The 61,232-nt window shown below is 50.8% G+C and overlaps 2 protein-coding genes across 12 annotated transcripts; one reads left to right on the forward strand and one right to left on the reverse strand.

Annotated features, from left to right (window-relative positions):
• Window positions 1-657: 657 nt before the first annotated feature.
• On the reverse strand, window positions 658-40,652 carry PML (PML nuclear body scaffold). 9 transcript variants are annotated; one of them, XM_058737083.1, is made up of 9 exons: window positions 40,379-40,651; window positions 37,812-38,278; window positions 22,315-22,895; window positions 21,022-21,092; window positions 14,421-14,558; window positions 13,768-14,026; window positions 12,657-12,709; window positions 4,285-4,435; window positions 658-3,226 (listed from the first exon to the last, which is right to left on the reverse strand). In XM_058737083.1, exons 1-9 carry the CDS (start codon window positions 40,511-40,513, stop codon window positions 2,451-2,453), a joined length of 2,631 nt encoding a protein of 876 aa, XP_058593066.1. In that variant the 5' UTR covers window positions 40,514-40,651; the 3' UTR covers window positions 658-2,450. The 9 variants fall into 9 exon arrangements, with proteins under 9 accessions (XP_058593066.1, XP_058593073.1, XP_058593068.1 ...); XM_058737085.1 differs by having other exon boundaries at window positions 3,079-3,221; window positions 40,379-40,650; XM_058737089.1 differs by lacking the exon at window positions 4,285-4,435 and adding an exon at window positions 13,107-13,177 and having other exon boundaries at window positions 3,087-3,226; window positions 40,379-40,650.
• A 50-nt stretch (window positions 40,653-40,702) lies between these two features.
• STOML1 (stomatin like 1) lies at window positions 40,703-52,094 on the forward strand. Of its 3 annotated transcripts, none has more exons than XM_058737094.1 (7): window positions 40,703-40,808; window positions 44,559-44,665; window positions 45,594-45,743; window positions 46,052-46,279; window positions 49,808-50,003; window positions 50,476-50,688; window positions 51,162-52,094. In XM_058737094.1, the coding sequence occupies exons 3-7, from the start codon at window positions 45,615-45,617 to the stop codon at window positions 51,353-51,355; spliced, it is 960 nt and encodes a 319-aa protein (XP_058593077.1). In that variant the 5' UTR covers window positions 40,703-40,808; window positions 44,559-44,665; window positions 45,594-45,614; the 3' UTR covers window positions 51,356-52,094. The 3 variants fall into 3 exon arrangements, with proteins under 3 accessions (XP_058593077.1, XP_058593075.1, XP_058593076.1); XM_058737092.1 differs by lacking the exon at window positions 40,703-40,808 and adding an exon at window positions 42,836-43,063; XM_058737093.1 differs by lacking the exon at window positions 40,703-40,808 and adding an exon at window positions 42,837-43,063 and having other exon boundaries at window positions 46,052-46,255.
• Window positions 52,095-61,232: the final 9,138 nt, after the last annotated feature.

Consider the following 61,232-nt stretch of genomic DNA (forward strand, 5'->3'; position numbering starts at 1 on the left):
TGAATCTGAGATAGCATTCAAAGATGAAGCACAGGGGACACATGTGGACTTGCTCTTAGAAGCTAAAACTCCAGGGCTGGAATCTGGTCATCTGGGCCAGGTAGGTGGGGTTACGGGTGATGGCCTGTGCCATGGGAACCCCTGCAGGTACTAATGTGGATTCCATTTGGGACACCCCAGACAAGACAGCCCAGACAGCGACACATTAATTACACATTGCTAACATCCTGGGCTCCCCCCCTTCTTGTTAAGGGTTTTACCACCTGTGACTCTGGGGACACAAACAGGGGCGTGAGATTACCCGGCAGGGGGCAGAGGTGACGTTCTTATAGATGCTGGTCTCTGGCTCCTGACTCCCTCTAGAGGGTAATTCTTGAAACTGGTGCCTCTTTTCCTCCATGTGCCTCTCCTTTTGGGAGAGGATCCCTGACGGGCCCACCCTGGGTCTTCTCTTTTGGAATAGGGGCGGGGGAGGGGCTCACAGATGTGAGCAACAAGGAGCTCTGGGCTCTGCTAAGCCCTGACAGGACTTCGCAAAGTGCAACTCCCCCATGTTCGGGAACCTCCCTCCCAACCCCCGCTCCCCACCCCGCTTTAACGCAGACAAGAAGCTGCTCAGTGGCTCCCGGGTGGGCTGAGCAGTTTGGTGCCTGAGACTTTGAGCATTCACATCTTTATTAAAGGCTGCATAAATGGAGAGAGGGCAGAAGAGCCCTTTGTTATAAAACCTGTGGTCAACTACATCTGCAGATGGCAAGCACGGGAGGGCTGTAAACCAGCGGGCACTGCCTCGTTCGGGGGGAGGCTGAGGGAAGAAAATACGAATGGTGGCCCAAGGGCTGCCTTGCATTTGCCAGGATGGTCAGCACAGCCAGGCTGGGGCCCGGCCTCCTCTTCCCCTCACCCATCAGCCTGTTCCCACAGCTTTTGAGCCGGCACTCGCTTTACACTCGAATGCTATTTTAAACACGTCAAAGCTCACGGTTAGAGTTGACACTCCCACTGTGGTAGCTGGTTCCCATGTAATCCCTTCGTGGATCTATCTCCAGGGCACCCAGCGGACGGGGGCTGAGGTGTGGGCACACAGACTTCACTCCTGTGAAAGCTCAGGCAATAGGGGCAGGAGGCCCTGGTCTGTGGCCCAGCGGCGGGAGCCAAGGGAGGGGGAAGGGAGAGGAGATGGGGAGGGACAGTGGTTCTGCTAGTCAGAGGGAAGGCCCTGACCTTGCTGAGTTCTGCTGCTGCCCTCTGGTGTGACCACAGATTGAGGACCTTAGCTTAGGTTAGGGCTGAGAGCCAGGGTTTAGGTTGAAAACCATCTTGTCCACTGGCTTGGTGGCTGCCGTCCATGCCTAAAGTCCCAGAATGGACTAACTGGAATGGGAGCTCTGAGCCCATCTGGGCCAATTGGCCCATTTTACAGTGGAGACACCAGGGGTCATTTCCTAGGTCACAGTCAACGTGCCCAGTCGGGGCCAGGACTTTCTCTGCTGCTCTTTCGGGAAGCAGTCTATCAGAGCACCGGTTCTTAGCGGGCATCAGAACCAGTTGGAGAACGTGCTAAAACAGCTTGCTGGGCCCGCCTAAGAGATGCTGATCCCAGAGGTCTGGTGTAGCGACTCTCAGGGGATGCCAACGCTGAGGGCTCCTGGTGTGTGTGGCGGGCAGCCCTAGGCTAGAGGACATTCCTAATGGGGCTGAGGGGGGCGGTACAGAGAGAGCAAAAGCCACCCTGAGAGGGGCTGATGGCCTGAGGACCAAAGAGAAAAGCCTGACTAAAGGAGAGGCATCTGGGTGGCCAGAAGGAAAGAAGCAAGCTTGGAAGGGTCAGACTCTGGAAGGTGGGACAGGCATGGGGCAGCAGATTCTGTCTCTGCAAACACAAGGCCCCGTGGGGATGAAAATGCATTTTTATCCCCAAAGGAGAAGTGACCAGGGAGCCGGCCTTCAGACAGGCAGGTGGTGGGAAAACCCAAACTCATGATGGTGGTTTGGTTGAGAGGCACTTTGGGTGCCTGTGGGGTGTCGCCGGCAGGCAGTGTCCACGGGGGCTGTTGGCAGGTCGCCCAGGGCAGTGGCCGGGGTCAGGGAGGAACTGCAGGGACACTCGTGGAGGTGGCGAGTTGGGTGGCTGGGGGCCTTCTTCACGTAAAACCTCCCTGGTTTTGGCTCCTGGAGGAGAGGGGCCAGGTGTCTGGGGAACCAACCCACTGGTGCTCCCAAAGCCGGAATGGGGATTTGGTGGCCCCTGGGGGATTAGGACTTGGACTTAGAACCTTCTCTGTGGGGCTTTTCGAGAAGGGGAATTTGGTCCGAGAGAACTGATTCTGGACCAAATGACAACTGCGTACTGGGGCCCGGGGCCTGGAAATGCGGTCATGGGTGGGGCCTGCTCAGAGGCCTCATCCCTCTCGGCCCCCCTGAGATTCCAAGCCGGTCATTGCCTCCTCTCAGCTCTGCTGGGGCGCCTTTTCTGCCAAGCTGTGGCCAGCGATGCCTTCTGCCCGTGCCACGGCGGCCTCCTCCGACAGGCCTTTGAAGTAGCTGCTCAGAGCCTGCAGGTTGACAGCGCGCTGCATGGGGGGTGACGAGGTGGTCTGCAGGCTCAGGTAGCGGCTGTACTTCTTCAAGCCCCGCTCTGGGTCACGGCGGTGTGCGGTCAGCAGCTCGGTGAAGCTCACGTTGTGGAGGGCCAAGAGGCGGGCCTCGGCCCGGAGCAGGGCGGCCGCCTGCACCAGGGGCTGCAGGGACGCAAAGCACTGCAGGCTGCTGAAGGAGTAGACGTGCTGGGCCAGCTGGGGGCCCGGGGAGACCTCGAGGAGCCGGCACAGGTCTCGCATGGCCAGCACGGCGGCCAGGGCGCTGCGTTCGCTCATGTTTCTCGCCAGGTAGGTCTTGGCCAGACTCTTGAGTTTGAAGCTGCTGGCCCTGGGCACGCGCTCCCGGATAAGGGGCAGAGCGGCCAGGAAGCCCGAGATGACCTCCTGAAACTCCCACAGCCTGTTCATGTCCTCCAGGGCCCGGAAGAAGTTGGGGAGGCCGGGCCCCCACAGCTTGTAGCAGGCCAAGATGGGGCGGCGCATGGAGCCCAGGAAGCCAAGGAAGTGCTGCAGCCCTACCTCCAGGGAGACGGCCTTGGAGTAGATGCTGAAGAAGGCCTCGGGCTGGATGAGCACGCGGAACTCACTCTCCCGGTTCACGGCTGCCAGCTGGCTAATCTTCTGGGCTGGGCAGGAGAGAAGGGCAAGGTGAGGCCCCAGGGGCGGGGTGGGGGGCCCAGGGCGGGAGCAGTGGAAGCTCTAGGACCCCACCTCGGGGCCTGCTGGCAGGACCCAAGCGTCAGCCTCCAAATGCAGCTCTATGCTGGCTCCAAAGGGGACAGGGGTCAGAAGGGGAGGGCGGGCTGCTTTCCAAACACCCCCTACTCACCTGGTGGGAGTCCAGCTCCCCCCTGCCCCCCTGCCCCTGTCCCCAGCCCCAGAGTTTGCCAAACAGTTTAGATCCAGGTCCCTCCTGTCCGGCTTCTGTTAGCCTTACCCGCCTACACTCGGGACCCTTTGTTGTTTCCACCGCATCCTCTCCCCCCTGCCCCAGCCTCCAATCCCATTGTCACTGAGCCGAGATTCCCAGCCCAGGCAGACAGCACACCTGCCCAAACTACTCCACTCAGAACATGGCTCACAGCTGCCCTGTGAGGTCTGCAAAGGACTCCCCTGTCCTAGGGAAACCCACTACTTCTGTCTGGCTGGGCTGGCCCCATGCTGGGTCTGTGCCACAGGGCAGGCCAGAACCTTCTGGTTCGGGGAAGGGCATTGCGAGGCCAGGGTCAGCACCGTGGAGAGTTGAGGGGCTTCTGGGAGAAGGGGTCATCTTTCTCCGTGACCTGGGCTTTGTCGGCCTCCCTGTGGAATGAGCTCTGTACTCAGAACTGCAGCCACAGCTTCAGGCCTTGCTTGGATCGCTGGCCTCCTAGCAGTGACTTCCAACATCGTGTTCTGTTTACAAGTGTGTTGCCAAGGGTCTCTAGAGAAGCGCTGGTCAGGGGTGAGCTCATGGATGCACCTGCCTCATGCTTTCAGGCCCTGGAAGTCCTTATTCAGACAACCAAGTGTACACCTGGAGTCCCAGGGGAAGCTGGGACTCAGGGACTGCCTGCTCTCTGGCTGCAGTCATTGGCCAGAGCTCTGAGCTCTCCCGGGCCCAGAACATAGCTCTGCCTGCACCTACTTCGGGGGCTCAGAGACTAAGCTAGAAAGGGGTGGGGGTGGCCACTGGAGAACCCACTTTCACTGTCAATCTTGAGGTCAAAGAAAACCAGGGGCCTGTCTTCTGCTTGGGGGTCGGCGAGGCTCTCATCCAGGACCCTCAAAGAGCTGGGACCCTCCAGTTGGAGGTCACTGGACTCGCTGCTGCTGTCGTCCAGCTCCCGGGAGGACTGCAACACAGAGAAACCAACAGGTCAGGGGCCCGGAGGGCGAGAGGGGGGCGTGTTGGCAAGGTGAGCATGTGCCCACGGGCCGGTGTGCATGTGTGATGTGAACGTGGGAACAGGAGCAAGCTGGTATGGTGGGGGGGCGGGCATCCGCACACACATGCGGGAGGGAGGGGAAGGGGAAGGTGTATATCCGTCTAAGCGAGTCCGTGTGCATGAGGATGTGTGCGTATGAATGGATGTCAGTGTGCATGTGCACGTGTGAGGGCCGTGTGGGAACCACACGTTTGTGAGTAGGGGCGAAAGGCTGAGATCACGCAGACGAGTGTGTGCAAAAGCACGAGCATGGGAATGAATGCAAATGCCAAATGTGTGTGTGCACATCGGGTGTGAATTTATGAACCTGTGTTGACAGGTGTGTGGGAATGTGAGCATGTGTGAGTGTGCACATGGGCGCATAGTGCCGGGTCTGGAAGCTCAGGGAAGGGGCCAGTGCTCTGGTGGGCAGGGCCGGAGGGGTCTGCTGCTCCCTTCTCTCTGAACAGACTCAGAAGAAACACTTCTTGGGACGGGAGGAAGGAGCCTCATCTCAAACCTGAGGTTTCTCTGGAAGGGGCCAGGAGCTTGGCTCTTCTTGTCCCCATAGCCAGCCAAGGCTCCAGTGTCTTAGGGGGACCGCTCGCCTCAGGAATGCCACATCTGGGTGGACACACGAAGCCTGGAGGCCCTCTATCATTTAGCATCCAGGAGCCGGCTGTTTAGGGAAGCCTCAGGCCCGGGGCTCCTCTAGCCTGGGCACCCAAGGCCCTGTTCTCACCAGCACCGAGGCAAAAAATTTGAAAGGCCTCAGGGTGGGGGAAGGGCTCTGTCTCCGTGAGCTCCAAGGGGCTGCGGCTACAGAGGGCGGTAGAGGCTCATCATCTGCAAAGCTGCCAAAGCCAGCGGATGTCTCGGGAGGCCTGCTCAGAACTTCCTGTGAATGCCACCTGTGGACGTGAGCCAGAGACCAGGGGGAAAGGACGTGGCCAACGTCACACGGCCAGCTGGGGGTACTGCTGGGACAGAGTCCAGAGCAGCCCTCGGGTCTTTCCTACTTACAGGCTGCCTCACTTGGGGCTATCTGAAGCCTCCAAGGATGAACGCTGGCCTCTGGCTAATGTCCTTGGCTCGGCAGGTAATAAGCATGGGCCTTGGCCCTTTTATTCACCAGGTGAAACATTTTAACAAAACTTCAGCCAAGAGCAAAGTCCTTACTAGCCACAGGTAAAATGTGCTGGTTTTCCCCAGGAGTGGCCGATTTTCACTTCATTGGCTTTTCATAGCCCTACCCCAGGCTCACCAACTTCCTCCCGGTCACTGATAGAGAAAGACATTCACTATGAATCCGCCTAGAGCTGCTCTTGCTTAGAGAAGCCTGGAGTTCGGGGATTCTATACATAAGGTCCCAATAAAAGTCTTCGTCAAACGCCTCGCATATCTGGATCCTCAATCGGCCACGCATCAAAGGTTTATTTTGCAAGGGTTGCTCTGCATCTTCTGTCTCACTGTGGCAGCTCCCTTTCCTCCCTGTGAGGAACCTTCTCCAGGAATCTTCCTCGAAGTTGCTAGACCAGATACTCCACCTTCTTTCCTTGAGGGAAAACCCAGCTGGTTTTTATCTTCAACCTTCCAGACATTGCCCTTGCACCTGGGGTGGTGGAAAGAGCTGGGCTCTCCTTGCTGTGTCCTCCCCCGAACTGAAGAGCTGTCCCTTTGGCTGAGGCCTCTCTGTCCCCACCGACACGGCACCCGGAGCTGTCTCATCTTCCTTCCTCTTTTGGCTCCCAGCATGACTGCAAGAGCCCGTGCAGTGGCCCTGAGTTCTTCCGCCTGCCTCCTTCCTTCTGGAATGTCTTCTCAGGCCTTAGAGCCTTGGTCACCTCTTTGGATATCTTCTTTCAAGACTTGAGCTCCCGGGACAGCAACACAGCTGCATCTTTGGGCTAGCTCCATTTCCATACCAGGTTGTTTATTTTTTTAAAGTTTATTTACTTCCTTTGAGAGAGACAGAGAGTGTGAGCGGGGAAGGGGCAGAGAGAGGGAGAGAGAGAATCCCAAGAAGGCTCGACACTCAGTTCAACGTGGAGCCCTATGTGGGGCTCGATCCTGCAACTGTGAGATCACGACCTGAGCCAAAATCAAGAGTCAGTTGTTCAACCAACTGAGCCACCCAGGAGCCCCAACCAGGGTCATTTATGCTGGCCATCAGAATCTCATTTTTACGCCCTCCCATTGCCCTGGGGTCATTTTCTCTTATAGTGGCAGAATGTCTTTTGTCCTGAACTTACAGAAGAACTTGGTGGCTCCCTTAATAAAAGGACACCCCCTTTCTGCTGAGCTTGTCAATGGAGAGAAGGCTGGAACTTCCAGCTCTGACTCCTCTTCCTTTCTGATCCTTCCTCACCCTTGGGGCTACTGCACGGAGATGATCTTGCCAGCACGCCTTCCACTCAACTCCAGCCAGCTGTAAACCCCACTCCCTCTCCCTGCCTTACGTCCCAGCAACGTGGCCAGGAAGTGCCCGCATGCTTAAAAAGGACTTTTCTCAAGACCCAGGTTTAGCAAAAGGACAATCGGCATGAGAGGCTCTGGGGCAGGAAGGCTTTCTGCCCCCTGCTCACTACCCGAAGCCCTATGTTCCAATGCCCATAGCACTGCCCGCTGGGCGAGTGTGTGGGCGGAGAGTGTAGATGGAGAGGCACAGAGACCCGGGCCCAAGCCAGGCAAGGGCCTTTTACTGGAAAAGGCTTGACATGTCCTGGGAAGGGAAAAGGAATGGTGGCAGAAGGCAATGGAGTGGGGAAGACTGGAGCCCGTGTGCTCGGCCTGGAAAGTGAAAAGTGGGGAAAGCTCCAAGGAAGTAGGGAGCAGACACAATGGGAGCTGAAGAAAAGAGGAAGAGGAATTGAAGATGTTCTGCTAAGAGCTGGAGGAGTCGAACTCACTTTAATATTCTTTAAAAGATGCAAGTAAATAATAGGATTCATTTCTCTCTTTTTTAAAAATGTTTATTTTTGAGAGAGAGAGAGACAGAGCATGAGCGGGGGTGGGGCAGAGAGGGAGACACGGAATCTGAAGCAGGCTCCAGGCTCTGAGCTGTCAACACAGAGCCCGAGGAGGGGCTTGAACTCACAAACTGTGAGATTGTGACCTGAGCCAAAGTCGTCCGCTTAACCAACCGCCTGAGCCCCAGGATTCATTTCTTTATTATACTTGGTTAATGGACTTCTTTGACTGCAAAAGTGTGCTCAGACCGAGCCACAGGGGACCTGGGAGTTTCTCAGGACCCACATGTAACTAGGATACACGTGCAATCTGGCTTGTGAGCTTTAGTTCACTTGGATTCAACACAGATCAATTTAGCAGGGCAAGGGCATTCCACCTCCACACTCCACGCGGCAGGCTGCACGGCCGTACCAAGCACACCCATATGGCTGGCTTGACATTTCAATCACCTTCCCCAAGTCTAGGTCTCTCTGGGAAGATCCAGCACCCCCTCGCCCCCGCCGGATCATATCCCAGTATGTACAGGGCACCCCCATTCAAGGCTGATACACACAGATGACAGATATACAACTGAGTCCCCCCATCCGGTGGTTCTCTCTTTTTTGGCTGGGCATTAGGAGCCTCAAAAATCCAGATGCCCAGGTTGCACCCCAGACCAGTTCAATTACAATCTCTGGGGCAGGGGGAGTGACACCCAGGAATCTGTCGTTGGTAACCACCCCTTCCCCTCCCCCCCTCCCCCCCCCCCAAGATTCCAGTGCGCAGCCAGGGTAGAGAACTACCGTCCTACTGATTAACTCCATGTTTGGGCATCGGCCACTCAGGAGCTGAACTCTGATATTTGGCATCCAGTCGCCTGAAGTTGTCTCTGCAGTGCCCGACATCAATTCTTATCAAACGTCCCCAAATTCCCGAGGGACTTCCTAAGCCCCCACTCTTAAACAACAGCTGGGGTCAGTTTGGCAACACACACAGATTGCTCTTTTTTGCAGACACAAAATCCCAGCTCTTGCAACGTCCGGAAGCCCCGCGGTACCTCATGCTTGTCCGTGAGCCGGACCATCCTGTTAGCTAGCCTATGGCCCCTGCTGCCCCCTGCGCCAGGCCCTCGGGGGACAGGGCTCCCATCTTCTGTTACACACACTCACCAGCATCCCAGCCCCTCCCCTGGATCGGTCGTTTCCCATGGGCCCCTCCTCCTACTGCTGGTCACCACTGCCACTGCAGTCAGGGACTGTCCCCTCCTGCTTCCTCTTGGTCTTGCTACTGCCGGATAGTGGGGCGAGTCCTCTGTCACAAGAGTAGCTGAGAGCATCTATCTTTTCCTGCCTTGGACCCTAACCCAGGGCCCAGGGCAGAGGCACTGCTGACCCACCCTCATTTCCTAGGATAGTCCTCACCCCAGGCCTCCACCATCAGGCCTGGGTCTTGCCCCGCCACCCAACAGTGGCGCCCCCGCCGCTTCCGGCAGCAGCAGGGGCTCTTACAGACCACTCTTCCCACACCAGCCGTCTCTCCCGGAGCCTTGCCCACCTTGCCAGGTCTGCACCAGAGCCTCCAGGCGTGTCTGGCTGCAGTCTGGGACACTTGGAAAATGTGCTCTTTTCATAGGCCAACTTCCACACACGGGAGGTGGGATGAAGGCCACGGACAGGAGAGGACATGGGTATGTGGGAGCCCGGAGCACCTTGCGGATGTCGCCCTGCTCTCCACCCAAGCCGCTGCGGGTACTCTGGGAGTGCCAGGGGTCTGGAAGGGAGCACAGAAGGTGGGTGAGAAACGCATGGAGGGGACCTAATTTGTTTTTGCATAGATGTTTTTTAAAGCTTGGGACACATGATGGTTAATTTAAAAAATGTGTGTCTGGAGGCACTCGGGTGGCTCAGTTGGTTAAGCACGTGACTCTTGATCTCAGCTCAGGCCGTGATCTCATGGTTTGTGAGTTCCAGCCCCGCGTCGGGCTCTGCACTGATGGCCTGGAACCTGCTTGGGGTTCTGTCTGCCCTTCTCTGCCCCTCACCTGCTTGTGCTCTCTCTCTCTCTCCAAATAAGTAAATAAACTTAAAAAAAAAGAAAGTGTGTCTGAAGAACTGAAGAATACCAACACAAAAGCAGTGGTCCTCTGGCCCTCCCCCACTCCGGACCTGGTCTCCACAGGTGAGCAGCTGTGCTTCTAACTGTTTTAACTCTTCACCACCTGAAACACACTCCCTCCTTCCTGGAATAATTCAGACATAACCTGGCGACTCTGCTGACTGCTGAGGATCAGACTGACACCCCGCCCCCGCCCCCAGCAGTGCTGGTTTCAGTTTCTGCGCCCAACTGTCGTGAAGTCTGGTGAGACTACTGGCATGCCGATCCTTTCTCGAGCTTTCCTTCCCAGACTGCTACCTCCACCCAGGGTCAGTTTTGTTTGATGAGGTTTAGGGGATGGAAAGAAGTGCCCAGATTTCAGAGGAATTTAGAACATGGCTTAAAGGGAAGACTGAAAAATTGACTGGTGGTGAAGAATAATCGAAAGAGGGGCATCCAGGGTGGCTCTGGGGGCCTTGGTTTGTGTAGCCGGGCAGACAGTGTGACTTAACAGAGAGGAGAGGAAGAGAGACGAGTGATCTACGGGACACCCAAGTGCAGACGTCGGAGGGCCACTGGCTATCCTGGTCTGGCAGCAGGAGTGAGCGGTGGGCACCAGCAGCCTGTGGGCGCTGAGGCCATGGGCAAGGCTGAGACCACAAAGATGGGCTGTAGCCGGAAGAACAAGGTGGAAAGGAACAGAGCCCTGAGAGGAGGGTGAGGAGGGGTGGCTGGAGCTACTACAGGAGCTGGGACAGGGAGGGCAGGGGTCCTCGAAGTACCAGTGAGCTCAAGGGGCAGGAAGCTGTGGCCAGAGTCCCTGCAGGCCAGCTTTCAGTACGGTGAGGTCCAGGGGGTGGCCATGGGGCTGGCGGCTGCAGTGGGGTGGGGCAAAGACCCCAGAGAGGCCAGGGTGCTGGATGTTGAAGTCCCCCAGAAAGAAGGCTGGACCTGGCGGGTGCTGGAGCCTCCCCTGTGTGGGGGGAGGCAAGAGGAGGTGTGAAATGATCTGGGGAAAGTGGGGTTCACCTCAAGAAAGGCACAGAGAACCTGACTAGATGGTGGGACCGACACAGTCCAGGAGCCACAGAAGGCCTTGACCCGCCTCCCCACTCTGATGCTCACAGGGCGTTGGAAAGAGGGGACATGGTAACTCCACCAGAGAACCAAGTTTCAGTGCAGGGAGGACACAAAACCGCCTGCGGAGAAGAGCTAAGTCCAGCAGGGAATGTGATGGTCATGGAAGAAGGGGTTGCCAGGGCAATCTTTCAACAAATATTTATTGAGCAGCCGTGTCTGCCAGGTCCTGGGATCGACACATTCCCTGCCCTCATGGGCTTAGGTCCTGGCAGAGGCCCAGCAGAAAGCCTCGGGGTGGTGGGATGGGGCAGTTGGAGGGGCAAAGGGAGATAAAAGCTTCCTATTTTGGGGCAAAGAGGCCTGGGGATGTGAGGAGCGGGCAGCCTGTATCTCAATCATGCCCTTTCAGGTGAAGAGGGCTTACGTCTCCCTGACGGGTCTGTGCAGCCGCTCCTTCCTTGGTCCGCTCCTTGACCACGATGCACGGAATGCCTACTGTGTGCAGGGCCTTCAGCAAATGGGCCAGGCTGGGTGGTGGGGTGCAGGAGGGCCGGGGAGCAGGAGCCAAGTGAGCGAGTGGTCACGCGGTTCCAGGAGGACGGTGGCCACCAGCTACAGAAGAGGGAGGTGCTAGGGGTTCTCAGAGGCCTGTCTGAGGGGGGCCAGGCTGGTGGGGGGTACGGGGAAGAACTCGAGGGCAGGGGGTTGGGAATGCAATTGGAGGTACCTCCAGAGGTCCTGGACGGGGTTCTCCATGGGGGCGGTGTCAGAATTCCCAGGGGGAGATCCTGCCCTAAGAGTCTGGGGTGCTCTGCCTCCCCCCACCCTTCCTGAGAGAGGTGTCAAGCTGGGAAGCCACAGAGAGAGGAACGGCAAAGAAGCTGTTGAGCCACTGGGCTATGTGGGGGGAGCCCCGGAAGGAGCGGCCGAGGGAGCGCACTGCTCCCCGTGCCCGGCCGCGTTGACTGATGGCCCTCTGGAGGTGGCAGGGACCCTCCTGGGGATCGGCAGGATGGCTGGGAGGCCCTGTGGCAGCAGGGGTGGTGGCCTGGACTGCGGGGGGAGGACACGTCCACATGGGGTTATAATACACTTTGAGGGGCAAGTGGAAGGCGCGGTGAAGACGGGGGGTACTCTGTGCTCTACGCAACAGGAAGCTAGTCCCGCGGCGGCTGCGGATGGCAGTGTCTTCCCGGTGACTGGCGGGCTGGCTGTGAGGATCGGCTTCAGGGACCGCAGGTTGTTCGGCGGGATGTTGGGGAGACCAAGCCGGGGGGCGGCATGCGCCATGGGGCAGGCGGGGGGGCCGGCAGGGGTGGTATGCTCCTGGTGCTCTTGGCAGGGGGTGGGCTGGCGAGGAGTGTTGCGCAGCAGTCTCCATGCGCTCCATGCACTTTCCAATACAGAACCTCAGACTGAGGGCCGGAAGGGACCTCAGAGGCACCCAGTCCAACCTTTCCCTCTGTTCAACCCCCCTTTCCCCACCTCCATTAACCAACCTCCAGGGACAGAAGGGTGCAATCCACAAAGGTACTCGTTCCATTGTGGGATGCCTTTAAAGTTCTTTCTTATCGAGTGAACGCTTGCCTGTTGGGGCCCTGTACGGTGTTGCCCGTGCCCTCACACCCCTGCACTGACCCTCACTGGCTGCGATTAACTGGGGAATGGGTTCTTGCCCCCCCTCCTCACTGAGGACTTAGAGGTCAGAGAAAACATAAGGAAGCTCCAGACAAAGGCATTGGCTAGTTCAGAAGAGAGACAGGGCTCTGGAAGGAAGCACTCAGCATTTCAGAAGAGTACATATGGTTACTGACAGCTCCTGCCCTGGTATAGAGGGAGGGCTGGGCTGGTTCAGGCCCGCAGCTGGCATTTGGAGACTGTCCTCAGGACAGCACAGAACTCACTGCCTCGCTGGAAAACTCCCCAGGCGCAGGGCAAGTCTAAGAGTCACCTGCTGCGGCTGGGTCTCCTGGGACCCGGAATGGGGGGAGGCAGGAGTCCAGGGCTGAACTTCTGGACCACTCACCGAGTTTTCGGCATCTGAGTCTTCTGAGCTGCTGATCACCACGACGCGTTCCTCTGAAACAGGGCAGAGGAGACAGAATTAGGCCCTGCCAAGATGCCCACTCAGTGGGGCCCAGGTGTTCTGTGAGAATCCCTGTGGGCCAGTGGATGGGGTGGGCGATGTGTGCCCTATAGAGGGGGATGTGAACATTCACCAAATGTGCTAGTATGGATCTGTTTATTCAAAGGGACTTTCCGTCACTGCCCACTGTGCCCTGTACGTGAATACTTAATTCAGTTATTGGTCCTGAATTCAGAATCTGTTCCCTATACAGGCAGCTTGGCAAAAAAGCACCTGGTTTGTTTTGCAATCCTAAAGAAGCACATTGGTTTGTTCCAATTCTGTCTCATGAGCTGAGATGTTTGAATTAAAAGCTACTTTATATTTGGTTAATCAAAACCTTTTGATTACCAATAGCATTGTGAGCAAGGAATGTCGGTCAGGGCTCAGTGTGCAAGCAGGATCAGGGCTCAGTCTGAGACCTAGAATGAAAACAAAGGGGGCCTCTGGGTGAAGCAGATCTAGGAAGAACTGTCTTGACCATTCCAGAATTCTATCAGTTGGCCTAACTCATGCCCAAGAACTCCCAGTCTGGTGGTGTCCATAAAAGGTACCTAGGACAAATGACGTACTTTAGCCAGGTGGCCTTTGCAGACAAATTTGGGAAGTGATGGGTGTGGACTTTACCCAAGGTCTCTCTGGGAGCATGCCAGGCACTCACCAACAGACACTGCCTGGGGAGACCCACCTTGTGCAGAGGCACAGTGCTGGGCGCTGTATGGATGCGTTCGGGGAAGGGGCTACAGACCGTGGGTTTTAGCCTCTTACGGTCCCCACACTGGAATCCCAGCAAATCACACGGTAAACTGTATCCAATCTTATCCCCCAGGAAAACCATGGGCTTTCCCTGCCCCATTTGGTGGCAGCTGAGAGCAGGACACACAGGGGATGCTGTTGGCTTTGGGCTCCCTGGGTGGGGTGGGGTGAGGATTTGGGGGAAGGGCCCCACCCCACCCAGCCCCTGGAGGACAGCACGAAGGCCTCAGCCTCCGCTGCCCACCCACTTCCTTACCTGCCTCCCCAGGCTCGCCGGTCGCGTGGTTGCTGCTGGGCAGGAAGACCTCGTTTTCGATGATGGGGCTTTCAGGGCTGCAGGGCCCATCCAGGTGGGGTGGAGAGACTGCCTTGGAGGTGCTGGGCCTGGGTTGCTCGGGGGAGCTCCGGGCCAGCCGTGTCTCCTTCTCCTCCTCAGACTCCATCTTGATAGCCTTCCTGGGGCACTCGGTCTGGCAGGACTTCCTCTTCTGGGGAGTGACTGGGCTGCAGACCTCCTATGCGGTGGGGAGACACAAGGCCGGGTTAGCAGCCTTCAGGGGTGCTGGGGTGGTGGGCAGAGATGCGAACCTGGGTGGCAGGGACCTGTGGCCCGCCCCCTTTGCTCCTGCTGTCGCCTCTGCTCTCTGCCACGCAGATCGTGTCTCTCTCCACATAGGAAGACCCCCGGGCTGCCACGCACACTGGCCGTCTGCTGACCACTGACTCTGCTGGCCTCTGCCTGCCCTGCAGTGGCTCACGCTTACAGGGGAGCTTCCTGGCAGGGCAGCCAGGAGCAAGGGAGAGAACAGCGTAGGTGCTGACTAAGGCCTGGCTTCTCAGGTGGGAACCTGACTGCCTGGTGGGATCTGGGCCTCCAGGTGCAGAGGCAGGGGGCGGGGAGAACCTTACCTCTCTGCAGGAGGCGTCTTTGATGGAGTAGGCATGTATCGGCACCGGGTGTACCCCGGGCACCGACTGTACCAAAGCCATGACTGGAGTCTCAGCTGGCCCTGGGGCCTGTGCCCGGGCCCTCTGCATCTCCTCTGGCTGCGAAGTCCGGAAATAAGAGAGACAGAAATGAGCGGGTGGCAGGCCCAGGGCTGAGACCCCAGGCCTGGGGTCAGCCCAATCCCCAGGGCCTCAGCCAGCCACAGGTGCAGGCTGTCCAGAGCCCCCCGGGGACCAGGAGTCCTCCTCACACCTTCCTTCTGACCCTGAGGTGCTGGCATCCAGGGGCACTTCAATTCCTGTGCATCCTAACAGAGCCAGAAGGTGACTGCTGAGATTACACGGGACCAACAGCGCCTAAAGGTTTGCTCGACAGCTAGCTCCGGGTTAACAAAGCGCTCGCTCCTGGTGGCAGCAATTCCTCTACAGCTGCAGAGCTGTAGCAGTGAGGACACCCTTCCACTGAGCTGAAACCCTTCCAGGGAACCTCTCTGTGACCTTCACTCTGCCCCTGGGCCTTAACTCCCCCTGGGTCAGAACAATTACACACCTTGGCCAAATCCCTTAAAACCCCTCAGCCCTCAGTCCCCCTCTGTGAAATGGGAATAATATTAACATCTGTCTCACAGGATACCATGGATGAAATGTGTTACCACAAGTAAAGTGCCTAGAAGAGCACCCAGCACTTAGTAAGTGCCACTGATGATAATGATGCTAAATACAGTTTTTATTGCCACTCTGAGCCAGGCATAGTGCTAACTATACATAAACCCACCCCAAAACGGACTTGGGCTGGTTCTTCAAAAAGTTAAACACAGAATTCCCATATGATCCAACAAGTCTTTTCCTAGGCATGTACCCAAAGGACTGAAAACAGATGTTCAAACAGAAACCTGCACACAAATGTTCACACCAGCCCTATTCACGACAGCCAAAAGGTGGACACAACCCAAAGGTCTACCAGCCTCTGAGACATCAGCCAAATGTCTAAACAGCCCAAATGTCGGACAGTCATACAGTGGAATTTTATCCAACCGTAAAAAGGCATGAAGTTGGGGCACCTGGGTGGCTCTGTCGGTTAAGTGTCAGACTTTGTTCAGCTCGGGTCATGATCTCGCAGTTGTGAGTTTGAGCCTGTGTCGGGCTCTGTGCTGACAGCTCGGAGCCTGGAGCCTGCTTTGGATTCTGTGTCTCCCCCTTTATCTGCCCCTCCCCGGCTCATGCTTTCTCACTCTCTCAAAAATAAATAAACGTTAAAAAAAATTTTTTTAAAGGCATGAAGTTCCGTACGTCAACGTGGATGAACTTTGAACACATTACACTAAGTGAAAAGAAGCCAGCCACAAAAGAATACATGTTGTGTGGCTCCATGTATCCACACAAATATCCACAAGAGCTGAGCGCACAGAGACAGAAAGCAGACTGGAAGCTGGAGTGGGGGTGGGGGCGGGGCAGATGTGGAGTGGCCGCGTCATGGAACAAGGTTTGCTTTCGGGGTAATGGGAATATTTGGGAACTAGATGGGTGGGGTGGCTGTACAAGATTTGGAGGGTGCAATGTCACTGAACTGTATACTCGAAAATAGTGAAAACGGAATTTTCCTAGATGAATTTTACCACAATAAAAACAATTATAGTTAAAATAACGAAATAGGGACCATCCTGTGATTATTGCCAATCTACAGAGAAGGGTAGGAGGCACAGAGGTGAAGTGACTGATTTCCCAAGGTCATATACCTAATGAGGGTCTGGACCAGGGTTTGAGGCTAGTGTCTTTGAACTGGTGGTTCTCTTTCCTGGTCACTGTCTCTCTTACATCCCCCCACACCGCCTTTCCCTATACTGTGTGAAACGGAAGCATCCACTGGGCAGTTCACTGAAAATAAGTGACGAATGACCTGGGAAGTGTCCCTCCGAAAGGGGAGGCCCAGACTCTGCCACTCCCGCCTGCAATCCTGACCCCTTGCTGCCTCCAAGTCTGTGTGTGCCCAGGAGATGACCGTGAGCAGGCGCCTGCAGTGGTCTGTGCGGTGAGGGAAAGGAAACAACACCCAGCTGGAGGGGGCGCTTCCTCGAGCACAGCCACGCTGGACAAGTCAGAAGCTAGACTTTAAGATCAGGAAGCCAGGGATAGGCTTTCCTCACAGGGGAACCCCAGGAATTAGCTGGCCAAACCTGGGCTGGGGCAGGTGGGGGAAAGCCCCATGTGGCCCCATCGTGCTGGGACCGGAGCTCGACGTGGGGCGCTTCTTGGTATCGAGCACTTTGATGTGGGCTCCCAAGTCAATTGCTATAACGGACTGACTTCCTTTTCCCCTCCCTCTCTGGGTTTCTTTCTCTTAACATCTTTACGGAAAGGGAGGAGAATTGTCTCTCTGGATCAGAGTGTATCTGGGGGAAGTGGAGAGAATGGAGAATCTCCTGGGCCTCTAGGAAAGTATATAATTGTGGAGTGCTCTACATCAGTGTTTTTCATTTTTCCTTTTTTTAAGTTTATTTATTTATTTGAGAGAGAGAGAGAGAGAGAAAGAGAGAGAGAGAGGGAGAGAGAAAGAGGGAAAAGCACAAGTGGAGGAGGGGCAGAGAGAGAGAGGGAGACTCCCAAGCAGGCTCCACAATGTCAACTCAGAGCCTGATGTGGGGCTTGAACCCAGGGACTGTGAGATCATGACCTGAGCGGAAGTCAGACGCTTATCTGACTGAGCCACCCAGGCGCCCCTACACCAGTGTTTTTCAGACTATAGTCTGTGACCCATTGGTGAATCATGAAAGCAATCCAGTGGGTCACGACCAGCATTTTTTAAATTATGCAGAATAGTATAGAACAGAAAACCCATGTAACAAGGGTAATTTATTTTGCAAAACTTCCATTTTAGCTACAGTTATGCATGTGTACATATATATACCGTAGATATAAAATATATTTCTTTATAATGGGTAGTGGTCAGAAATTTAAACCATGTCACACCCATTAGGATGGCTATTAGTGAAAAAAGTGTGGATGAGAAGGTAAAGAAATTGGAAACCCACGAGGTGCCTGGGTGGCTCAGTCCATTAAGTGACCGACTTTGGCTTAGGTCATGATCTCATGGTTCGTGGGTTCGAGCCCTGCATTGGGCTCTATGCTGAACACTTGTTCAGAGCCTGGAGCCTGCTTCAGATTCTGGGTCTCCTTCTCTCTCTGCCCCTCCCCAGCTTGTGCTCTGTCTCTCTCTCTCTCTCTCTCTCTCTCTCTCTCTCTCTCTCAAATAAATGTAAAAAAAAATTTTTTTTAAAGAAACTGGAAACCCTGTGCACTGTTGGTGGGAACGAAGAAGGGCATGGCCAACTATGGAAAATTGCATAGTGACTCCTGAAAAAATGAAAAATAGAATTACCAGATGAACCAGCAATTCCACCTCTATGTAAATTTTGTTACATATATTTTATCACCATTAAAAAATTTGTTTAAAAAAGTTAAAAAGGTCCTTTCATGTCTGGATCTACAAATCACTGGTATGTGAAAGACCCTCTTTCCAGAAGGGCAAAAAAATTCCCTGAAAGTGGGCCTGGGATTCTCTGCCTCTGTCCCACCCACGATGCCCTCCCTCCTGTGTTAATGAAGCAGGGGACAGACAGGAAGGCTCACTAAAAAAAAAAAAAAAAAATCATGATGCCCAATTTGTTGTTCGGTAGCTTTAAAATGTTTTATTTTTTTCCATTCAAGTATTATAACGTCATGACGAAAAGAGCCTAGAGGAAATGGAAGAAAGATGGCCTCCAAGCTGGGGAGTTCTAGTTAAGGCTGTTGCTGTGTTTTCTCGTCACCTCTGTGCAGATACATGACTGAAATGAAAGTAAACCAACAGTTTCAAGAGGGATCCAGTGTTGGGGCAGGAAGCCCAGCTCCTGCCTCCTAAGGCAGGGACATGGGCCCGAGAGTCACCTTTCTCCTGGCATAGCTGAGCGACCAGACTTTCTCCAGGGACTGCCCGGCCACGCCTGCCTCCCTGGAGCTGCTACACCAGTCCTTTGCACTCACAGAGTGAGACGACATCCTTCCCCCGGCTCCACTGGCCTGCCTGCCCCCTCCTCCAGCCTACTACCAAAGTGAAAGCAAGAGGCTTTGCAGAAAGAGCATTCTTCTGATGCTCCAAGTTCAAACTACTTAGTAGCGAATAGTGAGAGGTCACATAAAGACAAAGACCCGGAAGAATGCCTAGACCTCACACAAGATAGTACAGGGTCTCTTGCTGTTCATTAACCAGCAACTGGCACGTGGAAGACAGCCGAGCTCTGTGGACCTGGGGCACCTTCCCCAACTATTTGTAGGATTTCTTTGGGGGACATTATTCATCCTAGCATTGTGATACCAAAACAACCTAAATATGCATTGACAGGGAACTGGCTAAATAAAACATGCTACATCCATTCACTAGACTGCTATACAGACACAAAAAGACATCAGGAAGCTACCTACCTACTGAAAATGTAAGAATTCCAGAATACTTTGTGGGGTGAAAAAGCCTGGGGCGTAATACTATGAACATAGGGTAGTATGCTACCTTTGTGCAAAAACAGAATGGAAAATGGAATTACCTGTAATCATATTTGCTTGTATTACATAAAGAAATTCGGGAAGGATATGTAAGAAATAGAGACAGGTATATGGGCATAAGAAGTGGAAAGATAGGGACCAGAAGGGAGGGAGACATGATATGTTACTTTCTTTCTTTTTTAAGATCCAGATACCGTACGTGCAGGATTTGGGCAGTAAGGTGCCATGTGTAGGGTGTTACGTGAAAATATTGGATATGCACAAACACAGTCTTAGTTTGCACAAGAAATCTCTGTGATGCTGAGTAATGGAGAGCTCAAATGAGAAACGGGGTGCAGAGAGATGTTGGGGTGTCCCCCCACCTCAAAGCATTGGTTCTCAACTTAGCTACAAATTATCATCACCTGGGGATCTGAAAAAAAATTTTAGGTACAATTTATATACAGTGAAATGTACAAATGGTAAGCGTACAAATCAATGGATTTTAAGAATTGAAGTGTAGTTGACATATTTATCATTCTATGTTTTTACTTCTGACCGTGTGATTGTATTACTTCAAAAATATAATAAAAATGTCCTTTTTTACTTTTCTTTTTTTTTTTAATTTTTTTTTTTTTCCCAACGGTTTTTATTTATTTTTGGGACAGAGAGAGACAGAGCATGAACGGGGGAAGGGCAGAGAGAGAGGGAGACACAGAATCGGAAACAGGCTCCAGGCTCTCAGCCATCAGCCCAGAGCCCGACGCGGGGCTGGAACTCACGGACCGCGAGATCGTGACCTGGCTGAAGTCGGACGCTTAACCGACTGCGCCACCCAGGCGCCCCATGTCCTTTTTTACTTTTCAAGCTACATATGTGGGGATGCAGGACCCAAAGCAGTTAGGAGTCTGCTTCTAATCCTATCCCTAGCTTGCTGTGTCATGTAGCCTGGAGTTGTCACCCTCTCTTTGGGCCTCAACCTATGCAGAAGAGAGGGTTAGACTCCATGCGCTCTCCTAGCTCTAAAACTCTCAGTTCCTAAATCCTGCATTCTCCAGGAAGTCTCTCCAGATTGCCTCTGCCTACAACAATCTCTTTCCCCCAATGGCCATGCATGACAAAGCTAGGCTCGCCACCCGACCGCTACCACCAGAAGACCTGATTTCTGTGGAAGTTTGATCAGTCCTGGGCCCACACCTTTGACAGGCAGACACAGGCAGACCCAGATGACCAGGACGTGGAGGAGACCAGACACCTAGTCCAAGGAAGGATCTCAGGAAGCTTATCCCAGAGGATCCATGCATGCAAGCACTTAAGAGGGCAAGCCAAAGGGGTACCACTGCATTTTCTCCCAGGGAAGCAATCTAAGGGCAGTCCAGAGATGGGGGTGGCTGTCTCAAGCATGAGTGAGCTTCCTGTCCTTGGGAGGTGTGTGTGTGTGTATAGACAGCCATAGGTCAAGGGTGTTGTAGAGGGAATGCCGACGTTAGAGGGGGTATGGACACCTCCCAACCCTGAGAAACTATGATTCTTGCATATATGCTGGTCCTGAAATCACACCAATGAAACCCAACCTGCTGGGACTGAGGTCTGCCTCCTGGCCCCATTCTCCTCTCCAAGAACCATGTTGGGGGCAGGGGAGAGGTGGGGAAGGCCTCCGTGTTGATTCCAGGAAAATGCTCACATATCTAGGATGGGGGACAGGGTAAGGGAGATGTCATCTACCACCATCTGTCAGGGCCACCCACCGGTGACCGCCTTCTTCACCTCCTGTCCATCCCTGGTTCTCACCCCTCTCATATCTATCAAGTGCTACTTTGGCATTTAAGATCTCAGAGCCAGCCAGTTCACCTGCCCTTCCTTTACTCCTTCCCACCGAAGGCTCCAGTCCGGCCACTTGCTGTCCCTCTCTGGCACTCTCCCCTCTCTAATGCCTGCAGACACAGGGGACAACAAGACTCAGGTTCCTTCCTGACACAGGGGAACTCTGAACCCGTTTGACCTGTGGGACCATACCACCTCCCCTTGAGACCTCAACCCATCTTACCAGGTCAATGTCAGAAGAGTCCCTGGGAGTGCTGGAAGCCTCTGGGCTGGCCCTCCTGTGTAGAGCTGCATCTGGAGAACACAGAAAAGGTCACAGGCAAGTCAGGGACATCCCCGGTGGGAGGCATCTTCGCTTGGGACAGTGACAGAGGAAATGTCTCTGCTGCTTTTCCTAGAGACTCATTCTTCAGGGCCTCTCACAGCACTGGGGCAGCTCCATGGAGGGGCTGTCATTTGGAAGGAGAGCTCCCTGATTGCAGTGAGCATGAACCCAGCCAGAAGGGAGAGGGTGGCATTAGAGAGTGCAAACCCCAGGTGCACCTCTGTCCATCTCTCGGCTGCCACCGAGGCACAGTGTGGTGGTATGAGCCCACAGCCATCAGCTCCAAGGGCAGGCGTGAGTGAGTGAGCCCCCATCACTGGCACTTGCCCGGATGCCTTCAGATTCTGTTGCCACCCACCTCTTTCCCAGTAAGGGCATCCTCACACCAGCTATTCAGAGCTCAGATGTGAGCCTAGAGATTTCCTCAAAGAGCTGTTAAAGGTTCCTCACCTTGGAGGCCCTTTGGGGCACCCCTCCCCTTGGCATCCCTTGAAAGCCCCGATGACGTCACCAGCTCATACAGAGCTGCTCCAACTCCTGGATCTGGACTGCAGAGCCAAGCACTGCCTCATTCTCCAGCTACGTGATGTGCTCCCATCTTGTCCCAGTTGGACCGGACAACTGCTGAGGTCACAAATTGGTCTGCTCTCCACTTCCCAAGGGCCCACAAAGGTAGGCAGCTGGTCCAGACAGCAGGCCACGCTGGAGGCGAAGCATCTCCTCCACTGAGGCGCAGTATGGTTTCTGGTAAACACCCAACCACTCCAGGGGGTTTTCTCAGTCCCCTTCTGCTCTAACCTCACGTTCCCGTTGACTTCTCTGTTGCTAGACAGGAGGCTTAAGAGAATTTCCCGAAGTGGTTATCCCTTTGGGGCTAAAATGATACTGTGTCTGGTTCTCAGTAGTTTCTTAATTCTCCAAGGGTCACAAGATCACAGCTAATCCACAGAGCCCTGTAAATTAGTAAAACGTGACCCCTCTGGAGGGCTGCAGACGCACGTCAGGGCCTCCTCTCCTCCTTATCCTGTGCTCTGGAATGTACGATGTGAGCAAATCTGACTTTAAACAAAAACAAAACTAAAAACAAACCCACGGCTTTCTTCTCTGCCCTGTCTCCCCCAGGGAGCGACAGCAAGGCACAGGCCCTTAAATGGTAAACAGGTCGGCCACAAGGGTGGCTCGGGTGCTTACCCGTCGCCTGAGTGATGCAGGAGACGAGTCCCTGCAAGCGCACTTTGAATTCGTCGAAGCCATCGGTGCGCACGGCGGCTTGCAGGTTCTGGGGCTCCTCCTGGCGCAGGCGGCTGAGCGCCTCTCGCAGGAAGCCGTGCATGTCCAGCACCTCCTGGTCAGAGGCGTAGCGCTTCATCCTCTGCACCAGCGCGCCTCCCACGCGGATGCGCTGCAGCACCGCTTCCAGGTGGCCCAGCTGGCCCGCGATCTCATCGTAGCTTCGCTGGTACCGCGCGCTCACTCCCTCCAGCAGCTCTTGCTCCTGGGCCAGCACGTGCGCTACCACCTGGCGCACGCGCGAGTGGATCAGCTCCTCGGTGTCTGCGCGCATGCGGCCCAACTGGCTGACAGCCGCGTGCATCTGCGCGTGCGCCGCGCCAAAGGCGCGGTCCTGCTCCTGCAGCGCCTGTGCCATGGCGTCCAGCTCGTCCTGCCGCTGTTGGATCTCCGCGCTGATGTCGCACTTGAGCTCGCTGTGGCCGCTATCCAGGAGCGCGCACGAGCAGCACAGCGGCTTGGAGCAGCCTCGGCAGTAGATGCTGCAGACACACAAGGCCGGCCTCAGTTAGGGCTCTCCTGCTTCTAACCCCTTTATATTTTTGTTATTAAACTCCTTTTCAAAAATTACAAAACTTTGAATCATGGTATGTCCCTAGGTTCGTGCTTTTCTCCATTCAGTTTGTGGTCTCCAAACTACCCGTAGAGCATTAGAACGTAAAAAAGTTACTTAAGTAACAACAGCTAGCCTCCAGTCGTGAAACAAGGCACAGATACACAGATTGTCTCTCCACACCGTTTCTGAATTTCCTTTCCCCGCCTCCGAGGCAACCAGGTGAGCACTGGGGTGCATCCTTCTACAACTGTCTGCTCAAACCACTTTACACAAATATCCAGACTGCTTGCAGGATTTTAAGGACTTGATACATTTCATCCCCTTTCTTTTTAAAGTTTACCGGGCACGTGGTGCATGGTGCGTGGATGGCTCAGTAGGTTAAGCCTTGGACTTTTGACTTCGGCTCCGGTCATGATCTTGGGGTTGGTGAGTTCAAGCCAGCAATCGGGCTTTGCCCTGACAGCGCGGAGCCTGCTTGAAGATTTTCTGTCCCCTCTCTCTCTACCCCTCCCCCACTCGTGCACACACGCTTGCTCTCTCAAAAATACATAAACTTTAAAAAAAGGTATTAAAGGGGCGCCTGGGTGGCTCAGTCGGTTGAGCGTCCGACTTCAGCTCAGGTCACGATCTCGCGGTCCGTGAGTTCGAGCCCCGCGTCAGGCTCTGGGCTGATGGCTCAGAGCCTGGAGCCTGTTTCCGATTCTGTGTCTCCCTCTCTCTCTGCCCCTCCCCCGTTCATGCTCTGTCTCAAAAATAAACTTAAAAAAAAAAAGGTATTAAAGTTTATTTATTTTGAGATAGACAGTTGTGGGGGGGGGGGCAGAGAGGGAGGAAGAGAGAATCCCAAGTAGGCTCCACGCTATCAGTGCAGGGCCCAAGGAGGGGCCTGAACTCATGAACTGAGATCATGCCTCGAGTCGAAATCCAGAGTCAGAGGCTTTAACCTACAGAGCCACCCAGGTGCTTTCACATTTCATCCCATATAATCCTCACTAGAGTTACTGAGGGGAGAATTATTGCTGTTCTCATTTCACAGATGAAGAAAGGGAGACAATCAGTGGTTAAATAATTGGCTCAAGTATCTACAACAATTTTGGTGGGTTGACGTTTGTTCTTAAAAAGAAAAAAAAGATCATGCTATAAAAGATCATGAGTAATGTCTTTGTAGCTTCCTCCTCTAATTTAACTTTTGTTCAGGACATTCCTCTAGGTCTAATAAGTATAGATCTAATGTATTCTCTTTATAGCCCCCTTAAATTCCACATTGTACCACAACTGATCCAGTCATTCTCCTGTTAATGGACATTCTAGTGATTTCCTATTTGTACTTTTTTTGTCAATATGGATAAAGCTTTATGTGGCCTAACACATGGGTGCTTTTGTTTCTATGAAATAGGTTACAAAAAATAGGAATGCTAAATCAAAGGGTGTGCATTATTTTCATTTACTTAATATATTTTAGCTAGCACTTGCACAGCATTTATTGTGTATCAGACAATATTATGAGTATTTGAGAAATATCACTCTTTTAATCCTCCTAACAATCCTACAGAGTAGGAATTATTATATCCCCATTTTAAGGATGAGGAAACTGAACAAGAGGTACAATAACTTGTCCAGGATCACAGTTGGTAAGTGATAGAGTCCAGAGGGCAAACTGTAGGAGGCAGAATAATGAGGCAGAATAATGTACTAATTCCCAGAACTGGAGTATGTTAACTTCTATGACAAAAAGGACTTTGTATATGTGATTAAGTTAAGGATCTTGGGATGGGAAGATTATCCAGGTGGACCTAGTGTAATTACGAGGGTCCTTATAAGGAAAAGGGGGAGGCAGGCAGGTGTGAGAAGGAAGACGTGATAATGGAAGCAGAGGTCTCGTGCTATCCTGCTGGCTTTAAAGATGGAAGGGGGTCATGAACCGAGGAATACAGGCAGCTTCCAGGAACTGGAAAAGGCAAGAAAATAGATTCTCCCCAAGAGCCTCCAGAAGGAACATGGCCCCGCCAACATCTTAATTTTCTCTCAGGGAGACCCATTTCAGACTTCTGACCCCCAGAGGTACATAGTAACAAATGTGTAATGTTTTAAGCTCCTAAATTTGTGGTAATTTGTTACAGCAGCAATAGGAAACTAATATAAAAACCCAGCCAGCCAGGCGCAAGTCCATGCTCTGAAACGCTATAATGCTGCCTCTTCAAATACTACCAGGAAAATATTGTTAGTTACTTCCCCAGAAATATTGCTATCATCTGTTATCAACAGCAATGATAATAAGTCAGCCCACCTGAGGCCAGGAGAGAGGCTCTTAGCTGGAGCCACTTTGGCCTCAGTTAAAGATCAACTTGTCCTGGAACTGCCAGCAGAGACTGTGCTGGCCAACCTGACTCCAAAATTGTGGCACGAGGCACTGGTCCTCGGCTTTGTCGGCTCTCAACCTCCCCAGACCACCGAAGAGGGCAAGGCTTCAGAGCTCGAACCTCTTGATCAAATACAGGAGATTTATGCTAGGCTAGCTGAGGTTTCCTGGAGAGCCCAGAGCGTGAGGGAAGCATGGGAGTTGCCACTGGGTCAAGAGCACTCAGAAACTCCAACATGGGGAAATCTGATCTAAGTAACAGAGACCCATCACCAAGAGGCAGGGCCGGTGACTGAGGTAAGGGTCAACTGAAGCAGAGGGCAACTGTGGATCTGACCTCAGCTCTGTGCCCTTAGCAAGTCACTTAACCTCTTTTTGCCTCTATCTTCTATCTGTAAAACAGGGATAACCCCCACCTCATATGGGAATTCTATAGAGGATCAAATGAGAGAAGTCCCACATATATGTTCTCAACAAAGACTGCGATCATTATAATTGACTGAGATATTAGCGCTCACCAATGATACCATTAACAAGAAATGCTGAGCAATTATGAAAAGAACTAATAACTCTACAGAGGGCAGTTTGGCAATATCCGTCAAAATCACAAATGTATTCATCCTCTGACCCAACAATCCCCCTTCTGCGTCTCTATTCTGTAGCTCTACCTCAACATGTACAAAATAACATCTGTACAATGCAACACAGTCCATAATGGCAAAGAATTGAAACACGCTAGGCAAACAGTTGCATAAATTATGATACAACCATACAATGGAATGCTATCCCAGCAATTCAAATGAAAAGAATTATGGAAAAAATTCCCAAGCTCTCATTCACAAACAACAATTTTCAAATGCTCAAAAAAAAAAAAAAAAGTAGACATACTTCTAACAAAAAATATATACATGGGAAAAAAAGAATTCCACTGAGAAAGAATCTAAAAAACAGAAGAGTGTCTCAAGGCCCCAACTGGAAACACTAAATAAATATCACGATATCAATTCTCTTCAAGTTCAGATAAAGGTTTAAAGCAATTTTAATCAAATTACAGATGAGAGTTTGAAACTTCATCAATGGATTCTCAATTTCACAGGACAGAATAAACAGATCAAATAGTTAAGAAATTTTGGGGAAAGGGCACCTGGGTAGCTCAGTCGGTTGAAAGCTACCAACTCTTGGTTTCTGCTCAGGTCATGATCTCAAGGTTCATGAGTTCGAGCCCCATGTTGGGTTCTGTGCTAGCAGTGCGGAGCCTGCTTGGAATTCTCTCTCTCCCTCTCTCTCTGTCCCTTCCCTCCCCCTGACCCCGCTCGCGCGCGCTCTCTCTACTAAATAAACTTAAAGGGAAAAAAAGGAATTTTGGGGAAATCAGTGTCAGAAAGGGGAATTTTCTCTGCCAGATAACATAGGATAGAACTACCATTATTTTAAGAAGTGTGTGTGGCACTAGTCCAAGAGTAAAAAGGAAGGAAAATCAGCAGAACAGACCAGATATTACTTATCTAGGTCCTGGCATCCGTATAAGAATGTGATATTTTATAGAATAAAGAAAGCATCCCACACTAATGGACATTAAACAATTCCACTCAACAGTCAGAATCGAGAAAACCAGCTACTGCGGTGGGGAGAAGCAGATTAGGGCTTGTTTCACTCGTGATGCCGCAATACATTTCCGGTGGGTCACAGACTTAATTATGAACCATAACACCATAGAGGTGTGATAGTTGACTACTGATGATGGTAAAGACCTTATAACCACTGACGAAATGGAAGAAATCATACACTCAACAGATGCGACTACCCAAAAATTCAAAACTATGTATTTTTCGGAAAGACATTCACAACTTCCTATCGTGAGAAAAGCAGGTTACAGAACTGTCTGCTTCTGTTCAGTTTGGTTTATGTGATTATAGACGGCAGGAAGGAGAGTAAACAGTCTATATTGATGGGAGTTACTTCTTTCTCTTTCTCCCTCCCTCCCCCTTTTCATCTATTTAAATTTTCCCAAAATTTCCATAATCACTTCTAAGTGAAGGAGTTTGGACTTTAAAGAGGAGGCAATGGAGAACCCTCAGAAAACATTCCATCTAGGAATAATAAAGCTTTTCCTCTTCTTCCCTGACATGTATTGTTTTGCTTGTCCCTTTATGACTGTTCAGTGAATTGACTATGTCGTTAAGATTTTAGTTAGAAGCCTCAACATGTTTCCTGGGTTCTCAGTCTCCCTATCTGAAAGCTGCCTATGCCTTAAATTGCCATGCCAGAGGCCATGTGACAGCAGGAAGGATATGGGTCCTAGAGGTGGACGGCCTTGGGCCTGAATCTGAGCCCTTCTGATTCCTAGCTACAAGGCCTGGAGTAAAATACTTTCTCTCGAGTCTTAACTTCCCTGTCTATAGAATGGGGATAAATAAGAATGCCTCTCATAGACTGTTGCAAGGACAAAGATGGGCTGGTGTATGGGAAGTCACCTGCACAGTGCCAGCTACACATTGGACATTCTGGAGCCATGCAAGAAGGGGAGGCATTAACTACACGTGTTTGCACGGCAGGGATATTAGCCCTACTGTTGGTAAGTCAACCTCTCAACCTCAGACAGTACGGAAACATCATATTGAGTGTGGTCTCTGGGCTGTCCCCTTCCCGCTAGGGTCAGGCCAGCCCAGGGTAGCCACGCCTCCTGCTGAGGCCAGAGCGGTATGCCACTTCTGCTGTTCTAAGAAACAGGGCTGGGAAATCCAGGAAGCAAAAACCCTATGAAAATGGGACTCGTGGAGGAGAGCTGGCCCCAGAGCAGGACTCCAGGGCAGAGCCCGGCTGGTCTGAATGGGAACTGAAAAACTCTCGACTCTACCAAGTTCACTTCCACGAGAGTGACAGGGAGCTTCCACTTTGAGGGAATAGCAAAAGGAACAGCCTCCTTTGGAAACTCACATTATCGGCTAGAGGGCAATTAAAGGGATACATTTGTCATTTACATACAAATATGAATGCTTTCAATCCGACTGGTTTCCTGCTCTGCTGGGAAACAGAGTTGAGGAAAGATTTCTGAAGCCAGGAGAAGAGATGGGTAATTGCAGAGCCTGGGATACTTAGAGCGAAAGCATTATTCCTATTGACTTCCCCTCCTCCAACTCTTCATTGGTTGAGAAGGTGGTGACAGAGATCGGAGAACCTAAGGGCTCAGAGAGGAAGACACCAGAAAGGCAGCAGCGAGAAAAGGTAAGAGGAGGAAGCTTTGTCTGTTTCTCACACCCATCTTATGCCAACCCCACAGCCAAGAATGAGAAAGAGAAAGTTTGTGCTTTTCCTTCCCCACTCTTTTCTTTTTTCTTCAGACTGTCATGTAAATTCTAGGTAGTTAACATACCATGCAATATTGGTTTCAGGAGTGGAATTTAGTGGTTCAACACTCACATACAACACCCAGTGCTCATCAAGACAACTGCCCTCGTTTAATGCCCATCACCCATCTACCTTCCCCACTCTTTTCTAGGCAGGTCCCTGCTCCCAAGACAGAGGGCTGGCGTGTCCATTATGGCCCACTGAAAGGCCACTCAAGCCAGAGACCAAGGGGGAACGCCAGATACGCGCCCCCCTCCAACCACTTCAACAAATCACTGACTCTTGCTGATTCTACCTTCATTTACCCTCCACCCCCAAATATTAAATACCAACTATGCACGAGCATGGCACTAGGATGTAAAGACCACCGAGGTAGAATCCTGGTTCCTAAATCTGTCACATGAGTTCCCATTGCTACACACCTTTGTTCTTGCCTCGATCACAACTTATCTCCTTTGGCATATCCCCTAACAGGCTCCCCTGCCTCTGGTCTTTCCAATCAACTCTTCCCAGTGCCACCAACACGGTATTTCTAAAATGTGATGATCGTCATATGCTGGGACCATTGCAATGACCCCCCTCAGAAGTATAGCCAAACCAGTATCAAGTGCAAGACGTTTTTAAAGCATCACATAAGCTATATGTTAATAAAGGAGATTTGATTTTTGGAACAGTTTTAGATAACTTGGAATTCACTGCATTTTACAATGGACTACAATTATACAATATTGAATGTTAGTGAACAGTGATGAAGTAGGGATTTACACGCCAGGAAATGTTGCAAGGCAGCAAGACAAGGTTTATCACATAGATGAGTACAGTGACTACAAACTATTTAAATCTGATCTAATTTCAGTAAATGAGATGGCAAAAGAGATGGAAGTAGCTAAAACAATCGGTTAATTAAAGCCATGAATAAGAAAAACATGATTTGACTAAGTTAACAATAAACACTGTTTATCAGTCAAGTGACACATGGCATAAAAAGGCAGCTCTTCTACTTGGCTATACCAATCTTGAAATGCTTTTCTAACTCTAACAGCTTTGGCAGAATAAATCCAAATTGTAAGAGATGCCAAAGTGGAATTTGTTACAAAATTCAAAGACTAAAGTTAATCATTAAATGTTAACGACTCTGGTAAAATAGAAAACAGGCAGTAAATCCTTACGTGCAACAATTTTGATAGTCTCAAGTACTTTTACTACAATGTGTACAAAATGATTTATCATCATCTTCATTACTCATTCAAGAGTCATTAAACAAATCAGTTCCCCCCAAATCATAGTAATACTGTTAAGATTATGAATCAGAAAAACCCAAGAAATAATACTAATACATTATAATATTAATGGCAATAGAGCAAAAAAGAGTACAATGAGGAGGAAAAGGAAGAGGAAAAAAGAGAAGGAGTAAGAAAATTTCCCGGTAATAAGGAGAATTTCTAGATTGAAGAAGTCTGCCAGGTTTCAGAATTGGATACAAAATGCTCAACACCAAGACAGTTTGGTTAAATTAATAAACTTCAAGAATGAAAATACCTTTAGGTATCAAGACAGAAAAAGCAAATAAATTTGGCCTCAGACCTCTCCTCATGAACATTTGATGCTGGAAGACTATGCGGCAAAGTCTACAAAATTCTAAAGGCAACAGTGTAACCCAGGTATATTATACCCAGCCAAGATATCATTCAAACAGAAGAGCAACTGATAGACATTTTATTTTTAAAAAAAAAAAAATTTTTTTTTTAACGTTTTATTTATTTTTGAGACAGAGAGAGACAGAGCATGAACGGGGGAGGGGCAGAGAGAGAGGGAGACACAGAATTGGAAGCAGGCTCCAGGCTCTGAGCCATCAGCCCAGAGCCCGACGCGGGGCCCGAACTCACGGACCGCGAGATCGTGACCTGAGCTGAAGTCGGATGCTTAACCGACTGAGCCACCCAGGCGCCCCAACATTTTCAATACTAAGAGATCCTAGGAATTTAGACTGCTTACTGACAACATCCATCCAATTAAGAGCTGAATTGAAATAAAGAATTTATAGGAACGAATGCTAAAGTACAAGGGCCAGGGCCACGCATGAGAGCCATTTTAACATAGAAGCAAGAGAGACAGATGGGAGTGGGCCATCCTGATCTTTTTCAGCAGAGACTCTAGCTACTATTGTCTAAAATGGAAATGTTTCATTAAAACCAAACTATAATAACTACAACCTCTTAATGTCTTAGTATTTTTCTTTTTGCTTAGTCTTAGATATTTTAGGAAACATTTTACAATGAAGAAACATTTCTTTGAAGTTTAGTAAAGTCTAATTTTACTTCAGTAAAATTTTTCTTCAGTATCTTTTTCTTCTGCTAAAGTTAAGGAAAATTAAATTTATCATTTCTTAAATAGCACACTTTCTTTTAATAATCCACTTCTGAGGGGAAAAAAACACTCGAGTTCTAAACAAGCAACTTGCAGAATCCTTTTTTGCAACTCAGCCCAGTTGTTAGTTGAGGACTGCCTGCCTGTAGTGGCCAGCAGTGCCAGGAAACGCACACACGGTTTGCAGTCAGGAAAGCCTCTACCCCATTTGGGTCTTGGCTCAGACAAGTTCTCCCAGTTGGGTTAGCTCCCATTAATGCACTGGCCTCTTGCCTCATTTATACAATGGGAACAGTTCTCTCTTCCTCAATAATCTTTCAAGAAGGCATGAGAATTAAGATAACGGCCCAGGAAAAACATCTCAAAAGACAGATAAGTATTAATAAAAGGGATACTCCAACCAGAAGAGCCCATTCGCTGCCCAGGTTGGAAAAGGGAAAACACCTCCTGCTGGAAAGGGACGGCCCAGGTTCCAAGGAGTTGGGAAGCTTCATCTGAGGCTGGCTTCAAACCTGTCGCCTGCATGGATGGGTGTCTGATCCAATCAGAAACATACTCAGACTAGGCTTAGAATCCGGGAAGGGATTCTTGCTTTCTCCACTGGATTTGAGAATGAGGGTGTGTGCAAGGGCCTCTGGAGCTGCAATCATCTGGCAAGCAACAGGAAGAAACCCTTCCGTGAATGGGGCTGACTTGGAGCAAAGAAGGGTCACAAGAAATACAGAGAAAGCAGGTCCTGTTGACATAATATGAATATCTAATCAAGTAGGGTCAGAGGCTGGCCACAACCCTGTTCACTTCTTACATAAGCCATTCATTCATTTTTGCTTAAGAGACTGACTAAAAATTTGTTACTAATTTACACGTTTGTTTTCGTTGTATCTCATACAGACAAACCTCTTCAAGGTACACTTCACATGGCCCTCTTATCTACGCATTCAACCAAATCTACCTTGGGGCTCCATGCCCCCCACCCCCATGAAAGGAAAAGCAGTTGCTCTTGGCTTGGCTCAGAAAACAAGTCCCCTGGGTGAGTTCATAGAAAAACTTGGAAATGGATTCTTTGTGCCCTAACTCCTGGCAGCATCCTTCTGCTTGCTCATGTGGTGCTTCTGGGTCAGCTTTCAACCCCGGTAAGATCATCAATCCCCAAGAAGACGCAATTTACTGATAACTTCACAGAGGGTACCAGGAAGGCCCAGACAGGCTGGGCCAAGGAGGCCAGTCGGACACCGAGGGTGCAAACGAATTTCAGGAGGTACTTGCTTGGTTCATGAGGGCAAGGGGGCTCCTCATAGTTTGCACTGTGGCATCTGGCCTTCTTCCCCCACCCAGCCCTGAGGGGGAGCCCATGAGGTCCATGAGGATGTCTTTTCCATTTCCTTCTCAGCTAGCAGCCCTTCCCTTCCTTGTCCCCAGCTTTGCCACTGCGATCTGTCCGTCTCTGCCCTGAACCTTCCTCTGGGCTGTCCCGCCTGCTTCTCCCTGTCCTCTTGTGAAATCATTCCAACTTCTGGCCTTGGGAACTCTTTTCCCAGGTTACGGTCTCATCACACCTTTCAAACTGGATTAATAGATCTTTTGTTTTTTCCACTCAACTAATCCAAATGCTTTCTGGCTATAAGCTTTGATGCCTCTGGATTAATTCCTCCACCCCATCCGGCCAAGCTTTGGGATCTGACACCCAGATATGGGAGTCAGTTCCAACTGCTGTCCTCGACTCAATATTACTATTGGGCAAAAGGCACTCCCCAGCAATCCCAAAAATGGAAAGGTTGGCGGTCACCTTTAACTCCAGGTGAGGCAGGCCCTGGTAGTGTGAGATTTGGGCCCCTTCCCCATTCTTCCATCTCCGCATTCTTGCAGACCTCACCCCCATCTGTACCACAGCCTCACTCTCCTAATGGGGCTCCCTTTCCCCTGGTCCAGGTCCTTTGCTTCAGTTTCTGCTAGGTACGTATGCCCAACAGCACAGTGGTCAATCTCCTCAAATGCTTTATGGAATGGGGTGAAATATAAATAAGTATGCAGCCAAAGAAACAAATACTGGGTCTCCTGGCTCCCAAACTTACCCACTTCACAGAACCACAGTGCAGGGAGAGAATCTGACCGTCCCACCCTCTGCCTTAACACCCATCAGTGGGCTTCCAGCAGAGCCCCCCCATAGGGTCCCTCTCAAAGTGTGTTCTATAGACTGTTCACTGGTAAAACAAGAGTGAAATGCACGAAAAAGGAACAAGCTGAGAATAATCTATGTCCTAAAATTTTAGGATCAAGTTCTAAATCCTCTAAGCCTCCCATGTCTGACCTCAGTTCCCTCTTCCAGCCCCTGCCTTCAGGCATACCCTTTACTTGCAATTCCTGAAATGCAGCCGACTGACTAGTGCCTCTGCCTTTGTACAGGCTTCCTGGCCCACCCTGTCCTGCCCCCAATGCCGTTTCTCCTTTCTCATGTGTCAGGCTAAATGTGACACCTTCTTGGAAGCTGCATACGCCAGTCAATGCCTTTTCGAAGATGACTCACTTTTGGGCCTGCGCTCCTCCTGCTTTCTGTCCTTAACAAATGACTGAGCACACATCCCGATGTCAGCCCAGTGCGCATGGGGATACTGGCAAGGGAACATGTAAGATAGCAAGGTAGAAGACAGTGTGAAAGGGCAATTATCCAAGCTCAGGGTGAGCAGATTTCCTCCTGGCACTTTCTAGCCTTGATGGTTAGTCGCAGATCTGGTTCTTCCACCAGATGGCGACCTCACAGAGGGCCAGGGCTGTATCTGTTCACATTTATACCCTAGCACCTAGCAGACTGCGTGCCACATAGAAGGAAGTAGGAAATGTACTCCATGCAGGGCGCCTGGGTGGCTCAGTCGGTTGGGCGTCCTGACTTCGGCTCGAGTCATGATCTCACACTTTGTGGGTCTGAGCCCCGCGTCGGGCTCTGTGCCGACAGCTGGGAGCCTGGAGCCTGCTTCCGATTCTGTGTCTCCCTCTCTCTGCCCCTCCCCTGCTTGGGCTCTATCTCTCTCTGTCTCTCAAAAATAAATAAAGGTAAAAAAAAAAAAAAAAAAAAAAAAAAAAAGAGGACTCCACGCCAGTGGTGGAAGTGGTGATCAGGATCAATGCCAGTGGCCCAGGACAGACATTCCCAGGCTGAGTTCTGAGTTTAAAGCCATCTGTGGTGCTGCTCCCCAACCAGAGTCCTAAATCAGCTTGGTGTCAAAGGACGGAGCGGTTTGTGACCGCATTGTGACCTGAAGAAAGCTGTGGGTTATTTATGGCACTGAAGTTTTGTGCAGAAAAACCAAGTTGAGTGTTCCCAGTAACTGCTAGCAAATCATGAAAACAGTGTGAATCGTGAGTGTCTGTGTATGATTTTTAAGCAATATGATCAGGTTTTTGAAACCATCCACCTTGATCAAGGGATGGGAATCCTACGCTCTTGGCTGGACCAGCCCTGTCCATTGTACCTGGACAGAAACCCACCCCAACCCCTACATCAGAGGTGGGACCACTTGTAAGCCACTAACATCTTATTTAGAAATAAGAAAGGGGGGGGCATAGAGACAGGTATAAAAGAAATTTTTTTTTTCAACGTTTTTTGTTTTTTTTTTTTTTTATTTTTTTATTTTTGGGACAGAGAGAGACAGAGCATGAACGGGGGAGGGTCAGAGAGAGAGGGAGACACAGAATCGGAAACAGGCTCCAGGCTCCGAGCCATCAGCCCAGAGCCTGACGCGGGGCTCGAACTCACGGACCGCGAGATCGTGACCTGGCTGAAGTCGGACGCTTAACCGACTGCGCCACCCAGGCGCCCCAAAAGAAATTTTTAAATTATGAAAGAACTTAGGATGAACTGGAAAATTTTCAGAAAATCTGACTCAAGATCCAAAACAGACCAATACCAAGGAAAAAACCTGACTCTTCAAAAAAAGCACCAGTCTCAGATAGTTTCTCGAGAAACTTCTACAAACCCCAAATTGCTTATGTTCTTGAATTGTTCTAAAGCAGAACAGAGAAATTATAGGAACAGGATTTTAACATTGACTGTGTACTTAATATGTGCCAGGCACTGTGCTAAGCAATTTACGTGTGTGTGTATGTGTGTGTATACCATGTTCAAACAAGCTTACAAATTCACTGAAGGAAATTAGTAGAAAATGGATCAAAAAACGTAAAAGAAATCACACATATTCATAAAAATTGATCACATTTATAAATATAGATAATAGCCTAAATAAGACAGTATTAAATGGAATCTAGCTATGAATTAAAATAATAGTATCAGGACCCAATAGGGTTTTTTTCTCCTGGGAATTGAAAAAACGGCTCAACATAAAGAAACATACTTCTGTATAATTCATCACACTGAAAGGTAAAAGGACACCTTCACAGGATCAAAGAACACCCATTCCCGAGTTAAAAATAAAACAAAATAGCAGCCACAAAAAACTTCGTAGTAAGAGAGAAGCGGGAGGCAACTTTCTGAATGTGATTTTGTCAAGTTACCCAAGGAAGCCAATAATAAACAGTGTACTAGAATGCATAAACTTTCTCATGAAAGCTAGGAATAAGATAAAGTTGCCTTTCCTGACCACTTCTTCGCAGTATTCAATATTGTTCTGGCAGTTCTAGCTAATGAAACAAAGCTACAAAGAGGAAATATGCATAAATACTGGAGAGAAAAAGGTTTTTATTATTTGCAGATGATATGATTGTCTACCTAGAAAATCCAAAAGAATCAATTAGAAAACCTTACAAAAAGGAAAGAGCTCAATCAGATGGCTAGTCTAATACCAATATACATGAATCAGGAGGCCTAGAGCATGTTAATGATGACCAGCTAGAAATTATAATGGAAAATATTTTATTCACAGGGTTATTAAATATTATAAATTAAACTATAGTTTAAAAGTTCAAGAAGTATGTCAATAGCACTATAAAACTCAAAAGATATAACCAGAGATGTAGCCAACTCCCCCCAGATTTAATAAAATCCCAATGAATATGTAGGTTCTGAAATTACATAAACTGTAAGAACAAAAGAGAAGCAAAAATGAGGAAGAATGGGAATTTAATTTGCCTTATCAAACATGAAGCTAGCTCCAGCATTCCCTACAGCAGTAAGGATTAGTGAAGGAACAGTCAGATCATTGGCCCAGAACAGATATTTACAAACATACTCATGATTACTTGGTTATTTAGTAGAGCATTAGAGGGCACTTCAGATCAAGGCAAGAGTGGATTATTCAATAAAAGTTGTTGAGAGAACCAGCTTTCCATTTGGAGAGAAAAGCAAAGTGAGAATCCTACTTTATACCATGCAGAAAAATAAATTCCATACAAATTAGAGATTTAATTATAAACACAAAACCATGAGATTATTAAAATAGAATATAAGAAAGTATTTTTAACATTGGAAGGGGGAAAAAGTCTTTCCTAGTATGATTAAAGCCAGACACGGTAAAGGAAGAGACTGATGAACTGGATTCTATAAAACTAAAAACTTAAACACAATACCTCCTAGGAAATGAAATGACAAAAGTCAACCTGAGAAAAACGCTTGCACAGCTACTGGTTCTTGCAATTAAAGAGACTCATTTCTGGAAGGAAAAACATCAAACAAATAGGTAAAGGACCTAAATAGGCAATTCACAATTGAAGAAAAAACAATGGCCAATAAACATATAAAAAAAGTCACTAAACCTGAATCTTAATAACAAAGAAATCCAAATTCAAGTTGATATTATCTGTTGGCTGAGGAACCTGCAGGAAATGCATTCTGGTAGTGCAGGTGGTAAAAGTCCAAGCAGGAAGCAAGCCACCGTGAGTTTTAGGAGGAATGCAGTTCTGAGTGTGTCCCCTATGGGCAAAGAATACCTTCACTTTGCGGATCCCAAGGGATCTACAGAATCTTACAGAAAGCAATCTATTGGGAGTGGGGAGAGTTCACGTTCATATGCCACCTTTTTGGCTAAAAGAGGGAAAATAGGAATGTGTAAGACTATATACCCCTATCTATCTGTGCGTATACTCCCAAAGAAACCCTGGAAACATTCAAAACTGGTAACAATGGTTAACTGTGGATGGGGAGGGAGGGAGAGAGAAATGGTAGGAATTAAGCAGACAGGGACAGAGTGGAAAGGAGACTTGCCCCCTCTCTTTATAAGTTTTGTGACTTTTTGACATACAAACGTATTATCAAAAATACTGAATTAAAATCCTGTGCTGTTTAATAAAAATAATTTTAATTGGATTCAATAGGGTGTTTTCGAAATAGACATCCTGAGATAGTACGGTGTTATAGTTTTGCCTTTTCGGACAGAAACGAACTACCTGCATCTCATCTAGAATCCAACTCTATACCCTGACTCCATGGCTGTGATATGGAAAATTCCACTGTAAGACTTTCTAAAGGCAGTTTGGTAACAGGTATCAAAGTATAAAATTTTCACACCCCTTCACCCGGCAATGGCACTTCCAAAATTTATCCTGAAGAAATTATTGGATAAATTTGTAAAGCCGACTCTGCAGCTTTATTTATTACAAGGGGGAACTGGAAACGATTACTACCCATTTGTAGGAGATAACAGAAATTGCGGCCATGGCCACAGCACAAATGCTGCCGGTCTGAGGACCACACTTTGAGTTGCAGGACCCTAGAAACTCCTCATCTCACGTTCCCAGCTATGTGCCTCTCTGGATCTCTGCTCCCTGCACCTTCTACCGGTATCTTGGATGTGCCACCCCACCCTGGGCCGGCCGGCTCACCTAGTCAGCATAGGGGTGCGGTGGTTGGGGTTGGAGCAGAAGATGTTGTTGGACTTCCGCGTGCCATCTAGGAACTCACGCACCGACTGGCTGCGGAGCTCTGCCAGGGGCCGGGCCTCGTGCTTGAGGAACCACTGGTGCGCCTCGAAGCACTTGGCACAGAGGAGCTGCTCACACTCGAAACACCAGAAGTCGGCAGTTTCTTTGCAACGGGTGCAGAGTGCCTGCGCGTCCACGATCTGCCGGTACACCGACAGGCGCCGCTGCAGACTCTCGAAGAAGACGTTATCCAGGGCCAGCGAGTCAGAGCCTGCGGGCCCGGGCGCCTGGCAGATGGGGCACTGCGTGCCCGGCGCCCCCAGGCATCCCGAGCACAGCGTGTGCAGACAAGGCAGCAGTTTGGGGCACTTGGCTTCGACCTGGCAGCCCTGGCAGCGCAGGAACTCGAACTCCTCCTCCACGGCTTTCTGGGGGACCAGAGAGGTGGGGGTGAGGCCTGAAATCCAGGAGTCCCCACCCACCGCACCCACTCCTGTGGCTGCACAGAGTCCCATTCCAGGCAGGCTGATACAAAACCGAGGCTTACCAGTACCCCACTCCGCCACTCACTCACACCTTCCAGCTCTCCCTCCACAGTTTACTGAGCATCCCCTAGGCCCTGAGATACCCGGATGGATGGGATAAATCCCTGCCTTCAAGCAACTCAGTTTAGAGAGGAGATACATTAAAGCGTATCTCATATGACATCGTATAAAGTGCTTAATATGGTTTGGCGGCTCCTCAAAAAGTTAAACGTACAACTACCATACAAACTCAGAAATATCATTCCTAGATGTATTTCCCCCAAAGAACTGAAAACAAGTACCTGAACAGATACTTACGTGCACACCCATGTTCCCAGCATCATTAGGCACATTATGCACAATAGCCAAAAGGCAGAAATACCCCAAGTGTCCATTGATAGATGAATGGATAAACAAAAGTGTCTACATGTGCAATGGAATATTATTCAGCTTTAAAAAGGAAGGAAGGGGGTGCCTGGCTGGCTCAGTTGGTAGAGCATGTGACTCTTGATCCTAGGGTTGTGAGTTTGAGCCCCATGCTCGGTGTAGAAGTTGCTTAAATATAAAACCTTAAAAATTAAATAAAATAAAAAGGAAGAAAATTCTCATACACGCTATGAGAACCTTGAAGACATTACGCTAAGCAAAGTAAGCCAAACACAAAGGGACAAATATTGCATGGTTCCACTTTCTAAACTAGGCAAAGTCATAGCAACAGAAAGTAGATTGGTGGTTACCAGGAACTGGGAAAAGGGGGCAATAAGGAGCTATTGCTTAAAGAGTACAGTTTCTGTTGGGGGTGATGAAAGAATTCTGGAAATGCAGGGTGGTGATAGTAACACAACATTGTGAATATACTTAATACCACTGAAAGGTACACTTAAAAATGGTTAAATTTTTGGAGCAGCTGGCTGGCTCGGTTGGTGGAGCATGTAACTCTTGATCTCAGGGTTGTAAATTCAAGCCCCACGTCAGGTGTAGAGATGACTCACAAAAATAAAATCCTTAAGGGGCGCCTGGGTGGCTCAGTCGTTAAGCATCCGACTTCCGCTCAGGTCATGATCTCGCAGTTTGTGAATTCAAGCCCTGCATCGGGCCCTGTACTGACAGCTCAGAGCCTGGAGCCTGCTTTGGATTCCGTGTCTCCCTCTCTCTCTCTGCCCTTCCCCTGCTCTCTCTCTCTCAAAAATAAACATTTAAAAAATTAAAAAAAAAAATCATTAAAAACATGGTACGTTTTATGTTATGGATATTTTACAGCAAAAAAAAAAAAAAAAAAAAGTGCTTAAAACAGTACCTGGCACGTGAGGAGTGTTCATAATTAAGTAGTATTACTCCTAGTTTTAATAATGCAAATAATAAAAGTTACTGCAAGAAGGTGCTTTCATGAAAGGGAGCCAAAGGGCCTGGAAGAACATAGAGCAAGTGATGTAAGTAGCTCCTTTGGGGGAGGAGGGGAGCTGGGGCATTTGTCCGGGAGAAGACTGAGGCAAGCTTCCAGGAGGAGGACCTTGTGGACGGGGGCTGTGCTCGAGGGGCGTTCCAAGAAAAGGATCCTGGAGGTATCCTAGCGGAGAACCCACCACAGGAGCTGTGAGGCCTTAACCAAGACACTTCTCTCATCCGGGCCAGTTTCCCACTTTCCGATCTGGGAACTTGGGTTTTGGTTTTCCCACACCTGGGACATGTTCCTGGCTCCAGAGGCCTGCGCAGTAGGGCTGCTCCTGCCATTCTCCCTAACCTGTGGACCTTCATCTGAGGCAGGAGCTTAGGAGGCAAAGCGCCAGCGTGGTCATTTTGCCCCCTGCGCCTGGAGAGGCTCCCCTAACTCATCCTGGTCTCACTTCCCCTACCCCAGCCAAGAGGGTCAGGACCCAGTGCCTGCTTTTCTCTCTGTGTCACTCTTTGAGGTGCTTGGCCAAGTTGCCCTCTCCCTTCCCACCTCTCCCCGCAACTGACCAAATCAACAAAGCCTAAACCCCATCTCCCCAAACCCAGTAGTACCTCCGTGGGGCTGTGGCTGGGGCTGGGCTGGTGGTCTTCGGAGACGGACTCCGGGGGAGGCATGGTGGGTGTGGGGGGCAGTGCGGGGTCTTGCTGGGGACCCGGAGATTGGGCGAGTGCAGGCTCCCGCTGCATGGATCACAGCACAGTTTCGATTCTGGGTTTTGAGCTTGAGGGGCGGGAGGAGAAGCGGAACGAGAAGCAGGCGCCAGAGGGCCAAGTCTCCCGAACCCGTCCGAGTCTATCCGTAAGGGGCGGTGCCCGCTGAGAGCCCGCCTCCCGAGAGGAAGTGAGACAGAGCGGAGGGGCGGTTCTAGGGGCGGAGGGGCGGCTCTAGGGGCGGAGAGGCCGACTTGGGGGACTTGAAGACACGCCCAGAGCCGGAGGACGGATGGAGGAGGAGAGGAGAAGACGGTTGGCTGACCTGGGGGTAAGGGAATGTAGCAGATCTGAGCTGGAAAGGAGGCAGCGCCCTCCCTCGGCTTTGAGGGAGGGCCAAGGGGGTGGGGACAGAGATGAGCCACAGGTGGCCCTGCTTCGGGAGAACCCCAGGTCTAGTGGAAGAGCAGTTACCCAAACAGAAGTTTTCATACACTAGTGGGAGTGGCTGGAAAGGAGATCCTCGGCTGGCACTAGAAGGAACGGGGAAGGAGGGTGGGTGGTCGCCAGGACTTAGGGGCTGGGGGAACACTTGAACAGCACGTGCAAAGGCATGGAGGTTTGACACAAGAGAGCCTGTTTGAGTCATGTTCAGATTTAAGAGGGGACCCATGGGCAGCATCAGAGCCAAGGAGATGGACCAGTTCTGTGAGCAACAAGAGAGTGAGTTTAGAACCCAGGAACATGACCCAACATGGATGCTGGGACGGGCACTCTGACAACCGGGACAGGTGGCCTGATCTAGGACAATGGCTGTGGGATGCAAAGGAGGGATCTGAGTTAGAGACACTGGGAGGGCACTGAGTGGAGATGAGGGGGGACAGGATGATGCCTTGGGTGGCAATTGGAAAGGCTGGTGAGTCTGAGGCAGTGGTGGCAGGCTGGCAAGGGGAAGACAGTGAGGAGAGAGCAAATCAGCTCTTGGCCAAAGGAGAAGCGTGCCAGGTCCCAGCTGGTGAGGGGAGAAAGCACAACTCCTCACTGGGTCAAGGTCCCTGGCTTTCAAACATCAAACCATCCCAACCACTGTGCCACCTGCTGGGTACAATTCTGTGCTCAGTTCCAGCTTGGAGCAGACTAGGGATGGTGACAGGATCTTGCTCTTGTAAAGCTTATCATCTGGGGCGTGTGGGGGAAAGGGAATGGCGGGGAGACCCAACTTCCTAGGGACTATGTGAGAGGCCTCAGGGGCCTACCCTAACCTTCAGCCTGATCAGTACCCACCAGGGCTTTAGAATCAGGCCATCAAACTAGGACAAGCCAAAGATGGTGAAGCAGCATCTGCAGAAGGGACATGGCTATGGCTGGGGTGTGAAGGGCCTGAGGAGGCAGGACTGGCATGTGGCTGAGACAAAGAAAGTTGTATTAATTTCTTTGCTCACTCTTTTTTTAATGTTTATTTATTTTTGAGAGAGAGAGAGAGAGAGAGAGAGAGAGTGTGAGTCGGGGAGGGGCCCAGGGAGACACATGCACAGAATCTGAAGCAGGCTCCGGGCTCTGAGCTGTCAGCGCAGAGTCCAGTGTGGGGCCGGAACCCATGAACCTCAAGATCATGACCTGAGCTGAAGCCGGATGCTTACTCAACTGAGCCTCCTCTTTGCTCACTTTGAAAGACACCCCGCCCCAACACCAAGTTGAAAATCAGTGCTTCTCAGAGTAAATTCACCATTTGCATTTGGATTTTCTTGAGCCATGGAGTGGCAAGTTACCTCTGGATCAAGGGGTGTGCCATTTCTGGACCTCTGTGATGCTCTCTCTGGAGGGCCTGCCCCAGGATGGTTTATGCTCTCCCCCTTCTTCCTCACTCTGCTGTACTCCCTGAGGTCTGCACATGAAATTTCTCTTTTTGTGCCAAAGTTCAGGCCCTCCTGCCACACCTGGACCACAACAAGCTGGTTACGGCTTCATTCAACAAGTCTGAGATCCATTCTGTGCCGAACACTGCTTGCTGGGCTGTGGGGACACAAGGAGGAATAATTTGCTGACCAGACCCTTAAGAAACCCTAATTCTAGATAAGACACCCCCACACCCACACGCACCGCCACCTCAGTATGTGAGTTTGCAGCGGGAGTGCTGAGAAGGCTGGTAGCATTTCCTTGATTCTGGAGTTTTAAACTTCGGCTTCTGAAAACCCACTCACAGAGTTCACCTTGCCTTCCTGCTCCTTTTCCAAGGCCGGGCGAGAGCAGAGAGGCAGGGCTCCAGTGGGTTCGGTCCTCCCGGCGCAGGGGGCGCTGTGCGACGGCGGGAACGCGGCCGAGCTAGCCGCCTCCTCCTGCGTCGCGGCCCGTGAAACCGGAAGCGGCGGCCTGCCGGGGGCGGGCTTGGGGAGCGGCCGGCTGCGCTTGCCGGGCACCGCGCGGGGGCGCGGGGCGTGCCCCAGTCAGGAGCCATGCTCGGCAGGTCCGGGTATCGGGCGCTGCCCTTGGGGGACTTTGACCGTTTCCAGCAGTCGAGCTTCGGCTTCCTGGGCTCGCAGAAGGGCTGCTTGTCCCCGGAGCGGGGCGGCGTGGGGCCGGGGGCCGGTGAGTGGCCGCCCAGCACAGCGGACCCGGGGCGGGGACCGGCCGGCACCCTCTGGAGTCAGCCGGTCTGGTGCCCTCGCACCCTAAGAGGAGGCACAGAGTGGCCACGATGTGGAGAAGGGCCTGGACCGGGCGTTGGGATGCTAGCGCTCCTCCGCCCCCCCACGTAGGGCTGCTGGGCTGTTGCCCCGGAGCCGTCTTATTTTCTAACAGGCCTCACCCCCTGATTTCTCCTCTCGGCTCTTATCAGCCCTTTCAGCCTGGGAAGGGATTTCAAATCCCCATTTTGACCAGAAAGAACCCGGGGTCTAGGCATAGGAGGTCACCAGCTCACTAAGGGCACTTGGTGGCAGAGAAATGGCAGAATCTTCATCCCAGTGACTACTTCTGGATGCCCTGAGCTTAAGCATCTACCTGTTTCTTGATGGATAGTGACAGGAGAAAAAGGCAGGCCTTCAGCTGCCTGTTGTGTCAGCTTTGGTCCTCTTTTGCTTCAGAGCCTTGAGTGTTTCCCTTAGCCCCACCCCGGGGTCAGATCCCACATGCCTCAGTCTGAAAACCGAACCCTCCTGTAATGATAGCCGACCCTATCCCAGGATTTCTTTCCTGCAGTAGCCACAGGGGTCAGAGCCAGGCAGTATCCTGGGGCCTGGAGAGCCCAGAGGACATGGTGTTCCTGGGAGGTCTGAGCAGAGGCTCCTGTCTGCCTCTTGTCCAGCCTTGGCATGGGAAGGAGAGCAGAGGATAACCATCCTAGATTCTGGGGCTTTCTCAGCTCCACTTTTCATTCTGGGCTCTTGGTTCTCCAGGGGCCAGGGCCTCTGTCTCAGATGAGCCTGTCTTCCTAGTTCCCACACCCTATCCGGAGCTGCTTCAAGTGAAGCATTCAGTAGTCCTTAGGGCATTAAAGGGGGTGCATGGTGAGCCTGAGAAGAGAGAAGAACATCTTCCCTGTCATCCATGGCTCCTGTTGAGCCATTAGTGCTTTATCCCTTTAGGCTAAGGTATTATCTGCAAAAGGAGGCCCTGAAAGCACGCTTCTGGGGCTGATGGTAGAGGAGGAATGTTTTATACCACCAGCATTCAGTTCAACCCAGCACAGTGTGTACAGATGCCCAGGTGCTCCTGGCTCTGTGCTTCACATAGATAGCAGGCTATATCAGACAAGGGAATTGGTCCAGATACCCAGAGAGGAGAGCGTCACATGGATGGCTTCTCACATCTAATGGCTGTTGCCTAGCAGAGACTACGCCTTGTGGGAGCGGGACTCAGACAGATTAGTTTTGATGTGTGGGAGGAGGGAACATCCTTAACTAGCATCTGGTTAAAGATACGAGAGTATTAGGCAACGGAGAGCCCTGAAAAGGAAAGAGCTGGTGAAGGGGGGGTGGTTGGAGGTGGGCAAAAGGTGCCCTTGACCAAGTTCATTCAGCCTGCCGCTATCCTGCCAGAACCAGTTGGCGTTCCTTGACCGCCTCTGCTCTCTTGTCCCCAGATGCGCCCCAGAGCTGGCCTTCCTACCTCTGCCATGGCCTCATCAGTTTCCTGGGGTTCTTGCTGCTGCTGATTACCTTCCCTGTTTCCGGCTGGTTTGCCTTGAAGGTAAGGCTGGCCGGGTTACCCTCAGGGTGGTTGGGCTGCACTGAAACCTTTGGTGTTGTTAGATGAATTCCTCATCCTCTATCCACTTCCCCTAAATATTACATTATCACACCCCGATGAAATGAGCTAGTCAAGGATGGTTCATTTGCATCTTTCATATGAGGAAAGCGAGGCTCAGACTTGCCCAAAGTCATACTGGGTGCCAGTAAATGGTCAACAAGCCTTCCCAATTTCCCAAGTCCTGGGGTCTGGACACTGGCTTTATGGTACACACAGATATCTTTGCCATACGTTCCTTTCTTTGGGTCAGGCTAAAATCTGAAATGAAAAACACTCAACTTGGCCCAGCAGGTAATGAGTAGTAGGAATTCAGGCCTGGTTCTCAACAGGGCTGGTGTAGAGGGGAAAAAGATGAACTATAGTTAAGGATCACATCTGAGAGCTGCAGTGAAGGTGGAAGCCCAGGAAGGCCTTGCTCTTTGTGTGACCCTAGGCAATAATAGTCAACTTTTCTGGAAAGCCTTTGGGTTTGGTGTGGTCTGGAAGGAAACCTAAGAAGGTCCTAAATCCTGGTCCTAAAACTGCCACTGAAACAACTACTGTGTGACCTTGGGCAAATCACTTTGCCTCTCTGGGCCTTCATTTCTCAATTTGGACATACTTACTTCTGAAATTGGGAAATCCCTTTGCTTGGGGTTGGAGGCATTCAGAACTACATCCAAATCTTGCCTGTTTCACTCGGGGGCTCTGAGATTTTTGAGTAAGGCATTTAACCTCTCAGAGCCTTGGTTTTCTCTTCTAAAAAGATCTAAGGATAAATGACACCAGCCAAAGCAAGGGAAGAGAGAGGCGAGGGAGGGACCCTGCCGGACATTGTTGCCTGCCTACACTCAGCATTTTCACCCTTTTCCCTTGCTCTCGTGAACAGATTGTGCCCACCTATGAGCGGATGATAGTGTTTCGACTGGGCAGGATCCGCACCCCTCAAGGGCCTGGCATGGTTCTGCTCCTGCCCTTCATTGACTCCTTTCAGCGGGTAGACTTGAGGACACGAGCTTTCAATGTCCCTCCCTGCAAGGTGAGGGGCTTCTCGGCTCCCCTGGACAGAGGGAGTGGGGGCTTGTGCAGAATGTATTGTGGGAGCGGTACCTTGGTGTACGAGTAGCCATCAGGGGTGGGGTCGGGGGAGTGACCAGAAAGTCGAGGATGGAGGTTGGAAGGATATCCTTGCTTCGTGTACCTAACACCATGCACTTGGGGACATGATTTTCCCCTTCAGGAGCTAGGTCCCATGCGGGTGGGTGAAGCTGGGTGGTCTCAGTGGGCCTGACCTACCTGCAGCCCCAGCCCTTTGAGTGTCCCCTGTCTCATGTCCTCCCCCAATAGTTGGCCTCTAAGGATGGGGCTGTGCTGTCTGTGGGGGCCGACGTCCAGTTTCGCATCTGGGACCCGGTACTATCTGTGATGACTGTGAAGGACCTGAACACAGCCACGCGCATGACAGCCCAGAATGCCATGACCAAGGCCCTGCTCAAGAGGCCTCTGCGGGAGATCCAGATGGAGAAGCTCAAGATCAGCGACCAGCTCCTGGTAGGCAGCTCTCACACGGTAGAGGTCAGTGGTGGGCACGTGGGCCTGGCTCTGCCGGCCAGGGCACTTTGAGCAAAGCACCGGATCGCTCTGGGCCTCAGTTTACCATATGTCCTAACTTTTGAAGAGCCAGTGGTCTGAGTGGGACTGTGAGTTGAGGAACAGAAGACGGGTGCAGACCAGAGTGGTCTTGGGTGAGCCCATCTTAAAGAGGCAAAGGGGCCCTGGAGGGGAATGGCCTGCCAGAGATTCCTGGGTCCTGCCTCACTGCTGGGGTTTTACTCTGCCATGCCCTGCGGGCACTGCCATGACCACACTGCGCCTCACAGGCAGGCGGGAAGGTGAAAGGAGCAGGCCTCCTGCCAGTCACCTTCTGGGGACTTCTGTGCTCGTGTGCAGCATGTGCATTTTGGGGGCCTTGTGTTCCTTGTTCAGGACAGAACAAAGGGACGTCGGGACCTGGGGACCTTTTTCCTGCCTCTTCTCCATGTGTGAGTAATTATCTATACCAGAATTCCCTTCATGTCCCTTCTATGACAAGATGGGGTGGAAGTGAATACACATGTGGCAGCACGTCCCCTGCTCCCCATGCTTACCTTGTGCTTTGTCCCGTGTCCCAGTGGACCGTGGATGAGGTTTCCCCTTGTTCCCTTTGGCTCTGTTTTACCCCGGAGACTTGGGGTGAGAGGACAGGAGGGATGGGGTAATGCCAATCCCTTCAGGAAGTGAATCAACCACGTGAGTGAAACTCCTCGGGAAATCCTACTGTGATGGTGACTGCAGCTGTCACATGCAGAGCATTTTCTAGTTTACAAGCCCCTTTGCCTGCCCAAGCGTAGCTCTGCTTTACATCTTGCTGTGAGAGGGCCTATTATTACTGTTTTATCTTGGAGGGAGGAAACTAAAGGCTCAGAAACTTTTTTTTTTTTTTTGATGTTTATTTTTGAGAGAGAGAGCATGAGCATGGGAGGGACAGAGAGAGGGAGACACAGAAACCGAAGCAGGCTGCAGGCTCTGAGCTGTCAGCACAGAGCCCAATGTGCGGCTTGAACTCACAGACCCCGAGATCACAACCTGAGCCAAAGTCAGACACTTAAGTGACTGGGCCACCCTGGCGCCCAGGGCTCAGAAACAATTTGAGATGCCTTCTAAGAGTCACAGTCAAGGGCAGAGCTGGCCTAGAGCCAGATCACCTGCCCTCTCACCCCCCACACCTCCATCTTCTACAATTGAGAACAATTTTTATTTATGAAACCACATGCCATTTTAACGTGCTTTTCAGAGGAGAAAACTGATCTCAGTCATTGCTGTCAGGAGCAGGGTAGGGGAAGAAGCCAGAAAGCCAGGCATGTTGTGCAACAAAGCCAAAGAGAGGCAGTTTGGGGGAGTCAGTCCCACACCAGGATGTTAGTCATTTAGGGCCTGTTGCCCAGAATGAGTTGGCGCCTGGTAGAGTAGGGTCAGGGCCTGTGGTTAAAACGAAATCCCAAGAAACCCGGCATGCCTCCCCAAAGCCCTGGGTCAGGCATAAGTGTCTCATTCCCACTCGCCTTTTTGCCTACTTCTCCCCTGGAGGGGTGCACGCTCCCCACTGTCCCTTGCCAGGCCCTCCCTTAGCTGCTTGCTCACTCTTCCTGCAGGCCGATTGCTTCCCCTTCACTGCCCACCCACCCCTTGTCCCTCTGCCACAGCCTGGCCTCTTGCTCCTGGGGCCGGGGGCGGGGAGGGGCAGATGCTCCAGGACAAGAGCCCTTTCAGCACCTCCAGCGTCACCCCTTCTACCTCCTCTACATAGGTGCTATTTTCCCTGCTTCACTGCCAGCTTCCTCAGAGACTCCGCCCTGCCAGGGCAGTGCTCTGGGCCCAGGGCTCAGCTCCTGCCTCCGCTAGTCCTCCCTCCTCTCCTTTCTGTGTGGGCAAAGGCTCATCCACCACCCCAGCCCTTACTGGCTCCCACCTGCCTCTCCCCTGCCCTTCAGCAGCCGGTCCTCAGTGTAGGCTTCCTCCAGGCCCCTAAAAGAGACAGCCCCTTCTGCTAGCTCTGGGGGCGTTTCTCAGTCCTATGCTCGCTTCACCTGGCAGTAGCCTTTCACTCTGTGGACCCTCCTCCTCTCACTCTCAGACCCTCTGCTTCCCTTGGCTTCCACTATTCCACAGTCTGCTTGTCCTCCTTGCTTCCAGCTCACTGCGTTACTCCTTGTTCTCCTGCCCTTCAGTTTCCAAGTTTCTGGCGTTGGCCTCCTCTTGTCTGGGACGGCCTGGGAGAGCTCGTCCACCCGGGCTTTGTGCTACCTCTGGACACTATTTACAATCCTCTGCTCTAGCCCTACTCCTGTGCCCGGGACCCTATTTATCCCCAGTTTATCCCCTGTTGGACAGTTGGCTCTTCCATAGTTATCATCCCTCCCCTAGCCACCTCCAAATCTGTGTCTCCCTCTGTGCCTGCTGTCTAGGTGAACACCTACACTCACGGTCCACACGGGAGCCCACACCAGAAATCTGACTCCTCACTGCCTTCCCTCATTGCACATCCAGGCAGCCACCAAGCTTACTGGTTGTTTCTCTAGTGTCTTGCTGTAGCTTTATATAGTTTCCAGAGTTGTGCTCTGTCCTCTGTGTACCTTGGCCGCACAGCCACATCTCTGCCTGACACCAGATCCGAATCACTTCTGCCTGCAATTTGAAACAATGTCTTACCTGGACTCCATGCCTCCACCTTCAGCCCCCTTCAATCCAGTGTCCACACAGCAGCCAGGAGGATCTTCCCAACAAGCAAGTCTATCACCTCCCTGCTAAACCAGTCTGGGTGACCTTCCTGGGTTCTTCTGCTAGAGCGGCTCCCAGAACTCCGGGAAACGCTTAATGTTTGCCAGTTTATTAAAAGATACGATAAGATATATGAATCACCAGCCAAAGAGATACACGGAGTGAGGTCTGGGGGAGGGGCATGGAGCTTCCACGGCCTCCCCAGACACACCATTCTTACCACCCTCCTGGTGTTCACCAGCCTGGGAGCTCCGGAACCCAGTCCTCTTGGGGATTTTATGGAGGCTTCTGAGGACTGAAAGTTCCAATTCTCCAGTCACATAGTTGGTCCTCCTGGCAGCCAGCCCCCACCTTTGGGTGGGGTCCAAAATCACCTTTGCTGTCAGAACCAAAGACACCTTTATCACTTTTCTCACAGGCAGTTCCCAGGTTGTAGGAGCTGTGAGCCAGGACCAGGCCAAATGTATAGAAATATTTTGATGATTTAAATGATCAGATGTATATTTCTTACAAATCATAACATTGCAGCCCTCCTTTCCCTTAGGCCCTTTCACCGGTTTGACTCCCCTCCAACCAGCACCCATGCTCCCTCCCTGGACCTCACCAGGTTGCTCACCACCAGCTGCGCACTGCTGGGTTGTAACGGCTCTCAGCCTGTGTCCCCTGGAGGAGCTTGGCCTATAGGGAGTTGTCCCGGGAGGCTGTGGGGCCTCCGGGCCAAAAAAAAAAGGTGCTCCCAGAAAAGCTTGTTGATTTAATTCCATTTCTCCCCACACTTTTTTCCAGCTGGAAATCAACGATGTGACCAGGGCCTGGGGGCTGGAGGTGGACCGAGTGGAACTGGCAGTGGAGGCTGTGCTCCAGCCACCCCAGGACAGCCCAGCGGGGTCCAGCCTAGACAGCACCCTCCAGCAGCTGGCCCTCCACTTCCTGGGAGGAGGCCTGTCCTCGGGGGCAGGAGGTGCCCCACCCCCAGGGCCAGGTGAGGAGCCCCAGGGGAGGAACTGGGCGGCGCTCAGCCAGGCTCTCAGCTTGGTGTCCTGCCCAGGCACGGCTTTGCTGCTTGTTCCCTTACGGAGTTCGGCACCTGTGTGCAGTGCACCCCTGCCCAGCTGCTCAGCCAGCCCCGCTGGTGAAGCGGACCAGAGCTAAACAGCAAGAAGAGCCCAGGGACCTGAGTGTGTAGAGGCCTTCGGGAGCCTCTGTGGCAGGAAGTGACCGCACCTGGGAAAGAATTTGACTTTCAGGGCTGGAGTAGCTGAGAAACAGGCTCTGGGGATTAAGGCTGAAAACGTAAGGGCTACTTCTTAGAGGAGGAAGCTGAACTCAGGCCTGAAGGGCATATAAGAGGAAACTGCCACGAGAGGTACAGAGGTGACTACTGGTCCTGACCTTGGCAGCACACTGACTTTCTTCTCTCTGCCTCCTTCCCCAACCCTGTTGGCCACACCCAGCGGACACCTTGGAGATGGTGAGCGAAGTCGAGCTGCCTGCCCCTCATGGCGGCGCCGGGCCCAGCCCGAAGCAGCCTGTGGCCGAGGGGCTGCTGACGGCCCTGCAGCCCTTCCTTTCGGAGGCCCTGGTCAGCCAGGTCGGGGCCTGCTACCAGTTCAACGTCCTCCTGCCCAGCGGGACCCAGAGCATCTACTTCCTCGACCTCACTACAGGTGCCACCGCCTTCCCTGCCCTCTCCTTCACACCCACCTCCCACCCCGGTGGTCCTTTTTTAAATTGCCCCCTGCTCCTGCCAACAGTTCAGTTGGGGGCTCAGACACCATGCGCAGACAGCGATTATCTGGGCCTTTGTCTCCCTGCCCTGTCCTGGCCAGCGGGACAACCTAGATAGCCGAGCTTCCTACACCAAGAGCCCCACACATAGTGCAGGCCCACTGCACGCCAGGCTCTCTGCTGAGCATTGCGGTGTGTGAGCTCAGCTACTTCTCACCAAGAGCGTCTGATTTCGGGATGATCAGCATCCCTGTTTCACCAGTTTAGAAGCTAATGCCCTGAGTGGTCACACACACTTAGAACCCGCACACTTTACTACTTTCCACTCCCCCCAGTGGGACATGCTAACCCCGTCTTCCCCCTGCTGCATAGCTGTCCCTCTACTAATACTCAGTTTTCTTTCCCTGCACAGGGCACGGGAGGGTAGGACACGGGGTGCCTGACGGCATCCCTGATGTGGTGGTGGAGATGGCTGAAGCAGACCTGCGGGCCCTTCTGTGCAGGGAGCTGCGGCCCCTGGGGGCCTACATGAGTGGGCGGCTAAAGGTGAAGGGCGACCTGGCCGTGGCCATGAAGCTGGAGGCTGTCCTCAGAGCCCTGAAGTAGCAGCCTTGGCTGACTGTCCATAGCCCAGCCCCAAGTCTGGCATCAAGCCAGGGGGGGCATCTGGGAGGAGGAGGAGGCACCGGTGCTGTACCTTGGATTGTTGAAGCCTTGAGAAGTTTCAGCCCCAGCCAGGAGCCAATGAATGGAGGCTGGCAGACACCAGACTCTGGGAGAGGCTAAGTCAGGCTGCCCTGCCTTGCTCACCTACAGTGGTCTTCTGAACAAGCCTTTGCCCGCCCTGGTCCCCTGCTGAGTGCCCAGCCCCGAGCTGAGTACACAGTGTGATGACAAGAGAGCCAGGCCTGCTTCACTCTGCTGGCTACCTGAGTGGAGAGGCAGGGCCCATAGAAACAGTTTGACCATAACTGTTTGGTCCCAGTGTGATGAAGGAGCAAAGCATGTGGCTCAGGTCCAGCTCCAGAGTGGGCATCAGAGACGTGGAGTCGGGGAGAAGGAAGGCAGCCATCAAGAGGTCACTGCATGGCGGGGATTTGGGGGTTGGGCTGGGCCTGCCTTCCTGGTTGCAGCCTAGGCCCAGGCTGCTGGGTGGTGGGGATGGAAAAGCGTGGGGCCTGCTCTGCCGCCGGCCCTGCTCCTGAAGACGTCTTGACTAATCCGCCAGCTCCGTCTTGCATGCTTGACGGGCTGGGGCCCAGGGCAGCATGTTGGAGAGCCCTGCTGTTCTGTGCTTTTTACCAGAGGTTTGCAAACCACCAATAAATGTGCTGTTTACAATGTATTGGAGAGAAGTGGGGGCACGGGGGTGGGCTAGGGGGCTCCCAGAGGCCATTTCCCTGCTGCCCCCCTGGGCAAGGACGAGGGTTTGGAGGCTGACACACCCTCAAGGTACACTTGAACCACCCACAGTTCCCCTCCCTGCCAAGGGTTTCAAAGACCCTGGGGCAGGTGCTGGGCACTCTGTTCCTCTTTAGGGTAGAAGTTTGCCGGGAAAGAGAGGGAATGGGTGTGTCAGAGCTGGTGCTGCTAACAACCTCCTGAGGGGCAGGGTGGGGGTTCTGATCACATTCAGGAGCCCCTGTCAGCTCCCCTTCTTGTTACACCGGGTCACTGTTCTCCACCAGCACAAAGGAAGGAAACAGAAGGAACTGGGCCTGGAGGCCTGGCCTGGGCTTTCGCCCCGGGAGCCCAGCCCGGCTTTCTGCTCCAGTGGTCCAGCCCAAACCCCAGGGACCCCAGAGAAGGGGCCTTTTACTTCTTCAGCCCTAAGAAATGAATCTCACTTCCTGGAAAGGCTTATGAAAAAAAAAAAAACAAAACCCCACAGAAATCCGGACCTCCCCTTTTGAGAGCAGCCTCAGGCTTGTCCTCTGGCACCAGGCCTTTCCCCTCGGGGCCCTACCCAGCTCCCCTGGCACCAGGCTCCATCCAGTTTTCCCCTCAGTTCCTGCCAGTGCCTGCCTTTCCCTCCTCCTGTAAGTCCTCCCAGCATAGACTGCGTGGCCTTCGGGTTCAGGTTTTAGCTACAGGGCCCCAACCTGGAGAGCCAGAGCCCCCGCTGGTTGCCCCTGCTCTGCCGCTGCCCCTCACCTGGAGGCCACCCCGCTAGCCAGGGCTGTTAGAAGCCTTCCCTCGAATCCTTCCTCTCCCGGTCAGCCACCCTTCTGGCACCGCTGAGGCCTAGTGGGGCATGGGCCTCTGCTCTCGACTGGGCCCCCTCTCCACTTCGGGGCCGTCATCGTGGCCCTTCCCCACTGTGTCACTGTCCCTTGCATAAGTGCCTGCTCTCCTTGCCGGACCTTGAGCTTCATGAGTGAGCTATTTACCTTTTCCTTCCACCACTGCTGCACACAGTGCACCAAGAGTTTATGGGAACGCCCAGGCATCTTCCTCAGGAAAGCTTAGAGGAGAAACTGAAACTCAGGTGTTCTTTGTGGATGTGTGAGGATCAACAAAACATTTACAGGAAATAGAAACTTTTGGTTGTCTATATAGGTGGGGGGTAAGGCCTGCCATTAATCCCCCCTATTGAGGGGAACTCATTCCTTGGCCAGGGTAGCACTCCAGGAAAGCGAGCCCGTGGATTCAAGGACCCTGGGCTTCAGAGGGCTGACATGACCTTGCAGTCCCCAGGGGAAAACAAGGGGCACTTACGTGAGGGAGGAGGATGTGAGGAGGGAGGGAGAAGGTGTCGTCAGAGGAAGCTTCCCTGAGGAGGTGATGCCCTTGCAGCCACAGGGCAGGGGTGTGAGAAGAAAAGAGACGGGGGCAAAGCATTCCACAGAGGAGAAAGCCCCCTCGAGGACTCAGATGGTGGAGGCAGCTGAGCGCCTCTGATTTGGGGAACTGGAACCTAAAGTATGGGGGGGGGGTGGGTGCAGAGATTTGGGGGCAGGGGGAATAAAAATAGTAACACTGTACCAAATATGTCCCCGCACTGAACTAGACACTTGCCATATATCATTTTTCCCCTCAAGATAACCCTGTGAATAATAATTAAAATAACTTATGTTGACGTATTATTTTGATGTTATTTAAAAAATAAGTTCATTTTGAATAGCTAGTACCATCACGTTCAAAAAACGTTTTAACTTTAAAATTTTTTTTTTTTTTTTTTTTTTTTTTTTTTAAGCGAGAGATAGTGAGCAGGGCAGGGGGGCAGAGGGAGAGAGAAAATCTTAAGATCCTAAGCAGGCTCCACGCTCAGCGCAGAGCCTGACACAGGGCTCGAACCAACGACTCAGGCAGGGATCATGACCTGAGCTGAAATTGAGAGATGCTCAACCGACTGAGCCACCCAGGCACCCCCCAAATTTTTTTAAGGATTAAAAAGGTACACTATTAAAATTGTCCCTCATACTCCTGACTCCATCCATGTATGTCCCACACCTTCCTCCAAACAGGTATCCCCTGATGCTAGTTTCTTGGTTATTTTTCCAGAAGTTTTTAGCCTCTAGATTTATTTATTTATTTATTTATTTCAGAGAGAGAATGCAAGTGGGGGAGAAGAGAGAGAGAGAGAGAGAGAGAGAGAGAGAGAGAGATTGAGAGACTCTCAAGCAGGTTCCATGCTGAGCGTGGAACCCAGTGCAGGGCTCTATCCCACAACCCTGTGATCATGACCTGAGCTGAAATCAAGAGTCAGACACTCAACCGGCTGAGCCACTCAGGCACCCCTCTGGCTTTTTAAAATACAAATGGCAACATCAAATATAATGTTGCTTTATTCACTTAACATTACACCTTAAGGATCTTTTCATAATAGCACACACAGACTTTTCCCACTGGGTTTTGTAGTTACATATGATTCCATAATACGGGATGTATCATAATTTATTTAATCTGTCTACATTGATGGACATTTAGATTATTTTGTGTGTTTTTCTATTCCAAACAACGTTGTGATAATAATCTTTAACATACACTATTTTGCGTGTGGTTGAGTTTATCTGTAGGATAAAATTCCAGAAGGGAAATTCCTAGGTCAAAGCATTTGTAGTTTAATAAAAATTACCCAAATGCCCTTGCTAGGGGTTGTTCCAATTTACACTTTCATCATTAGTGAGTGAGAGTGTGCTTTTCCTCATAGTCATGCCAACACAGTGTGTTATTAAATTTTTGGATTTTTTAACAATCTGGTTAGGTGAAAAATTGCATCTCAGTGTGGAGTTTTTATTATTGTTCAATTGTTTACTGCTCTTTAACTTGGATTTTCAGTCCCAGCAAAAACACAGGACTTTTGTTGTCTTCGTCCAGCAATTACTTAAAAAAAAAAAAAAAGTATAATATAATGAAATGCGCCCATTTTAAATGTAGTGCTTGATGTGTTTCGACAAATGTGAACACCGTGTAACCATCAGCCAACACGATCAAGATCTAGAACATTTCCATCAACTCACAAATTACCCCGTGCCCCTTTCCCCTATCCCTTTCCCAGGCCGCCACTGATCTGCTTTTCTATTGCAATGGATTAAATCCCACTTTTCTAGGGGAGCCTGGGTGGCTCAGTCCGTTGAGCATCTGACTTTGGCTCAGGTCATGATCTCGTGGTTCCTGAGTTCAAGCCCCTCATCGGGCTCTGTGCTGATAGCTCAGAGCCTAGAGCCTGGAGCCTGCTTTGGATTCTCTCTCCCTCTCTCTCTGCCCCTCCCCTGCTTGCACTCTGCCTCTCTCTCTCTCTCTCTCTCTCTCTCTCTCTCTCTTTCAAAAATAATAAACATTAAAAGAAAATAATAGTAAATTCCACTTTTCTAGAACTTCATACAAAATAGAATCACACAGCATGTTCCCCTCTTGTGTCTAGCTTCTTTCTCTCCCTGTAGTGTTGCTGAGAGTCATTTGTATTACGTCTATCTGTAGGTGGCACCTTTTTCCTGCATGCTCCTTCTACTGTGTGGATAACTGCACAATTTACTTATTTGTAGTTTTCCATTTTTGATGATCAAACAAAGCTGCTTTGAACATCTATATACAAGCCTCTGTATGGACATATGTTTCACTTGGGTAAACACTTAGGAGTAGAATTTCTGGGTCAAGAAACTGCCAAACCAACTCCAGAGTGATCATGCCAACACTTGGTATTGTCCATCTTTTTAACGTTAGCCATTCTAGTGGGTGTGACTGATGATGCCGAGCCTCTTTTTATACGCTTATGGGGCACGTCTTCTTTTGTTGATATCTTTATTGGAATTGCATTAAATGTGTGAAGAAACGCATCAAAAATCACAATCTTTGTGATATTGAGTCTACCGCCCCATGACCGCAGCATGTTTTCAGGTCTTCTTCTGTGTTCTTCAGGAATTTTACAATGTTCTTCATATTGGTCTTGAGCATTTCTTAAGTCTATCCCAAAGTACTTTATCTTTTATGATACTACTATAAACAAGGTCTTTCCTTCCATTTTAATATCTGATCAGGATGCAATTTACTCTGTAGGAATTTGGTGCCTCATTGACTTAACTGTATTTCTATTTAGATCACTTTATCTTCAGCACCCAGCCACCTGCAAGTGTTAACTTTATCTCCTCCTTTCAAGGCTTTGAGATGCTTTCTGTTGTCTGATCGCATTGGCTGTTATGGAGGTGAGTACTTTGAAGATGGGAGTGAGAGATTATTACACTGAGAGGAAAGATCCAGTAAGAAGAGAGAAAGAGGGAGGGGCGGGGAGGTCCTAGAGGAAGAGAGGGAATGGGACCTGAGCCCGATGCGGGGATTAGCAGTGGACAAACGGAGTGACCCCTTACCCTGAAGAAAGAAGGAGAAAGTAAGGATGGGGTAAATATCTGGGTGAAGGTGAAAAAGAATCTCTAGTTGGCCCCATGTGCAGCCCGGGTCTAACACGTGGGTAGGAGTGGCTGGTGGTAAGATCTCAGTCGCTGAAACATCAAGGCCCTGGTGGGTCCCCCCAAAACCTTGCAATGAGAATGATGAAGAGGTAGGCCTTGGGGAGACTTGTGTATGGGAGGGATGAAAGCTGGGAGGAGAACACTTCTGGCTCATTCTGGTAAGTAGTTCTTGGAAGGGAGGGGAGGGGGGAGGGAGAAAGCAGAGGATAAAAGGGGCTCATCTACCACAGTCCTCCTTCACCGGGAGCTATTCCCCTAGACTGAGACTCTGACTTGTCTTCACTGACTTTCCAGAGCCTGGGACAATGTCTGCCGCACTGGTTTTTAAAACTCATTTGTTGGGGCACCTGGGAAGCTCAGTCGGTTAAGTGTCCGACTCTTGATTTCGGCTCAGGTCATGATCTCACAACGACATGAGTTTGAGCCCTGCATCGGGATCTGCGCTGATAGCACAGAGCCTGCTTGGGATTCGGTAACCCTCTCTTTCTGTCCCTATCCTACTTGCTCTCTATCGCTCTCAAAATAAATAAAAATAAACTTTTTTTTTAACGTTTATTTATTTTTGAGACAGAGAGAGACAGAGCATGAATGGGGGAGGGGCAGAGAGAGAGGGCAGACACAGAATCGGAAGCAGGCTCCAGGCTCTGAGCCATCAGCCCAGAGCCCGACGCGGGCGCCCCAAAGATAAACTTTTAATAAACTAACTTGTTGAATGAGGTGGAGTAGTATTAGATATGTTGAGGCAGATATTAGATATAGATGGCAGAAAGAGAGAGAGAGAGAGAGAGAGAGAGAGAGAGAGAGAGAGAAAGGGACTGAGAGGTACAGACAGGCACAGACAGGGAGAGGGAGACAAGAACAAGGAGAGACAACAAAGTTGGGAGACCAGGACAGAGAGGGAGCAGGAGTCAAACTGCTGTGCCCCGCCACAGTGGTGAAAACAAAGCCATGCAGATCACCCTGGAGGGGCCACAGTCACCCCAGAGAACAAGCCTGGGGACTGGGGACGACACCCAGGGGCCTCTCTTGTCTCTTCTCTCTGAAGGGAGACCACAGGAGCCCAAGCGTGAGCTTGTGGCACCACCTGGTGGCCATTTGGGAGATTGCTGGTTTCTTTAATCCAGAAGCTGCTTTCAAGGGGAAAGAGATCTTAGGGGGCAGTGACAGCAACCTGAGTGGAAAGCAAATGAAGAGGGGACCAGAGCCTGGGAAATGTACACCTCGCCTGACCACACACACACCCACACACACACCATGTGTACCAAAGGCCAGGGTCGGTTTGTTGGAGAGAGTAGGTAGGGAGTGAGGGGAGTGGTGTTGGAGTAGGAAGCGGGGAGGACTTGGCCAGGAGAAATTGGGGAGGTTGACTAGTGTGACCAGGAAACTGCAGATCATAGAGTTAAATCTGTAAAGTGGGGCTAATTGTATCAAAGAACAATTTTAAGAACTTAAATATTTTAAGAACTTCCTAGGATGAAGTACTATCACTTTTCAAAGTTCCTCCCCAAATCAAGTATTAAAACGCACAGAATTGCCACATTAAATATAACACATTTACTCTAAAATAATACGAAGTGAGGGGTGCCTGGGTGGCTCAGTCAGTTAAGCGTCTGACTTCAGCTCAGGTCATGATCTCGAGGTTTGTGGGTTTGAGCCCCGCATCGGGCTCTGTGCTAACAGCTCAGAACCTGGAGCCTGTTCCGGATTCTGTGTCTCCTCCTCTCTCTGCCTGCCCCCCACCATGCTCTTGCTCTGTCTCTCTTCCTCTCTCAGTAATAAATGTTAAAAAAAAAAAATTAAAATAATACGAAGTGATTTTTGTAACTCTGCCTTGGAAATTATTTGGCTAAGAGTAATTCATTTACACTATAATTATCTGCGAATTCTCTGCACTCTTTGGGCATTCACTTGCATTCTTGAAGTGCTCGAAGAGTTTTAAAAAATCTAATCTACAAATTATTTCGAAACGTAATGAAATACTTATGAACACTACATTTAATAATTAAAGAAGTTGACAGAATTAATGACATAAATTAACAGCTGATGACATTTTGTAGACGTTTCATTAAACATTTATTAATTTGGGCTATTGTACGTTTTGCATTTGGGAGCTGGGGCTTTTCTAGGGCTTTCAACTTTTATGCAGGTCTCCAAGAAGCTCCAGGATTCAGCACCGTTTCCCTGGGACTACCTTACTTGGAGAGTTAGTGGCCCTGATAACACCCCCCCCACACACACACCCATAGAAGAACTATAAAGAATAAAAATGGGATAATATATTAATGCACGATGCTCAGTAAACTCCAAGCACCTGATAAAAAGTAATAGATGTTATCTGCACACACATACTCATGTATTCACTCATGCATTAAAAAAACAAAACAAAACATTGTATTGGGCACTCTGTGCTAGGCGAGGCAATGTTGTAGGTGCTGGGCTAGAAGTCAAGCAACCGACCCAAACTTGTATCCTCATGAAATGTATACTCTAGTTGAGAGTGCTAGATACAAACAATGAGCATGAAAAATAAGAAAGCCGAACAGCACGTGAGAAGGGCCATACATGCCTTGGGAGAGGGCCTGGGATATTTTAGAACAACAAGGCAGTCAGGTGTGGCTGGCGTGGAGACAGGGGGGAAAGTAGGAGGGGATGAAGCTAGAGGGGAAAATGGGGCCAGGTCACGTAGGGCCTTGTAGGCCATCGCGAGGACTCTGTGCAATGGGGACTCACTGGAGAATTCTAGCAGAGGAATGTGAGAGACCGAATCTACAAACTGACAATGGCCAGGCTACATATAAAAACAGAAGTCTGACCTGCAACCTGCAGAAACCACCCCTCTTTTCTATGATAACCAGGCCAGGAAGCCAGCCTGCAGTGAGTCGGGTTTTCGAGACGCCAGACCGCTATCTCTGGTGACAATCCAGGAAGCCAAACAATAGCTTCTGTAACAACTGGCCCCAAATGGTCAGAACTTGATGCATAACTGACAGGTTCCCTACTTTTTGACCTTCCTTCCAACTTAGAGTCAACCAGAAAAAGCCAAGCATGCACTCCTAACCAATCACACAGGATGTCTGACTTCTGGTCAGCCCACCTGTAGCTTGCCTATGCCAACGGCCTTCAATGGGGGCACACCAGAGGCTTCCCCATTTTCCACCATCCAGCCTTCCCACTCCCCTGCCTGCCTTTGAATCTCTGCCAGAACATAAGGGACGGTGGCTGACTCCCTTCCAAAGCCGGCTGCCCATAAATAGCCTTTGCTTTTCTCCTTTGGTTGGTCTTCATTTATTTCCATAAACGACAGAAATCGCCTTCCATTTTAAAAGCTGCTCTTTTTGAGAACAGGCTGTATGTAAAAGCAGGAAGACCCATGAAGAGGCAGTTGCAATAATCCAGCCAAGAGATGATAGTGGTTTGGACCGACCTGGTAACAGGGCAAGTGACTGGAAGGGGGTGGATTCTGGCTATATGTTTTTTTAATTAATAATTAATTAATTAATTAATTTTGAGAGAGAGACAGCATGTGAGTAGGGAAGGAGCAGAGAGACAGACAGACAGACAGAATGCAAAGCAGGTTCCAGGCTCCAAGCTGTCAGCACAGAGCCTGATGTGGGGCTCGAACTCACGAACTGTGAGATCATGACCTGAGCCAAACTGGGACACTCAAACCACTGAGCCACCCAGGTGCCCCATATGTATTTTTTTATTTTGAAGTAATCATAGATTCACAGGAGGTTGCAAAGGAATGCACAAAGAAGTCCTATGTACCTGTCCCCCAATTCCCCTCTCCATCTCCCATAACTCCAGCACAGTAGCAAAAACAACAAATTGACATTGGCATAGTGTAATTTACTCAGATTTCACTGGTTCTATGTGGACTCGCTTGTGTGCGTTTGCATGTAGCTCTATTTAATTTTTGTCACAATGTGAGCCTGGAGTAACCACCACAACAATCAAGATGTCCAACCGTACCATTGCCATGAGGTCCCTTGTGTCACCCGTTTTTAGCCACATCCTTCCCTTCCCATTCCTGACCTCCAGCAGCCACCAATATGCAGCCCTGTAATTATGTTACCCACAATTGTTACATACGTGGGATCATGCAGGATGTATTCTTTTGAGACCAGCTTTTTCAGGCCATGTAATTCCCCGGAGATTCATCCACATTGCTGCATGTAACACTAGCTCATTCCCCTTTGTTGCCAACTAGTGTTCCAAGGCAGGGATGTACCAGGGTATGTTTAACAATTCACCTGGATAGTTTCCAGGCTTGGACATCTGGGTAGTTTCCAGGTTTGCACTATTGCAAATGAAGCTGCTTGGGAACATTTGTGGACAAGTTCCTCCGTGAAAATAAGTCTTCGTGCCTCTAGGATAAATGCAATTGCCAAGCCGTCGGTAAGTGCATTTTTAGTTTTGAAAGGAACTGGTTATATTTTGAAGACAGAGCCACAGGATCAACCTGACGGGTTAGATGTGGGTGGGAGAGAAAAGACAGGAGTCAGGGAAGGTTTGAAAGAAACTTAGCGCAGTGCTGGGACACGGTAAGGGCTCATGTCAACTAAATGGCAGTT

This window comes from Neofelis nebulosa, chromosome 7 (assembly GCF_028018385.1).
Source record: "Neofelis nebulosa isolate mNeoNeb1 chromosome 7, mNeoNeb1.pri, whole genome shotgun sequence".
NCBI lineage: Eukaryota > Metazoa > Chordata > Mammalia > Carnivora > Felidae > Neofelis > Neofelis nebulosa.

Coding starts and splice junctions, on each gene's coding strand:
- PML (XM_058737083.1), bottom strand. CDS start 40,513: ATGCAGCGGGAGCCTGCACTCGCCCAATCTCCGGGTCCCCAGCAAGAC. Junction 12,710..13,767: donor CGGCGAGCCTGGGGAGGCAG/GTAAGGAAGTGG, acceptor GCCCTGTTTCAG/AGGAACGCGTCGTGGTGATC. Junction 3,227..4,284: donor CCTCAAGATTGACAGTGAAA/GTGGGTTCTCCA, acceptor TCTCCTGCCCAG/CCCAGAAGATTAGCCAGCTG.
- STOML1 (XM_058737092.1), top strand. CDS start 42,931: ATGCTCGGCAGGTCCGGGTATCGGGCGCTGCCCTTGGGGGACTTTGAC. Junction 43,064..44,558: donor CGGCGTGGGGCCGGGGGCCG/GTGAGTGGCCGC, acceptor TCTTGTCCCCAG/ATGCGCCCCAGAGCTGGCCT. Junction 46,280..49,807: donor GCAGCTCTCACACGGTAGAG/GTCAGTGGTGGG, acceptor ACTTTTTTCCAG/CTGGAAATCAACGATGTGAC.